General features: G+C 30.5%; 4 protein-coding genes, 1 long non-coding RNA gene and 1 pseudogene across 13 annotated transcripts; 1 reads left to right on the forward strand and 5 right to left on the reverse strand.

Annotated features, from left to right (window-relative positions):
- Window positions 1–10,088: 10,088 nt before the first annotated feature.
- On the reverse strand, window positions 10,089–18,339 carry LOC110636868 (transcription initiation factor IIF subunit alpha-like). Of its 6 annotated transcripts, none has more exons than XR_009143011.1 (7): window positions 17,838–18,339; window positions 16,981–17,136; window positions 14,267–14,418; window positions 13,759–14,015; window positions 13,289–13,419; window positions 10,903–12,089; window positions 10,089–10,431 (listed from the first exon to the last, which is right to left on the reverse strand). XR_009143011.1 is itself a non-coding variant. In XM_058133392.1 (7 exons), the coding sequence occupies exons 1-7, from the start codon at window positions 18,006–18,008 to the stop codon at window positions 11,088–11,090; spliced, it is 1,053 nt and encodes a 350-aa protein (XP_057989375.1). In that variant the 5' UTR covers window positions 18,009–18,339; the 3' UTR covers window positions 10,448–11,087. The 6 variants fall into 6 exon arrangements, 5 of the variants coding, with proteins under 5 accessions (XP_057989378.1, XP_057989373.1, XP_057989375.1 ...); XM_058133392.1 differs by lacking the exon at window positions 10,089–10,431 and having other exon boundaries at window positions 10,448–11,099; window positions 11,916–12,089; XM_058133395.1 differs by lacking the exon at window positions 10,089–10,431 and having other exon boundaries at window positions 10,442–12,089; window positions 17,809–18,339.
- Window positions 18,340–20,297: 1,958 nt separating this feature from the next.
- LOC110636848 (glycerol-3-phosphate dehydrogenase SDP6, mitochondrial) lies at window positions 20,298–31,328 on the reverse strand. Of its 3 annotated transcripts, none has more exons than XM_021786701.2 (7): window positions 30,813–31,324; window positions 30,087–30,560; window positions 28,606–28,937; window positions 27,203–27,363; window positions 26,792–27,050; window positions 20,631–20,929; window positions 20,298–20,538 (listed from the first exon to the last, which is right to left on the reverse strand). In XM_021786701.2, the coding sequence occupies exons 1-6, from the start codon at window positions 31,186–31,188 to the stop codon at window positions 20,633–20,635; spliced, it is 1,899 nt and encodes a 632-aa protein (XP_021642393.2). In that variant the 5' UTR covers window positions 31,189–31,324; the 3' UTR covers window positions 20,298–20,538; window positions 20,631–20,632. The 3 variants fall into 3 exon arrangements, with proteins under 3 accessions (XP_021642393.2, XP_021642407.2, XP_021642402.2); XM_021786715.2 differs by lacking the exons at window positions 20,298–20,538; window positions 20,631–20,929 and adding exons at window positions 21,446–23,154; window positions 23,296–23,397 and having other exon boundaries at window positions 30,813–31,327; XM_021786710.2 differs by lacking the exons at window positions 20,298–20,538; window positions 20,631–20,929 and adding an exon at window positions 21,446–23,397 and having other exon boundaries at window positions 30,813–31,328.
- On the reverse strand, window positions 21,446–22,686 carry LOC131172504 (uncharacterized mitochondrial protein AtMg00810-like). Its single transcript, XM_058133396.1, has one exon. It carries the CDS (start codon window positions 22,684–22,686, stop codon window positions 21,904–21,906), a length of 783 nt encoding a protein of 260 aa, XP_057989379.1. The 3' UTR covers window positions 21,446–21,903.
- Window positions 23,406–26,785, reverse strand: LOC131172503 (uncharacterized; annotated as a pseudogene).
- A 3,868-nt stretch (window positions 31,329–35,196) lies between the features above and the next one.
- LOC110652340 (ras-related protein RABF1) lies at window positions 35,197–40,310 on the forward strand. Of its 2 annotated transcripts, none has more exons than XM_021807908.2 (8): window positions 35,197–35,377; window positions 35,783–35,862; window positions 36,232–36,315; window positions 36,496–36,590; window positions 36,718–36,823; window positions 38,093–38,182; window positions 38,269–38,355; window positions 39,873–40,018. In XM_021807908.2, exons 1-8 carry the CDS (start codon window positions 35,353–35,355, stop codon window positions 39,873–39,875), a joined length of 570 nt encoding a protein of 189 aa, XP_021663600.1. In that variant the 5' UTR covers window positions 35,197–35,352; the 3' UTR covers window positions 39,876–40,018. The 2 variants fall into 2 exon arrangements, with proteins under 2 accessions (XP_021663600.1, XP_021663599.1); XM_021807907.2 differs by lacking the exon at window positions 39,873–40,018 and adding an exon at window positions 40,047–40,310 and having other exon boundaries at window positions 35,198–35,377.
- A 28,584-nt stretch (window positions 40,311–68,894) lies between these two features.
- Window positions 68,895–70,540, reverse strand: LOC131172505 (uncharacterized). The gene is made up of 3 exons (XR_009143012.1): window positions 70,459–70,540; window positions 69,661–69,717; window positions 68,895–69,096 (listed from the first exon to the last, which is right to left on the reverse strand). It is a non-coding gene; the product is annotated as an uncharacterized LOC131172505 (long non-coding RNA).
- Window positions 70,541–72,089: the final 1,549 nt, after the last annotated feature.

A 72,089-nucleotide genomic window follows, 5' to 3' on the forward strand; every position in this document is an offset into this window, starting at 1 on the left:
GCTGGCACCAGGTTGGATTTAAGAGAGCTGTATAGGAGATCAGCTCCCATATATTATGATTGATATTACTGGGTGTGTGAGTGCTCCAAATTACCTTTTTGATGTTATGATGTGCAATTGTTGTTGATGTTGCATTTTACTCTACAGGGTGCATTAGCTTTAGATAGTTATAGAGATTATGGTTAAAATTGATATTTTACTCTCTGAGTCGAACGTTCACTCCTGTTCAATATTTTTTTTCAGGCCACAGGAGGAGTTATTTTACAGAGCAACCTATTTTCTTCCTCACAGATTTAACGTCGATTATTTAATTATTTTACTATCTTTTCTAAATTTAAAATCTAGGACTTCGCATGTGTTAGTAATAGTGTGGACCTTGTTAGAAATTGTGTTAATTTAAAATTTTGAGATTTATAAATGAAGATTTTTATGGTATTTAAACAGTTTGTAAATGAGGTAACAGGGTTGAGCTGGGCTTCCCTGATTTAGTTATCTGAAAATTTCTGGGCTAAGTTGGCCCGAAATGAAATTATAACAGTTTAATTTAAATTATCTTATATGCATATTGGATCTAAATTGTGGGCCTGGTTATGGATTTGAGGAATAGTTAAGCTTACTACGGGCCTCGGGGGCTTTAAGCTGGCCCAGGTCCTAGTGCCGGTCCGGCCCATAGGTTGGGTCGTGACAATTAAGATCTAATCACCATCTTTTAAAAATTAAAATTAGAGGTATTATCTCTTGGTGCTTCGCCTTTGTGTCAAGTTCATCAACTGTATATTATGTAAGCTTTGTTGCTGAACGCCACAGGAATCTAGAGAAAAATAATCAATAATTATTTAAAAAATAAAAAAATTTAATTTGATTTAAATAGGTATATAATTATTTAAAATTTTAAAAATTTAAGTAGCATTTATTATATTTAATAAAAAAAAGTATGATTTTGAAATTATAAAATATAAAAAATATTATTCTATATTATTAAATATAAAATAATTAATAATTCGTACGAGTAAAATGATTAATTATATAATAGACTTATGTCCAAATGAGCTTAATTTTAACTTTTTTATCCAAATTAATCCCAACATACATTTAAGCCCAATTGAACAGAAAATGATTATAGAAGTCTAAATTTTACATTATGAAAAAATTTAATTTTAGCTTTATTTTATTTAGAATGCCCGAAATTAACAATTAATTAAAACACATTATATAAAAATTTGAATATTTTCCCACTTGGTGAATCATTAACTGTTTTTAGTTTTTCAAACAATATTTTTAAAAAATAATTTTTATTCTCAAATAATTTTTTTTTTTAAATTTACGCACTCAAATTTAAATAATCTAAAAATTTGAATATATGTATATATATGCAAATTTTTTATATTTAACAAAAATAGAATAAAAATTAAAGAAAAATAATTTTATAAAACAACAAATTATTTTTGTTATAATATTAAATTTACAATTATTTTTTATGAGTTTGAAAGTATTATATTATCACTTCAATATCAGTGCTTTCATATATATCTTTCTAGATAATCATTAAATAATTTAATTGATCTCTAATTTGATTCAATAGTTTAATTTTCATAATTTTCATTGAAAAAATTATCAAGTGACATAAGCTCAATTGATAAGAAGTCACATAGATAACATTGAGCAAGACGAATCAATTTTTCTTTATCAAAGATTAAAAATGAAAATAAATCATTTGAATTTAAGCATACTATATATATAAAAAAAAAAAAAAGCAATTTGATGTTCATCCCAGTAAAATGATTATTAAATTCTTGAACTAAAATATCATTCATAGTCAAAATAATTATACTGCGATTCTCACAAAAATGAAAAAAAAATAAAAGAGAAAACTGACTAATAGAGAATGAAAAAATAAAAAATAAAAAGAGAAATAAGACAGGAAAAAGCTATGATTCTTGTGAATGCGAGAAAGAGAAAGAGGCGAAAAGTAATATTAAAGAAAATACTTAGAACTTCATTGAAATATAGAATTAACCTCTTTTATTTTTTTAATTTTAATTTATTTAAAATTTTACATGAATATATAAAAAAAATCATTTTAATTTGTTTTTATTTTATTTGATGTTACTTCAATTTTATATAATTATTTTGTAAAAAATAGTAAAAAAAAAAAATAGATGAATCATTATTTTTTGTTTTTAAATTTGAGTACATTAACATTTTCACCAATTCCGTGTGGTCAATTGACCCAACAAGTAAATCTGCCCTTCAATGTTAGAGCTGCTGATGTATCGGTAAGAGAGTATTAAAAAATAATTTAAATTTTAATTTAATAAATTTTAATTATAAAAATATTAAAATAATAAAATATTTTTCTCAAATTAATTTTTTTAATTTAAAATAATTTCTTAAAAATAATTTTGACTATTCAACATTAATACCAAACAGCAACATAATTATAAAATTTAGAATTCTGATAATAAAGTTAAATTTCTTACTAAAAATTTGTCTAATATAAGCAATGGCGGAGCCAGGTGGCAAGAGGTAGCCTTGGTCTCCTAATTTTATTATTTTTTAATATATATATATATATATTAAAATTAATTTTTATTAATTAATTTATAAAATTTTTTATTGATTTTATTGATTGCTCTAAATATTTATAAAAAAAATTAAATAGATATAATAACTTTTAATTTTTAATTAATTCGTGTCTAAATTTTCTATTGGTGTCCAATATTTTATAATTTATTTATTATGATTTAAATTAAAATATCAAAATTATTTGGTTATTATTAAATGAGTACACAAAATTTCTATTTACAAATTAAAATTTGATTGTTAGTTATTATTTGAAAATTACATATAAGTCAATCTAATAATTCCATATCATATGATATACAGGATTTTTCAATTTATAATTTTGTTCTCTTTCTCTTTTAATGGATACAATATGATTTTTTTTTTCTCTCATTTAGCTTTCTATCTTTTATGTCATTCGAATTTGTTTGATGTATTTACTATGTTGTTTTGCTAATCTCTAATTTTTAATGTTATATATATATATAACACTAACAACCATAAATCATTACAAAAAGAAGATCTAGTCATTTAAAATTTGAGTACTAATTCTTCAAATTCCTCTTCAAACTCAAGCCAGGAGTCCGAAGAAAATATGCTTTTAAAAAAAGATGGATTAGTTAATAATTCAGATTCTAAAATTGAATCTGAAGAAAATGCAAAAAATGTCAATATGCTTTTAAAAAATCAAGAATTAGTCTTAGATGTTTTAAAGCATGAAGATCAAGAAAAATTACAAAACCCTCTCGTCTAATGCCTCCAAAGAGAAATAAAAATCAATAAGAATGAGCTTAAACAGCTTAAAGAGAAAAAGGTACAAGACTCAAAAGCAATCCAGCTTTTGTTTTCAAAACCCCAGGAAGACTCTGAGCAAAATAAAGAAAATAGTTTGGAAACTCAAAAACCTCCAGAAGATTTTCTTTTCATCCTCAATCAAATCACCTCCAGAAAATATTTGATACAAATTACCACTGTCTTTTCAAAAGATTTCAAAATCAATACAATTGCCTTATTTGATACAGGAGCAGATTTGAACTGTATTAAATAATGAATTGTTCCAAAGAAATTTTATGAAAAAACCACAGAAAAACTTTCAGCTGCAAATAATTCAAAATAAGCTATTAGCTATAAGATAGAAGCCTCCATAGCTAATGGTGATTTTCTTTTCAAAACCTCATTCGTAATTGTTCAAGATATTCATCATAGTGTAATCTTAGGGACTCCTTTCATTAACTTGATAACTCCCTACAAGGTTAACGATGATAATATCTCCTTCAAAACTACAAAACAAACTCTTGTTTTCCCTTTTATTACAAAACCAAAAACAAGAAATCTCAATATTATAAAAGCTTGTTCCATTTATAATAATAAGATTAATGTTTTAATAGAAGGGAAAAAGCAACACTTGTTGTATTTACAATAAGATGTTTCTTTAACAAGAATTGAAAAACAATTACAAAACGATTTGGTGAAAAAGAAAATTTCGGATTTCAAAACCCAAATTGAAAGAGAAATTTGTTCTGATTTACCAAATACCTTTTAGAATCGAAAACAACACATGGTAGATTTACCATATGAAAATGGTTTCGATGAAAAACAGATACCTATAAAAGCCAGACCAATCCAGATGAATGCTGAACTAGAACAACACTGTCATTCAGAAATTTTGGATTTAAAGAAAAAATGATTAATTACCGAATCTAGATCTCCTTGGAGTTGTGCAGCTTTTTATGTAAATAAAAATTCAGAAATAGAAAGAGGCACTCCTTGATTAGTAATTAATTACAAACCTTTGAATAAAGCTTTGAAATGGATCAGGTATCCAATTCCAAACAAAAAAGATCTTTTACAAAAACTTCATTCTGTATTTGTATTTTTCAAATTTGATATGAAATCAGGATTTTGGCAAATACAAATTGATCCAAAAGATGGATACAAAACCGTATTCACAGTTCCCTTTGGACAGTATGAGTGGAAAGTCATGCTTTTTGGCCTAAAAAATGCCCCATCAGAATTCCAGAAAATTATGAATGAAATCTTTAATCCATATTCAAAATTTTACGTAGTCTATATAGATGATGTTCTTGTGTTCTCGGAGTCAATTGAACAACACTTCAAACACTTAATAACATTCTTCTCTGTTACAAAACGAAATGGCCTTGCCATTTCAAAATCAAATATTTCTCTCTTCCAAACCAGAGTTAGGTTTCTAGGTCATTTTATATCCCAAGGAACCATTACTCCAATAGAGAGAAGTCTAGAATTTTTAAACAAATTTCCTGACAAAATCTTGGATAAAACCCAGCTACAGAGATTCTTAGGTAGCTTGAATTATGTCTTAGATTTTTGTCTAAATATTAATCGTCTAGCAAAACCCTTGCATGATAGGTTAAAGAAAAACCCTGTTCCATGGACAGATCATCACACTGAAGTGATCCGTCATATTAAACAACAGGTCCAAATCATTCCTTGTCTGTATTTAGTAGATCCATTAGCCCCTAAGGTAGTCGAGACAGATGCCTCAGAGTTTGTTTATGGTGGAATTTTAAAACAGGTTCAAAACGGAAAAGAACAAATAGTTCAATTCCATTATGCACATTAGAATGATTATCAAAAGAAATACTCTACCATCAAAAAAGAGATTCTTGCAATTGTCATGTGCATACAAAAATTTCAAAGTGATTTATTAAATCAAAAAATTTTGCTTAGAATTGATTGCAAATCAGCCAAAGAAGTTTTGCAAAAAGATGTTCAAAATCTTGCATCAAAACAGATTTTTGCACGATGGCAAGCAATTTTAAGTATTTTTTATTTTGAAATTGAATTTATAAAAGGAGATACAAATTTTATCCCAGACTTTCTAACCAGAGAATTTCTTCAAAACAAGCCAATGCCCAGAAAGAAAAATACCAAGGCTGAAGCCTCAGTCTCTACAAAACCAAACCCTACAAAACCAGTCATCTCTTCTGCAAAGCCTATACAAACTTGGGCAGACATAGCCGAAGCAGAAGAAGAAGATCATACAAAATATATTGAGTCTTAGGCTCCAGAAACTGACAGTCAAGTTCAAAAATGGATAGAATCACTATCCAAATCTCCTGAAGTTCTTCAGGCCTTACAAAATATTACCCAAAAAGGTAAATCTACAAAACTCATTTCCAAAATCCTTGAGAAAGGAGAATCTTCTACCCAAAAAACCCTTTCTCAAAATATTTATCAAGCAAATGAAAGTTTACAAATCAAATTCCAAAACAGTCTTTCTCAACCGAATTCTTCTCAAATACTTTTGTCCCAGACAAAATTAAAAAAGAAGTCTTCATAATGGATTATAAAAACACATTTTCAAAATATTTTGATTTTAGAAGATGAATTTCTACACCAAGATGCCTCTATAGCAATTTCAAAAGCTTTCCCAAAAGGATGGCATTATAAACCATAGGATATTACCAAGACCCAATCCGACTACCAGGCAATCATTGAATTTACTGGCTCAGCAAAATTCAAACATTTTTACTTAAAAGAAAACTATGTTGATCCGGCTTATCCAACCTGCCACATTCAAAACGTCCTTAATCCTTCTTATTGGGGGCAAGAACTTATAGAACCAAAAATCTTCCCATTATCATTTCAAAATAAGATTGACCATTGCCAACATTTCAATTACTGGGATTACCAACAGACATGGTACACAAAATCACAAGAATAGTCATTCATGGCTGTTCTATTTCCAAAAAATATTTGATTCTTCTAAAATCCCTTCATGGTTTGCTTAGTGGTAGAAGTATTTTGGTGCACTACCTGAAATTCTTACACCAGAAATATCAGAGAGTTTAAACCTTTTCAAAACCCATTACAAACCCTCTCCCAAGGAGAAAAGATTTCTGCCTCTTCTCTTGTTTTCTTCAAAATTCTTTTTACCTTGGGTTCTCATCTGGTTTTTTGAATTTCGACCCCAATATGAATTGAACTTTATTACCAGAAGATTCAAGGTCAAATGGTGGGACTCATTCAATGTCCTTGAAGCAATTACAAATCAAGGAATAAAAGACTGGCTTTAGGGAAAAAAACCTCTTGCCACAAAATACAGTACAAAACCAGTTATTTTTTGCCCAACGATCACATGCTATGGCTAGATTGGCGGGAGCTAAAAGTGATGAAGAATATTTTGCAATAATGCAACAGCTATTGCAAAATAGAGCAAATTCCTTTATAGCTTATTCTGATTCAGAACCCATAATCGATTTGGAGGATGATGATGATGAAGGTTGTGGTGCCTCCTCATAGGCACCAAATCTCTTGTAAAAAAAAAAAAAAAAAAAAAAAAAAAAAAGAAGAAGAAGAAAAGACCGGCAAAAGAAATTTATGATGGCAAAATTATCCATTTTACTTTTTCATTCTGTTTTTATTTTTATTCTTGTAATTTTGCACTTTTACTTTTCTTACAAAAAAAAAATCTGACAGGATACTATTTACCTGTTACTGTTCACTTTTACTGTTCACATGTGAAGACAACAAGAACTGTTCAAGCACTGTTCACCCGACAGGAAGAACTATTCAGACACTATTCAAGTACTGTTCACACGTAAAAAAGTAAGTGGCAAATACTGTTCAAGATTTCAAAAATTTACAAAATTGCCCCTAGTCACTTCTATATAAGGGGGCACCTATCCAAGGCAAAGGGAAGCCACTTCAAACCATTTTTCAAGCTTCTTGAGCCCAAGCTTCTCCCCTTCAAGCTTCTAAAGCCAAGAGAATCCGAAAAAGGTCCTGAAGGAGTTTCACCCCAAGGTGAAGAAAGGAGCAAGAAGGTCGGGTCACTTCCCATCCTGCCCTACCTCTACCTCACCTACAAACCCTGTACTTCCTTGTAGTAGATCTTAGGAAGCTCATATGTTGAGCAACCTCTGTAAGTCCTACCCGGAATTACATCTCCAAAACCTTTGTACGAACCTTACAAAATTTATAAGATTTTGAAGTAAGTTTTCTTCAATTTCTTTTGCAAAATTTTAAATTTATTTTGCATGCATATGGTCGGTTCAACCGCCTGATCTGCATAAACATACGTATATATATTCATAACGGACAGGCTTTGCCGCCTATTGAATATATATATATATATATATATATATATGTATATTCATATTTAAATTTCAAGTTTAATTTTTATTTCTGATAAGTATATATATTCTTAACGGATTAGCTCTGTCGCCTATAAAATATATATATTTCTTTAATTTACAAATTTAATTTTCATTTCTGAAGATTTCCTTTTCTTGTGCATTTTGTTTATTTCTTTAATTATATATATAAATATATATATATATATATATATATATATATATATATATATATATATATATATATATATATATATATTACTAATACAATGAAAATAAGTAATATGAATTTTAAAGAATATCCAAACAATTAATTTAAGCAATATAAACTTAATAATATTCATATAAATATATCATCATTTAAACCTTTTGGGAGCCATCACCCAGATTCAATATTACACATAATTAAATTAAAGAGATTTTATAGTATAATAATTAATTTCAATTAATTGCTTCCAAGTTGAAGCATAAAATCATAAATGCATTGAGACATTTTTATTAAATATGTTGAAAACAAAAATAAGAAAAAAAAATTAATTTGGCATTAAAACAATAACAACAGTTCTATTTATGAAATAATCAGATGTTAAAATTATGAAATATTTAAATCTCAATTAAAATAATTAAATTCTTTTCTAGTTAACTATTTAAAACTATAAATCGTAATATGCAAATCAAAATTACTATATATGATTGTTAAGAGATTCCTGAGTTGTAGAGGATCTTTTCATGCACAAACCAATTAGCCAACTTCGAAGATTCCAAACTAATTAAGTTCATCCACCACAAGCAGTAGCTCACTTACATGAAGACAAATGAATTCATTGATTCTATATTTGTCCTTGAAAATGGCTAAACTTTGATTTTATCACCATCTTTTGCCACATGAAGGATGAACCCAAGAAAATCTATGATGTTATGAATAACATATATGTTCATATCATTAAAAAGACGAACAAAAACTTCAATGGTATAGGTTCCAAGGTGATAGGTTATGATTAAGACGTAAATAACAAGGATAGGGTATATTTTTTTTAATTGATATTATAAAAATTTAATTATCAAATAATAACTAATTGATTATATAACAAGACAAACCTTCTCTTAAATTTTTATTATGAAGATAATAAATCTAATTAAAAATAAATGGATGGAAAGAACATAATAAATATATTAATTAAAAATAATCAAATTATTTATGATGTTATTCTTAAATTTATCCTGTGGGTATGAACATGAAAGGTAAATTATTCTAGTAGTCACTAAATTATTAAGTTTAAGGGCATATTGTAAGATATAGACATTCAATGACAAGAAAATAGCAAACAACTGAACCACAAATGATCAGAAAATGATGATTACTAAGTCTAATCGAACATTATGGCTGGGAACAACTCTCCTCTAGATCTATCCGTCTAAGTATATATATACGCATACATATTGCCCACGAGAACACTTATCTAAACCCTTTCCTTCTCTCATTGTTGATGGGATTAGATGGGAGCTAAACATAGCAAGAATTTGAGTTCTGAGCAAAACCCAGAAGAAATCCACTTTATGGATCACAGTTCAAGAGAAGGATACTGCATTATCGAATTGCTCAAGCCAGAATGCCTCGAAGTAAAGAAGATGAAGAAGAAGAAGAAGATGCAAACTTTAGAGGACTGGCTCTTGGCCTCTCCTAGCATGAAGCCAGATTGCATAAATGGAGGTGAACTTTTCATTTCCAAACATTTCTACAAAAGAGTACATCCATCTTCTTCCATGGAAGGACATGAAGCTGCTTCCCCTAAGGCGAGAAAGAAGAGTTTTTCCTTGGAGAGATTGGTGATGCTTGATCGAAAGGCTGATCAAAGTTTTTCTTCAATGGATGTTTCTTCAATAAGCAAAAGCCGAAAGAGTAAGTCAACAAAAAGGGTAAGCTTTAAATTGCCTGAAGAGACTGACATAATCATATTTTACTCACCCAAGGAGTCGATTATGGTGAATGAACAAGATTGATCTATGCAATATAAGGTTTATGGAGAGCTAGGACTTCAATCTTTGCTGCAGTAAAGTCTGATATCAAGTAGTGCTAAATGTTCATTTAATCTTCGAATCCATGAGAATGGATGCTTATTATCGTTATTTTGTTTCACTTTCTCTCAACTCAACTCTGTTCAGGGATTTTATAAACTGTGTGTGTGCGTGTGTGAGGTATCCTTAACATTGTTGCCATCAACTATCTCATATAGGCATAACATTAAATATAGCCATAAGATCCTGGCTGCTAAAACAGTAGCCGGTTGGCGAGTCAATGGATGTAAATCTAATTAGCTAGTTGGCGAGTCAATAGCAATTATCAGTAGCTGGTTGCTAAAACAACCTGGTTTTAATTTGATTAATAACAGAATGCCCAAGAACAATATCTGGCCAAAATTATCAATCTAAACTGAGCATTAAATGAAACAGTTTCCAGTACAAAAGAGAGAGGCAACGGGATACCTTCAAGCTTTTAATGTAAAAAAAACACTAAACAGGAATTCCAAAACTTTGCAGCAAACCAAGAAGATGTGTTTGCTGTAGCTAAAAATTTCTAAATTACTATACCAACACGGATTCATTTGCAGCTCCATAAGCTATTCCTAGCAAATGAATATCCAAAAGAGGACATCTATCTTCTCAATGCAATATAGTTAGCTTCACTAGTCGATTCTAGAAATTTTTTTCAGTATTTGCAAAATCTGTCTTGTCCTGCATCTGTGAGCCTTTTCTGCACTCGAGAGCAAGATAGAAATAAAATTTCGCAACATTTTCAAACATAATTAATTATATTTCCTCTAACCGATGAAGAAAAAAAAATCACATATAATATACACCACTAGTCAAAGATAAAGGCATACATCTTACAAACTGTATATGATACTTCTGAACTGATTACAGAAATTTTATTTTAAAATGTGTTCCACCTTTATTATGCTCAAAGTAGATATTTAAGAGCATGCATAACCTCACTGAATTCTAGAATAACAACCAAAAGCACTAGACAACAACATGGTCTAATCATAAGAGATTTATCATTTCAATCTGAGATGAATTAGTACTTGAGCATTTGCATAACACTTGGATGAAAATGGAGTTTTGATATTAAAATTTGCAACAGCGCCAAAGACGAGAGTCTTCACTGATGTTGAACGACAAATGAAGCACCAGCAGACAGACTAATAAACAAGAAGTAGCATACCTCAGGAGTTTTCAACTGTGATTTAACTCTGCCAACAAGATCTTGTGCAATTATTGGACCAGTTTGCAACATAACAGCCTTGATCTGTTTTGCAGAGACAGGTGCAGTAGATGATGATTAAGATGACAGTGGCCCTTAGGAGTCGCACTACTTTTAGTAGCAGGAACACTTCCTTCTTTCACATTTCATTTTAATTCCTAATACACAATAGCAATTTAAAGAAAAATATTGATTATTTTAAGAAGTCCAATGCTCAACCAATTAGACCATAAAGGCACAGATTTCTATAGTCTAGACACAAGGAACAAGTGTAGACGTATGAAGGGTGAGGTGCAAACAAAGTGAAAATATTTCTAGAAAATTTATAATTAACCCCATATATTTATAAGTTAATAAATAAACAGTAGTGAATACTCTCTTTTTTGGGAGTTAACATGCATGCATCAATTTGAATCCTCTCACGTGTGCAAAATGGAAAGAAAACAAAAGATGAGAGGAAGGCAGAGGAGGGTAGGGACACAGAGACAATGACAGAGAGAGTGGAATAGAGGGGAGAGAGAGCAAATTGGGTCGTAATTGAACAATAGGGAAGAAAGAGAGAGAGAGAGAGAGAGAGAGAGAGAGAGAGTACAATCCTTGTAAGAGGGCTGTGGAAACCCTATTTGGAGCACCTTCCTCCCTTTTATTTTTTCTCTGTCTTTATTTTCTATTGAAAGCATCAAAGTACCTATCTGGTCTTTGTATTATTCCTTTTTTTTTTTTTTGTTACTTCTAATTAAATTACTTGTATTCAAAATACAAAAGAGGTTCCTATGTTTCACTTGTGCCTGGGAAAGGCAAAGCCTTAGCAATAAAAACTCTAATCATTTAGGTTATCTCATCTGATCATGGCAGAGGTAATAGTCCTAAGCATCTGTTGTGTGTTGCACCTAAAGCACACCCATTTGACTATCTAATTATTTATGAATTCATTTAAAGCAAACACCATGTCACCATACATTTTCTGTCTTCACCTTCTTTTGAGGCATACCATTAGATGGTTTTGCATCATCACCACTTGATTTTCTTTTACCCTTTGCTGACTTTGAAGCAGATGGGGCAGAAGAACCAGAAGGCATTGGTTTTGCAGCACTATTGTCATCAGACTCCCTCCCTAGGTGCATCCTTCTGCTTTGGAGTCGGTACATCTTCATCCATCACAAATGATGCACACATCTCAATATAGGACAGCAAATGCAGCATCCTTAAGAAAGTACACTTCATAATATCAGGAGATAGTAGAAGCTTCTTTAAGTCATCTTCATCCATTAAAGGCAAACATGAAACACAAATCTCTAAGGCAAATATGAAACACATATCTCTAAGTCACATAAGCATGCTCTTAGGTCATCAACAGCAAGGTAATACAATTAGCCATGTCTAAAGCTTGCATTGTTGTCATCATCTTCATCTGAATCACTAGGTCCAGCAGCTTTTTTAAGAAGCTTCTTCAACTCTTTCCCAGATTCGCTCAATCCACCCTCTTCATCCTACAACATGTAAAAACATGCTGATGTGACAAAACATTGCAGTGTAAAGTTGAAGGGGCTTCAAGTTTGGCAGTCCATGTAGAACACTACAAAGAAAACCCTAGCACTCCTCAAAACTAAATTTTCTCATTCACAATTTACAGGAGTCATCAAAGCTAATAATTGCCAGTTTCACTTATCATTTAACATATTGCACCTGCCTTCTTTACGAGACCCCTCTTTCATGTGCATATCCAACTCTTTCTCTTGATAAACATTTAGATTGCCCTTGTAAACATCTCATTTGCCAAATAAACAGTAAATTAAAAATAAACCACTAAATTAAGCAACACAAACAACACATCAAACCCATGAATGCAGCATAAGTAGCCTGCCATGCAAATTTACAAGTCACAACGACGAATTTATGTGCACTTCTGAATTTACCATGCAATGCAAGGACATTTTTCTTAACTTATTAGTTTTACCTTTATCTGATTAACAACTCATAAATCACCAAAATATTCCACTAGTAGTTTATATGCCAAATGTCATCCAAATGGTCCATTATTTTTGTCATATAAGAGATTAATCATTCAAATCAATTGACCTGCACTTGCTTTACAGTTCAGGCGTGACAACTGGTTTCCATCCATCAAGGTTTATCCCTCTCGTTGAAAAGATAGAAATAATTCATGAAAAAATTGAAATATACAGTTCAACTAAGGTCACATTATTATGACCTAGTTACCAAAGCATATCAATATGACATCAAATTTGAAGCCAATTGATACCCAAAGGATCACCAACAATTGACAAATAACACTAGAATGACATGTATTGATATGCTTCATGCCAAAACAACACTTGCAACTTACAGAACAAATAAAAACCTGCTTGATTTCTGGAGGAGTAGAAACCTCAAGGGCCAAATCTCCCTGTTCCTCAGGATCATTACCAACTGCTTCATCATCATCAGTGAAAATCTCTTCATGCTCCCATTCATCACCTAAATATCAACAAATACACATTCCTAGAGCCAGAACCACTGGAAAAGCTAAATTGGAGAGAGCACTTCATAAAGGTTTTAAATAAAATATGATATTTGCACTAAGTTCAGCATTGATCAAGTTCAATGAACCAGAAAGGAGTATCACAGAAATCAGAATGTTTTTCATGTACACTAGAAGGAAAAGAATTTTACCATACAAGCGCAAAAAAGAACAGAACAATAGAAGAATGTATCACAAATCATTAGCTATTTGAACTGAAAGCATAGATCACATATCCTACTATTCATTACGAGAGACTAACGCCAACAACTGTATATTAACGAAAAAATGCTAACCTTTCTCAACATCATCATTCTTTTCTGTCTCCGCTTTTTCATCTTCCTCTCCCTTGTCAGACCCATTGCTGCCCTCATCATCACCAATCTTTTCCCTATCCCCCTTCACCACTTCACCAAATGCAGCAGACCCACTTTTTGCAGCTTTCATCATCCATCTTTCATAACCAGCTGCATTCTTTCTCTTTTTCATCATCTTCTCTTCTGCTTCCTCTAAGGTAAGTTGCCTATATTGTGCAACCATGTTGAAGTTATACCTGTCAAACATGTCAAGCAGCCATTATGACCGTCATTCATAACAGAAAAAGATTGCCACGACATCAACCATCTTGCAAATTCACAAGTATATATATTTCATTGAAAATGTCAACACCCTTGTATGACAGTCATTTCCAACATGAACAATCATGAGTGGTAGAATGAGACATAATTTTATTACTACATACACATGAGGGAAAACCATATGTTTTAAAATTAGCCCACAACACAATCCATGAAATAGGCATACCAAGAACCAGTAGGAACAGCGACAATCTCTTTCCCCTTAAGTATCAATAGGTAGTAAGTTGCTGATTGTGAACCTTCAAGCTTAAGATGACCTTGGTAGTGAGACTGGCCTGCTTCATCCTCCAACAACCAAGGCCTATTCTTATACTGCTCCTACACAATGCAATTTCACACAGCAATAAGAATAAAGCAATCAACCCACTAACTAAACTGTGCGTGCATCACAAAGTAACAATTACATCTATGTTCTAATAAGAAAAAACATATAGTAAACACAAAAGAATTAACTTTAATGAGTCACGCAAAGAGCATCCATCCCCGCAGGGATAGAGAACCTGTCGCTGTCTCGACTGTGCTACTGAAGGTTCTGGCTAGCACATCCAAATTCAATGGAGTACCAGCCAAAACCTAAAAGTTTATTTTTCCTTTCTTTTTCCTCCCTAAAATTCAATTGAGTATTTTTCTTTTTTCATTAAATTTCACTTCAAGGTTGTTAATGGTGTTAAAGTTAGGAATTAAAGTATGAAAGCAAGACAATATGACAACTAGTTAACATAATTTTTCTACGTAAAAAATTGTTTAATCCTACCAACCAAAATTTGCCTTTTGAACTATACTAGAAAACTGTGGAAGTTTATTCATTGTCAAACTCAAAAGTTTACAGGTTAGTAGCAAGTTCAATGAAGGAAAAGTTCTGACCTCTGAACATGGGAGTGTATAATTGCTCAAGCAGAGCATAAGGAAAATTCTTACCTTTATCCGTCCTACTTTTTCACTTGTATGAGTGGAAAAGAATCAACATTGTGTTTAAATGTAATATAAGAATTTGATTGTTTATAATTTTTCTTCAATTGATAGGAGTTTTGAATTTAAGTTAGATCCATAAATCTATATATAAAAATAAAAAATAAAAAATAAAAAACCTTATTTTTTGTGTTGATTTAAATTTCTTATAAAATGTGACATTTGAATTCCACTTCAAATGAATTCTCAACAGCATTCATGAACCTAATATTTATTAATGGATCTAACTAATTAAATAATGAGTCATCCTTCATTCAAACAATTCAGACTAAATTCAATCAAAATCTCCTATTTCAAATTATTGAATCTAGACACAGAATTAAAGATTTTTAAGGTAGATTTGATGTATAACAACTAGGAAAAACTTGAGTTTTAGAAATTAAGGCTAAGGTTTGTAGAACTCAAGTTTTAGGGCCCAAAGATAACTTTGCAAATCTGATTATCTTCAAAACTAGTAGCCTTGAGCTAGCAAGTCCTAAGACTCACTCCTATCAAGAAAGCCTCACACTTCCTTAGATTACAATTCATCGCATGACTCAAAGAAGCATTAGCCTGTAAGTACTATCACTCTCTTAATCCATATGGGACTTGGGCGCCAAAGACAAAACTAAAACTGATCATCAGATTTATTAGGACTCCATGTGTAAACATGGTCTAGTGGTACCAAATGAGTTTTCAAACTTCCTGTTTCACAATAAGCTTCAACAGCCACTCATTCCTTTGGGCTTCAAAAAATCCTCCCGAAAATGTTCTTCCACTATGTGTAGACATGACTCTAGATAAAGTTGAGTACTCCAACTTTCTCTACACAATGATATGTTGTTCAGGAAAATGAACGGGAACCTGAATATCTAGTAATCCTCAACATATGACTTCTTTCTACTGAAATCTTAGTTGGATCCTAATAATTGGCAAGAAAATTTCATGGACAAGATTTGGTAGTAACATTAGGTCCAAAAGTAGCAACATATCACCATATCAATAGTTCAAAATCCTTTGAGATCATGAACAGTTCAAAATCCTTGCAGACAGAGGCAATGGCATCATGTTCAAATGAGGGTCAAAGGCATTAGCAAGAGGGACAGCCCTAAAGAACTTGAAGCTCTATTTTAGCAAATGTTTTCCTAGTATTAAATCTCTGGACTTTTGGATGTGGAGATGCCATGAAATTTGTTTACAAGGTCTTTGGGTATTTTAAGGGAGCATCTAGGGCATGAGAAAGTGGTAATGCATTTTCTTTCCCAACAAAGTGCAACAGTCAACAAGTAGAAATATAAGTAGACATAGAGGATATTTTATTTCATTCTCCCATTTTCACAAAGAGAGAGCCCTAAATTCTTTCCGATCTACTTCTTATTTTCATTTTCTTTTTTCCTTTTGCTTTTTAAGATTGGCAAATTTTGTTTTCATATTTTAAACTATCCATACAACAAATTCTTATTGTCTTTAAACATTGGCATGTAACACCTTCAGGCTCATTTTTAGTATTTTAATACCTATTGTTAATTGACGATAATTTAGGGTTCAATAGGATCCAGTCATAGGAGTTCAGAAAATGTCATCAGTTCAAAGGCTCAATGGCAAAACAAGTGAAGAATTCAGGGTTGAATAATGAGTTTTTCCTTTAAAACTAGAAAATAATGAAGAGTGTATATTAGTTTCACTCTTTTGTAGCTAATACTACCTAAGATGATAAGCAAAGAATATTCTTCATTTCCACATTGAGTATTGAAATTCCATGGCTAGGAATGATTTCTTCCTTTCACACTATTCTACATCAGTCATGACACCAAAATCTTAAAATCATATTCTAAAACCCTTACACACAAAAAAGTTTAACAAACCAAAACAGCAATATGTGGAGTTGCAGCAAAAAGGAAGCATTAGCCAACAGGCAATAAATTCAAATACCAGCAAGGCATCCTTAAGTTGCTGTCCTCGTAGTCCTTTATGGAGAAACCATTTATTCTTTGAATCTTTCCCCTTCGGAAAATTTGGCAACCCTGTCTGGAATCTACCAATAAAGTAGTTCTTGTCGCTAACAGGACTTGACCGAATATTACATTCCTGGACGTGGAAAGAAAGAAATCAACCAGAAAGCATATACTAAAAGTTCATAGTAACAATAAAAGTTAAAATAAAAATACATAAGCTTATCAATCAATCAAAGACTATGTTCAGAATGAACATAAATTTCTTGACACTACAACAAATCAAGAATAGCAACACCAATTAAAATGCCTTAAAAATCTCATTTGCATCAATCCTCACGCAAAAAGCATATTATATTTTCTTTCCTTTTTCTTTTTGTTTGTTCTTATAACATCCACTATGATAATAACAACACTAAATCACTTATCTTGATATGCACATTAAGGGTGTGTTTGGCAAGTCCAAAAATGAAAGAATTCCATTCAATTGAATTCCTTTTGATCAATTTGAAAAGTTTAAAATAACTAGAATTCAATTCTTTTAATTAAAAAGATAAATAATTTTGAAAAAAATCAATTCAGGTAAAAGTTGACTTTATTTTACAAGAATTCAATTCATTTTTCTACTAAATACTCAAAACACCCCAGTAAAATATGAAAATAAATATATTCATTTTCAAACAATAGAATTCAAATCAACTCAATCATTTTAAAAAAAAATTCCAAACACAAGAATTTTCTTAATAGAATTGAATTAAATTCTATCTTAAGAATCATTCCAAACAGGGTGCAAAAGACTTAAAGAAACTTCAAAAGAAGAAGGAGAAGAAGGCAAACTCGAATCAAATGGGTAATGGAGGCGCCACAGCCATCGCATTTGGCAAGATTCTTGGCCATGTTTTCGCCACAAGTGACGCAAAGAGTCAAGTGCATACAGTTGGTTTCATACAATTTAGTAAACGTTCCACATTCACTACAAGAACGATTCAACAGAAGATTCAACGACATTTTTATCCTCCACCTTCAAAACAAACATCAAAATTTTCCTAAAGGAACAGAATATTAATTGATTGAATTGTGAAGTCGCGAATTAGGGGGGAAAAATTATTTGACCAGCTCGGTATTTATATTTGAAAATGGTATGCTATTTGTTGCTTGCTGGGTTCGATAGGTAGACTCACAACTGCTGCTTCAACTGTTTTTGATACATTTTCGTTAGTCCTGCTGCTTTGGCCTTGGAGGCAGCAGGGGTGGCGATGGTCCAGTTTCGAACCGCAACTGGTGGGATCAAAATCGGATTGAAACCTGGTCATAATGGAACCGCTTCGAATCAGATCAAAATCACCATCTGTGATTTGATTCAGGTTCCTATTTTTAGGAATGGAGAATCAACGTTTTAAACTCAGCGATTTAAATAAAAAAAAATTAATAAATATCTCACCTCACCACCAGTCCTAATTAATTTATATAAATTTTAAATTATCTACATAATTATTTTTTATACTCTTTTTAATTTTTAATACTCTCTCATTTTTTTTTAAATTCTTTAAATAATTATTTTCTATAGCCAATAAATTTTCAATACTATTTTAATTACTCTATTATTATCTTATATTCTCAATAAATTTCTAATACCCTTTATTTTAAATTTTTTTCCCTCTTTTATACTTCTTTTTAATTATCAAATTTTATCATACAATTTAAAAAAAAAAGTCAAGCAATAGATGAAAATTTTAATTCCTTTAAATTTCAAGAGTATACGAAAGTTCATGGACTTTTTTTTAATTTCTTTAAAAAAAATTAATTTCATTTCCAATTTTTTTTATTAAGTTTAAGTCTTTTTTTATTAAAATTTATTGAAAAGATAAATTAATTTTATTTATTTTTTCTTATTTTATTTTAATTGAAAATTTTCTAAAAAGAATTAAAATATTTTTATAAATATAATTTAATTTTAAATTAATAAAATTTTTCTTTAATAAACATCTTCTAAACTGCTCTCAAACTATTCTTGAAACTGTCTTTAATTATCTTTTTTCAAAATGTCTTTCGAATTGTTTTAAACCATGACTCAAACCAAAATCCGTAATTTAAAAATCATCTCTGAAAACTTGAATCAGTAATTTAAAAATCATAATCAACGATTCCTGAACCATAGCCACCCCTAATTAAAATGAAGTAAAGGCCTAAGCAAACTAATTTGAGAGGAAATTTGTAATTATTATTAATTTATATTTAATTTATTATTTTTCATATTATATTATAAATATTTTTTTAATTTAAGAATAAATTTATTTTTAAAAAATTAATTTATATATTAAATACATTTATATCATTATTTTTTTTTATGAAATCAATTTTTTGAAGATGTACTCTAAAAAAAAAACATAACTCTATTTTAAGAAACATAACCCTATTTACAAAATAGAGTTTCATTGAAATCATTAAACATATATATTTTTATAATATAATTTTCCATCCGAAAAGGTTTGACTGATGAGTTCATAAATGAAATTCTTTTAATAAATTTTAATTCAATAATATTATTCAAAATTTACCAAAAATAATAAAAATTAAAAATGGCTTCGATCTTGTTGATAACGTCAAATTTGGTTATCAATTTCAACAATTTGGCAAATCAGCAAAATTTAATTACACATTAACCAATTTCAATTTGTGGGCTTAAGAGGTGAAAATTGTTCTGCCCATGTCATTCCAGAGTTCTCAACCTTAGAATCATTGGGCTATGCTACCCTAATATTTGCTTATCCAAAAATCATTATTTAATTGTCTTGAGATTTCCCCACATTTTTTTTTTGGGTGTTTACTATCAGGATTTTCATATTCAGATCATCTCTTATGCCTTTATGGTTCCATTAATCATATATTCTGAACCTTTACACTAAATTCTTATAAAATTCTAATTTCCAAATAGAGGGACTTAAAGGCACTTGATATTGGAGCTTGTTTCCCCATTACCTGGGAATGCATATGAATTACATCCAATCTATTTTTGCTTCTGCCCCAAAATATAAAGCTTTTCATAATGCAGATTCTCAAAATTTCAACCTACCTATTCCAAATAGTGCTTTTGTTTCCAATTTCCACAGAAAAGCTCAGATGTAGCGGTGGTGACCCTCTTATTGGCCCACACATTGAACAACCAATTACAAGTGACCAAGTTAAAAATGCAAATAGTTCAAATGATACCCAGAAGACAGTTCATGATGCAAAAAGCAAAGCAACTGTTGTATCAACAGTTTGTTAAGGCGATCAAAAAATGCATAAAACTGGAGATGAAGAGAACCAGCAACTCATGCTGAATTCATTTTACTTTTGCAAAAGCCAGAAATTATTGAATCAATCTGGTGAAATAACATTATTTTTGCAGATAATCGTGAATTGTAAGCTATAACCAGGTGTTCTAGCAATCTGCTGAACACAGAAATCAAAATGTCCTTATATCAGCATAAGCTATGAAAATTGGGACAAACTACATATTTGAGCTCCTCAAAAACCCAGCTCAGTAGTCAAGACCCTAGAACACAATGAGAAGTAAACAATAAATATACAGATTTGAGAAATGTTAAACGAATTAGTGAGCAGGTATAATCAAAAGTCAAAACTTACTGTTAGTGTTTCCTGTCATGGAACTGAGCATTTTTCGAAGACTTGAAAGTTTCCAAAAACTTTTTGGCATTCTCTAACTCTTGCTTTTGTCTTGCCTTATCCCAGTTGTGTTCATTAGCCAATATCTCAATGACACGTGGCAATGCCCGGCCCGCTGCATCAGTATCCAGGAAAGCAAGCCGTGATCTCCTTGCAATGAAATCAACAGCAGATTCACAGTATTCATTTCGGGCACAGTAGGCAACCTCTGCTTCTAGAAAAGGGTAGCCATGCGCAAGCCGCTTCCCTAGACCTTCATTCTGAATATTACAGAGGATTAATAAAGATAAATCGCCAAAAAGCCACACAACAGAATGTTACAAGACAGAATTTGGTTTATTCATACTACAATCTTCCAAAATAAGACACAGTTAGATTATAAGGTTTTCAAGACCTTGAAGACTTAGAATTCAAAACAAAAAGCATAGCTTGCAAAGTGGATCTTCCAATTAATCCAAAAGATTGAACATGCCCTTCGCAATTTCATAAAATTTGAAATGACACCCATAAGTTTCTGAACATTCAGAAAAATGTGGGTACGTGAAATTAACTAGGTTTTAGTATCCTCTGAAGAGACAAGATTATAGGATTGTGCACAGTAATGCTTAAAGCTGAAACCAAAAAGCATCCCCTACACAAAATAAATTGATTGTTGAAAATTTTAATCTTCCTTGATAAATAGGAAATAAACTAATTCAAACAACTATTCCAAACAAATTTAATATAATAAAAATTGATTCTTGGTTGTTATTTCACACTGTGAGAAAATAGGACAAAAGAAGAATATTGAGAATGATTGAAGAGCTTGATTATTCCCTCAAGCCAATGATGTCAATTTATAATCTGTACAGGACAACTAAATAGGAAACACAATCCTAATTAAATACGTAATTATAGCCACGATTCTAGCACCTAAATATATTCACACAATCACTACAGATACACATATCCTAGCTATTTATGGTACATATCTTAACACTCCTCCTCAAGCTGGAGCGTACAAATCATATGCTCCAAGCTTGTTACAAATATATTCAATCCGAAAGCCTCTGAAAGATTTTGTCAAGATTTCTGCTAATTGGTCATTTGAGCTAACAAAGCTAGTGGCAATACACTCAGATTCAATCTTTTATCTGATGAAATGACAATCCACCTCTATATGTTTCATTCTCTCATGAAACACTGAGTTAAAGGCAATGTGAAGTGCAGCTTGATTGTCACAGATTAGCTGCATTTATTTAAGTTCCCCATACTTCAACTCTTGGAGAAGTTGTTTCAACCATATAAGTTCACAAGTTGCCAAAGCCATAGCTCGATATTCTGCTTCTGCACTTGACCTAGCAACCACATCTTGCTTCTTACTTTTCCAAGAAATCAAATTACCTCCAATCATAATGCAATATCCTGAAGTAGACCGTCTGTCTGAAGGAGAACCTGCCCAATCTGCATCTGAGTAACCAATAATCTGTGAATGACCCCTGTCTTCATATAATAGGCCTTGTCCTGGAGCTCCTTTAATATATCTGAGTATCCGAATAACTGCATCCCAATGACTACTACATGGTGCTTGAAGGAACTGACTGACCACACTTACAGCAAATGAGATGTCTGGGCGTGTGATTGTAAGATAATTGAGTTTTCCAACCAATCTCCGGTATCTACCAGGATCCTCCAATGGCTCCCCCTGTCCAGGAACAAGTTTGACATTTGGATCCATAGCAGTATCTGCGTATCTACAATCTAACATGCCCGTCTCTATCAGTATATCCAAAGCATATTTCCTTTGAAAAATGGCGATACCTGTCTTGGATTGTGCCACTTCAATCACTAAGAAATACTTTAGCTTCCCAAGATCCTTAGTCTGAAAATGACTGGACAAGTGTTGTTTGAGTTTTGAGATCCCAACATGATCATTTCCTGTAATAACAATGTCATCAACATAAACAACGAGATAAATGCACTTATCATGGCCATTATGGTGGAAAAATACTGAATGGTCAGCTTCACTCCGAGACATTCCATATTGTTGGACTACAGTACTGAACCGTCCAAACCATGCTCCCAGAAATTGTTTCAAGCCATATAAAGAACGCCGTAGGGACACCAAACCAGACTCCCCCTGAGCAACAAACCTGGTGGTTACTCTATATAAACTTCCTCAGCTAGCTTGCCATGTAAAAATGCATTTTTGATATCCAGTTGACGAAGTAGCCAGTAATGGATGGCAGCTAAGGAAATAAGAAGGCGAATCGAGGCAAACTTAGCAACAGAAGAAAAGGTATCACTGTAATCGAGGCCAAAGATCTGAGTATAGCCCTTTACAACGAGGCGACCTTTAAGTCTATCAATTTGGCGATCAGGCCCCGCCTTGACTGTATAAAGCCATTGACGCCAACAATTGATTTGCCCTTTGATAGTGGCACCAAATCCCAAGTGTCATTGTTATGGAGAGCAGTCATCTCTTCAACCATTGTATTACACCATCCTGGATGTTCCAAAACTTCTCTAACAGTCTTAGGTACAAATAAATTAGACAAAGTGGTGACAAAAGCATAGTAGAAAGGAGACAAACGATGATAACTCACAAAATTATAAATAGGATAAGGATTTCGAGACGAACGAATACCTTTTCGGATGGAAATGGGAGGAGTAGCATCGTCTGTTGAAAGTGAGACCAGAATAAGTGAAGATGAAGGAGGGCGAGAGTCACCAGGAGCCAGTGTTGTACCTGTATCAAGCAAAGGAGCATCAATGGTGTTAGTGGGAGGACGAGGACGACATGATTAGACGTGTAGAGGTGGTGGACTGATTGGTGGTGAAGGAAGAGTAGGAACTGGTAAGAAGGTGGGAATAAAAACTTTGGATGCAGTGCTGGAGGAAAAATAGGGAGATTTTCAAAGAAAGTTACATCAGCTGACACAAAGTATTTATTTGTAAGTGGATTGTAGCATTTGTAACCTTTTTGAAGTCTAAAATATCCCAAAAAGACACAGTTTATTGATTTGGGCTGAAATTTGTCTTTGCCAGGAGTTTGATCATGATCAAAACAAATACAACCAAATACACACAGGGACAACTGATGGGCATCGTGGCCGGGAAACAAAATGGAATGAGGACTCTAATTCTGCAAAACAGAAGAAGGCATTCGGTTAATTAAGTAACAAGCAGTAAGAATAGCATCTCCCCAAAAACGAAGAGGAACATTATGGTGAATGAGTAAAGTGTGGGCAGTCTCAACCAGATGACGATTCTTTCGTTCGGCAACCCTATTTTGTTGAGGGGTATAAGCACATAAAATTTGGTGAGTAATACCCTAAGAAGATAAGAAATGAGTAAAGGGAGTAGACAAATATTCTTTTGCATTGTCACTGCGAAGTATTTTAATAGAAACACCAAATTGATTATGTATTTCAGTAAAGAATTTTTGAAATATAAAGAATAATTCAGAATGAGTCTTCATTAAAATTAACCAAGTGCAACGAGAATAATCATCAACAAAAGTAATAAAATAATGAAATCCCAAAGTTGTACCGACACGACTTGGATCCCAAATGTCTGAATGGAGAATTTCAAACATGGACTTAGCTCTATTATTGACTCGCTTGGGAAAGGAAACACGACTTTGTTTCCCAAATTGACAGGACTCACATTCAAAAGAAGATAAACTAGAAAGACTAGGAACTAATTTTGCAATTTGGCAAGACTCGAATGACCCAGACAATTGTGAAGAAGATCAGCGGAAGTGGTAGAGGCAAGAGCAACTGGAGAATTTGAAGTAGAAAGATGGTACAACCCTTGTGACTCACATCCTACTCCAATCATCTTTCCCATACCCTGGTCCTGCACAACAACAGAGTCAACTGTAAAGGTGACAAAACAATTGAGATTTTTAGTCAATTTCCTAATGGAGATTAAATTATATGGGCATTCTAGAATGAACAAAACTGTGGTTAAAGGAATAGATTGAAAGATTTTTACTTATCCTATGCCCTTAACTAAAGTTTGTGAATTATTAGCCAAAGTAACTTTAGACAAAACCGGAAGAGAAAGTAGAGATGAGAAAAGACTTTTGTTACCAGATATATGATCAGAAGCATCAGAGTCTAGGATCCATAGACCAGTAAACGAAGGTTGTGTTAGACAAGCAAAGAAATTACCAAATGAGCACTGCTAGAAGATTGTTGTTTGGCTGTTTGATATTGCAAATACTCCTTGTAATCAGCTCCAGTTAATAGGATAGAATCTGACACCTGATCCTTTCCATCAGATAATGAAAGAATACCATTTTCACCGGATTGAGCCATATGAGCAATTGATCGGCCCACATTATTTGACTGAATGGGGCTTGGTGGTCAACCATGAAGGGCCCAACAAGTGTCTCGAGTGTGATTACTCTTATCACAATAAGTGCAATAGAGCCTTTTACCCTTGCCTCTCTGATAAGTACCCTGTCTCGGTTGGTTTCCACTTTGTGCAGCTAAAACTGAAGATTCAATTTCGGAGAAATTATTCTTATTGAGTGAGATGCTTAGAAGCCTGACAGACACATTCTCTAGAGTGGGAACAACCGGACTAGTTAATATCTAGTCTTTAACATAATCAAGGTCAGGACTTAGCCCAATCAATGCCAAAACCATGAAGAACCTGTCCAGCTGTTGCTCAGAAATATTATCAGTACATGACATGATAGAATTAAATTCATCTTTTAGTGATTCTACCTGTCCCAAATAACTAGACATATCTTGTTGATTTTGCTGCAAATGAACCATATCTAATACTACCTTATAAATACGTTGCACATCATTTGTATAAAAGGCTTTCGCCTTAGTCCAGACTTTGCAACAGGTTTTACAAGACTGAAAAATATTAAGTGATTTTGGGTCTAGAGAATGCCACAAGAGACTGCATAATTGAGCATCAATCTTAGTCCAATTAGCTCTATTTGTTAAAGCTATATCTATGGCATGCTTAACCAAGTGGTCATCATACCCCTGCCCCATAAACCATAATTCTACTAATGCAGCCCACGACATATAATTTTGGCTTCCTGCTAATTTAACAGTAGTGATAGCTGGTGAATTACCAATGGAAAAAAATATGGGTTTGAGAATCTCAGAACCTGTGTTGGATATGGGTTTGAGAATTTCAGAACCTGTGTTGGAGACTGTATTGGAGGACTCCTCAATCTCAGACATATTGGCAAGAGAAGCACACTAAAATATTACTCAGAAATACGTCAGAAAAGCCTACTGTATGAAGAGGAAGTGACAAAAAAGTGAGAAACAGGTGACGGCACCTGCGTGGTTGAGGTCACCTGAGGCCAGCGAGTCGACGGGAAGAAGCGTCGGCGACTTCCCGTCGAGAGACGGTCTCCGGAGAGGGCTCACGCGCCGGCGCGTGTGACAGCGGGCTGACGGAGCATGAAGGCACATGTACCGGAGTCTTTTGCCGGCAGTCAGTGGAAAGGCAGATCCTGGGCTAGGTAATCCACTAAGCTAGGATGTGACAACCACGGACTCCCAGAAAGTGACCGGAAAGAAAGGGAAAGTTTCTCCTTATCAGAACTTTGTTTCAAATTTCAAATCAAACTCACCGAGGTCTCTGATACCATGTGAGAAAATAGAACAAAAGAAGAATATTGAGAATGATTGAAGAGCTTGATTATTCCCTCAAGCCAATGGTGTCAATTTATAATTTGTGCAGGACAACTAAATAGGAAATATAATCCTAATTAAATACATAATTATAGCCACGATTCTAGCACCTAAATATATTCACACAATCACTACAGATACATATCCTAGCTATTTATGGTACATATCTTAACACACACAAATTGACCAGAATCTTGTATCATCATTATCTCAGCACTGTTGCCTGATATGAAAATGTGTTATTCGCACAATTTATGAGGCTCACTTTCAAGTTTTAGAAATAGAAAAGAAATCATGGACGTGCCAAATGATACATGAATAACTTTTGATGGAAATTAGTGTCACTATAACATGAAAACATCAAGGACCAATAAAAAAAAATTAACAGAATAGTCAAGCTCTTTCCAGGGGACAAGGAAGGGTTAAGGGGAGGAAGGCACATAGAGGATAAACAAAGGCCAAACATACCTGAGCTATGGCAGCCACTCGTTCTGCCCATGTACCGTATGCATGTGATAAATGCTTAGCAGAAGTTGTGTCCATTACTCCAGGGACAACTTTACCGCCAGATGTCCTCTTCATGCGTACATATTGTTGAGCAAGAACAGTGAATGATGAAGGCTCCCATCCATCCCCACCAATCAGCCTGAGGTTTTGAGTTAAACATCCATTTGTTGGACTTAGTTTTCCAGACTTTATTGCTGCATCAACAGCATCTTCTGCCATGCTGAAATCATTTCCAATAAGCATGGTACATAGCACAAGTAAGATTAACAGAATAAATAGAAAAACTCTAGCATTGCTTATTCTGACTTGCCAATTATAACATCTTCCATAATTAGACAGCTAGAGAGTTTCTGCTCTACCAAATAAAATTACCTTCTGTAAGTAGTCCATTTTCCGCCAGTGATTGTGACCAAACCAGGATAATCTTCACATACAACATGATCTCTGGAGATGCTCTCAGTGCTCTTTGCTGATGGATCAATAGCTAATGGGCGAATACCACTCCAGGCTGAAAGAACATCAATGCGGCGTACCTACAATTTATGTACTGTCACTTCAGTATACACAACCTAACCAAATAAAGAAGAATTTGATAACTAATCCAACTCACTATCACTAGCATTCCTTGCTGTCTGATGAAAGTGAATATACATAGAAGATCAACATTTCACCATTTTGGCAATTTACAATTAGGCCACATAATATCTTGAAACTATAATAGATATCATAATATCTTCAAACTATAATAGACATCATTAAACCAAAAAAAATCCCAAATGAAGCAAAAAAAAAAATTCCACTCAACATGGCAACTCTGCAAAAAGTAGACACACATGCACACATATGAACAAACAACACAACACAACAAACAAACAAGAAAATCTTTATGGATGCTCACTCTAAGGTCTACCACATTATCTCAATGGCACCCTCAGGTAACCCCTTAACCTTTTCAGGACCTGTCTTACAATTCTCATAATCCACCTCAAAGCAAATCTCAAGCACAAACAGTCATAACTCATCTCTTCCACCTCCCGCTTTAACTCTCCACATAGACACCTCCAAATATTTGAAGCCAAACCAAAAGAGATGAATTGGATAACTAAACCAATTCTCTAGCATTTCCATGCTGTCCCACAAATGTCAGCCTATTTAGAGAAGCAACATATCACCTTAATTTTCAAAAATATCATTTTCTGAATATGTAAGCCAAGATAAGTTAATAATTGAATTCATACCAATGCAATAAGAAGCAAAAGAATGTGGGAAACTATTAGATCTAGCTAAAGAAATTGCAAAATAGCAAATAGCAGTACCATTGTCTTCAATTTATAAATGATCATATGATACATTGAATCAGTTCTGACAGTTTCTAGACAAATAAACAAAAAATTGAAGGCATATGAATAGAATATGTAATAGAATGCACAATTAACCTGTCCCAACTTCTGAAATCATGTATAAGCCATAGCACACCTACTCTCATCAGTACAAGCTTCTATTCTATAAGTCATTCTACTAGACCTAGCCACAACACTGATACCCAACAAATGAGCACCTTCAATTTATTTAAATTACTAGAGCAAACACATGGGCTTTTTGTCATTAAAATATTCTTTTTTTATCCATGTTTCATTTCTTAACAAAGAATATAGCACAAATTTTTAAAAGATACATGGTAACTATTTCTAAAAATGTTTTACCATTTACTTCATGATACATAAGAATTCTGCAAATTAGTGTCAGAAATTCTATACATGCAAAATATCACATACCTTAACACTAAGGTAATCTGAGATAGCGTCAAGTATAAACTGAATCTCATCTTCGTGTGGTTCTGGAAGTAAAGTGATGTCAGTGTTAGAATCTGTAGTTCCAGCGACTGTTCTTCCCAACCATGGCAGCATGAAAACAACGCGCCCATCCTTTGTTTTAGGAACAATCAAGCCCATTCCCTCTGGAGAATAATAATCAGGGAGAACAATATGTACACCACTGCTAGGACATATCATAGGTAGTGCATCATTCTTAGCCATTTTTCTTACAGAGTCACAAAATGGGCCAGCCGCATTTACCACAACTTTTGCATAGGCATCAAACTCTTTGCCTGGTACAGTATAACATACAATACCAATAAGAATATGAAATCAGTGTAGTTACAAGAAACAAACGAAAGCAGGTTTTAATGGTACAGTCTGTGCTTGAACGTTGATAACACATCAATGACAGCAACTTAAACAGCTGATCATAATAGAAGGAAACAAAAAACTTCAAGAAAACATAAAGTTATTAAGTTGACCTGCTTCTATACTACTAATTGCTCTCAAAACCTTAGGGGTTGTTTTGTAGTGGAAAATTGTTGCTATTTTCTGAAAATCTTTTCAGCAGGAAAAGAAGCCCTGGAGTTCACTTTCAGATATAACTATTTTCCAAATAGAAAGTTTTCCCAAATTCCAAATTTATATTGATATTGGAAAAGAACAAAACTCATTTCCTACTGTTATCTTTTACAAAATTATGCTGGTTTGCCATGTGTTTCCAAATTGAAAGACCCATACATGTCTTTTTTCCTTCTTCTTTTTTTTTTTCTAAATTATACTACTACCAGTACCATGGGCACCAACACATCCTACTTTAAGTGGCAACACCTCCAAAATAACATCTATTTATTTTATAGGCCACAATTTCTAGCCATTAGGTGAATAGTATTGAGATTAATTTCCTCTATTCTTGTTTTCTTTTAAGCAGAAGATTACGAGTTTCAGTAAACATGTTTTATTTGTGTATTTCGACAGAGGGAAACCATAAAAAATTAAATATAACTTGTCGCTTGAACATTTTCTATTTTCCTTCAGAGATATCTAGAATACAAGGGAAATTAATAGAAATGGTTAGCATACAATTAATTAGGAAGCACAAAACATTCTGAAGAAAACTAAACACTCTTGCAATAATTGTAATGTTAACAATTTCTCAGTTCAAAAACTTATTATCAAAATTCATAAACAGTATTATTGAATGATCTTTAGTCTCATAATCCTTCAATTATTGTCTTAACAAATTTGTTGAAGCTCGTTGAGATAAGAGGAAAGGGAAGAACAAGAGAAGAATCAAATGGTTTTCGATTCTTTTTCAACACCAATTTTTGTTCTTCAGGGGATGAGACAATAGATATACCACAGACAGAGGGAATGCAGCAGTTAAGTGGTAAAGGTATTGATCAAATATTAATGTGCTAAAAGATAAAATGTTATACCTGATAGATTGTCCCGAATCCGTGCACCAATTATCCGCTCGTTAGCCTCATCTTTAATAAAAGATACCACTTCTGCATGGTTGACCACTGCAGCACCAGCTAATGCAGCAGTACATGCTAAAGCAACATTAACCCTTGAGTCATTCATCTGCCCATCATAATACACAACTGTGCCTCTCAAGCTTCTATCTTTACCCTTTTTTGCAAGAGTGGGAAACAATTCAAGGGACTCTTGTGCAGAATAATATCTGGACAAATGTAACAAGCGTGGTCCTGCGACCAAATCGTACAATTTCAATCCCATCCAATAGTATACTACCTCAAACCAGTCAAAACAGGGTGTCATGCAAGGCAAAGCATGGCACAGGTGTGGTGCATGGTCAATAACCTGTTTCCTCTCCTCAAGTGCATGGAAAACTAGCTTCAATTGACCATAGTCAAGATTAAAGACTGCTTTCTCCAAGTAGCGAACTCCTGAAAAAAATTGACCATTAAAGAGAAATTAAACTAATTAAGCAAAGGCTCATAAAAATGCAAAATTTGAAAGGGTGAAATTTTCTAAGGCTATATACGCATAGAAATGCATGGATTCGCCGGAGAATTCTAAACAAGAAAATCATTAAAAAGCATTTTCAAGCAAACTGAATTCTGCCTTATGATCACCTCATCCATGTTCCATTTCTATATGTAAATATCTACAGTTACTATATTTTGAAAGAAACTTGCCTCCATGAATTAGCTTCGTGGACCTGGAAGAGGTACCAGAAGAGAAGTCCTCTCTCTCAACGAGACCAACGCGAAGTCCTCTGGTGACAGCATCGAGCGCCACTCCACAGCCAGTGGCGCCACCGCCGATTACGAGAACATCAAGGGGATTGGAGGCGCTTGCACCAGTCAAAACTGACTCCTGAGCTGCTCGAGACGGAATGACAGCTCTAGGATCAGCAATTTTCTGCCCAACAGAGTCGAAGGCAGGCCCGCCGCCGCGGTCGTTGGTGGCTATTTTGGGGGAGAATAGGATGGCACCTCCGGTCGCGGCCGCAGTGGCGGTGACAATAGCGACAGCCGCGCTGAGGCGGCGGAATCTGGTCGCGGAGGACATAATACGAAGAGTCGGGTGGAACGTATGCGGTGGCCGACGTAAGCATGGAGTGGAAGCAACTGGATTACAGTTAGTCTGTTATCGCAAGATCCGAAGGTTGCGTTGGGAATCGGTCTAGGTGATTAGATTTACTAAAATGCCATTTTTCTGGATAGAAAATTTTTTCGACTATTTTTTACTTCTTAAAAAAAAAAAAAAGCAAATACTTACGATAACGTCAAATTTTTATAAGTATTTAATTTAATTAAAATTTAATAAGATAAATTTTGATAATATAATTATATTTATAGTAAATTTAAATTTAAAATTTAATATTTATGATGAATTAAATTAAATTTATTTTTATATAAATTTAATTTTTATATATTAAATTTTTATTATTTTAATTTATTTATATAAATATTTAATTAAATATAAAATATATATATATATATTTTATAATAATATTTATAAATTTTTATATATTTTATTTTATATAAAATAAAATTAAAATATTTTATAAAATTATTAAAAGTTTAAAATATCTATTATTAATAAAAATATTTTTTACGTAGATTTTTAATTAAAATATATAAAATTAAATAAATTTGAATATTTTTTAATAATAATAAATTTTAATAATTTTTGAATGAATTTAAAATAATAATAATTAAACATCATTGTCTCTCTTAACATTTTAAAAAATTAAAAAAAAAAAACATATTAAATATACATTCATTCTAATAAGATAATTATGATGAAAGATTATTAGTTTTACATTAATCATCGATATACCATAATCATCCTCTTTATCCAATTATAAAAATTGTTTTTTACTAATATATTACCGTAATTATTAAGATTTACACAATTATAGCTAAATTAAATAGCTCTTAAGTCATTTTTGCCATGAAGATTCAAAATTAAAAAAAGCCTTTCATAAAAAAAGTTCTTTTGAAATACTATTTGAAAACATTATTTATTATTTTATTACTTTATATTAAATATGTTAAGTTTAATTTTAATTTTTATTTTTATTAAAAATATTTTTCTCAATAGTAACTCTAATAATACTAAATTTCTGTGTAGATTATTTATTTTATTTAATTTTTTTAATTTTAAACAATTAAATTAAAAAAAAATTACAATTGAATGAATTTTATTAAGTTATCAAAATAAAAAATTGAAAATTTTAATTTTTGCTTCAAATAAGCAGTTTAATATGTATTTTCTGTTTTTTAATCTTAAAAAATAATTCAAGCCCTTGTTTGGTTTAAAATAATTTACTTTCTAGACAGTATATGTTTAAAAAAATTATTAATCACAAAATATGATTTGGATATATTCGATTAGTATATTAAATTTCTAAAAAAACAGTAAAAATTATATAAATAATCACGAGAATAATTTTAATTTATATTAACAAATTTAAAATTTATCTATAAAATTTCCAATAACTATTATCATTTAACAATTTTATTTTCATTGTTAAAAGACTAATTATATAGTCTTTATTATTATTATAAATAAATTATAAATTTATAGAAACTTCTTATTGAAATTTAAAGATATTATAAAATAAAATAAGTTTTTTTTGGTCAACCTGATTTTTTTGTGGGTGGTTTTGACCCAGCTTTTAAAGCATGACTAAAAGGATCATGGCTCGTGAGTATCTATTCAATTCAAACGAAGAAAAGCTCCAGAGTCACGCTAGGTGGCACGTACTGCTCGTGACTCGTCACCGTTTTTAAAATTTTTGGGTAATGAGATGAGAGCCTTCTGTCCCATTTTGAACGTCTGTACAAACAAGTCAAATGGAAATTTAAGTTCCACACGATCATTGGCAATAAGGAGGTGTCCATGAATTAGGTTATAAATACTTAATATTTATAAATTAATTTAAATTTATAAATATTTAAAATAATTAAATATTTAATTAAATTACTTATAAATGATTAATATTTTAATTAATAGTTTGATTTTGATACGTTTAAAGGGGCTTGACTTAATAAAAATTAATTAATAAAATGCTTAGTATATATAAAGTTAATATAAACTTATAAACTCTTATTATCAGTCTCTTGCTACATCAATAATAAGATATTTATTACTTGTTAATTAAATTTCGACTCTTTTGATTGAATTTCTGTCTCAATCACTGGTAGAACAGAGTGTTCGGTTCAAATCGAATCGAATCAAATTGAATTATTAAAGTCAAATTAATTAAATTATCATATTTTAAAAATCGAACTAAACTAAAATGAATAAAAAATTAAATCAAACAAAATCACTCTATTTCGACTCGATTCGGTTTGAATCGATTAAATTAGTTTTTGAGTTTTGATATTTTTTAATTTAAACTTAATTTTTAAATTATTTTATTTGATTTTTATATTGATTTGAACCAAATAACTATTAATCAATAAATTAAATAATATATATATATAATTACATATAATTTATATATTTTTTATAAAATTAAATTTATTTAAAAATTAATAAAAAAATTTAATTTAGTTAAATTCAACTAATTTTTTTTCTTTAATACTCACCCGTAAATCACTAGAGGCACTTTGAGGAGAAATAGGATCTTGGCACATATTAGAGGTTGAGGAGGAACAGGACAATGGATGGACCTAAAATTGGGGGCCAATGGGGCACTTGCGCCTGTTGGCCCATTGCCCCCAAAGAGACCTATTGACTTATAGTAAAAATGTGTCCTCTTTAATCATTGAAATTTGTTCCCACATTAAAGAATTTATATTTATATCATGTCTTATTTTTTTTCTTTCATTTAATAATTTGAATTTATTTACAAATTTAAAAATTTTAATATTTTTAAATAATTTAAATAATTTATTGATTACACTTTATTTATAATTACTAAAAATTAAACAATATATTTTGACTTAAATAAAATTTTTGTTTGTCAATTTACTTTAATATAATCTTAATTTTTATCTTAATAAATAAAATAAATAATGCTATAAAATGTTTTACGTGCACTAAGTTTAGCTTTAAAATATTTATTAACATTTTTATTTTATATATATATATCATAATATTAATGTGTAATATTATTTTTGTATCACTTTTTAAAAAAAAAATTCTCAAATAATCACTTAAAAAAAAAACAATTTTTATTATTTCAATTTTAGTTGATTTTTATTATATAAAATATAAGTAGAGAAAAATAAATTAAAGCCATATTTATAAATTATATGCATTATTAAAATCTGGAGTGATTGTGTTTATATATATATATTTATAATCTCAATATATAATTGATAGTAAATAATGCATATTTTATATCTTTCATTAATTTAGAGGTATTTTAATTTTTTTTGTATAATATACTAATTCTTAAGAAAATAAAAAAATAAATTCTCATAATATTTTTAAGGTTTTTAATTAATTAATATGAAAAATTTTATAATTATAAATAAAAAAAATTAAAATACAAATATAAATAATGAATATAATGTGAAATGCAATTAACTAACGCAAATAACTACCCATTCTAAAAAAAGAGCACGTTGCGCCAACTCGTGGTTACCGTAACCATGCTTATTTACTCTATTTCAAGAATTAAAGAGTTCATTTAATTGTAAATTTTATTGACCAATAATTTTTTTCTATTTAAAGTTTAATTGCATCTTTGTTTTGTTATTTTTATTTAAAATGTTTAATTTAATAATTTTTAATTTTTTATTTAATTTAAATTAAAATTTTAATTTAAACTCAATTCAGTTTAAAATTTTTTTTTTAGAGTTTAAATTAAGAAATTTAATTTTAAAATTATGAAATTAAATTTTTTATTTTTTATTTCAATAAAAGAATAAAAAATTTAATTAAAATTTAAAATTAAAATTTTTTAATAAATATAGAAATTAAATTGAATATTTTATTTTTTTTATTTTTTACCCACTAATAATAACAATAATAATAATAATAATTTTACGGTCGGACGCGTGAGTTAACACGTGTAATAATGATCGGGAAACAAAAGGTAAAGCCATTAGCGAACAAAAAGCAGCTAAAAGCCAAAATCCAAAAAGTCTGCGCATGTGGGCTCTTTGAAACATAGAGTTCTTCTGTAACTCCCCACGTTAAACCCTAATTCCACTACAATATACGGTCTTTCGTGCATAACTCTATCGAATTTTTCTGTATCTCTTTAAGCTCATGGGTTGCTCATCTTCTCTTCCAGGTTTTTCTCATTTCCTTAAGCTTTTCAATTCTGACTTCTAGGGTTGGGTTTTTACTGTTGCAGATTAAGTCGATCGAAGTGCAATTTTGATGTTTATATCGTTTTCTGTTTGCTATAATTTGCAAAATATTTTGGATTTGTAGAGAATTGTGATGTTGGCGTCTGATTGTGTTATGGGTATGTAGTGGTAATTGGCTTCGGTTGTTGAATAAGGTTTCTTACGGTAGGGAGTCATCTAATGTTTGTTTCTTAATTTGATGAATTTTGTATGTACGTGATCATGTTTGGTATTTGGGCTTGGCTAGTGGTTGTTGATGAGAGCTGTTGTGTGCTGTCTGGCGACCCATTTCGAAATTGCTGCTAATTTGTTTCTTTCCCTCCTTCCTTTTGGGGTACTTTTTATAGATAGGAGTTCTGGGCGGTTGAGTGGACTTAACAATCCTGAGAGCAATGGAGTGCCTGATGCCAAAAACCTACGTGTAAAGGTAACCTTTTTGTGACCTTAGATGTTGACTTAAGTTTTTGGATTTCCTTTTATTGTTCTTTTTTTTTTTTTTTTGAACAATCCAAAATTGTATGTGGGTTGGGGAAGAGAGTTGTATTGGAAGGCAATTTTTTCTTCATGTTCAATTGGGGGCTAACCTGATTAGCATTGTTGTATGAAGTTGTGAAAATATGCCTATGACCCTAGCAAGTGGGTCGTTAAATAATGTTGCTTTTTCGCTTAACAATTTTTATATTTATATCATTTAAAAGAATGATGCCTTTTATGTGGAGATCTTTGACAATTTTTTTTTTTGGCATCCTCAATGGAAATGAATGCAGCTAATCCTTCATTCCTTTGCTGTGAACAGCTGGTATTGTTAGGTGATTCTGGTGTTGGTAAAAGCTGTATTGTTCTACGTTTTGTTCGTGGACAATTTGATCCAACATCCAAGGTGATGAGTTTGTCATTTCTCATTGCTGCTCCAACATGTCTTATCTTTTATACATTAGAGATTTAGAGTGAAATTTTATCAACATTCGTTTATGAAAATATGAGTGTGTGCTTTCTCCCTTAAAGTCTTTGGAATTATTCTTGAAAATTTAGTAATATGTTCTGGTTTTTATTATTTCAGGTAACTATTGGAGCTTCATTTTTGTCACAGACCATTGCTTTGCAAGATTCTACAACAGTTAAGTTTGAAATATGGGACACTGCAGGGCAAGAAAGGTATTGTTGGCAAAATTAAATTTTATGATGTTGTTTCTCATGGTGGAATTGTCCACCTGGATTCACTTCATTTCTCCTCCACAGATCTCTTGCTAAAAAATTCTAATTTCTTCCTTTATTTTTTCAGATACGCTGCACTGGCACCACTATATTACAGAGGTGCTGCAGTTGCAGTTATTGTATATGATATAACAAGCCCAGAGTCATTCAACAAAGCACAATATTGGGTTAAGGTAGTTTCCATGAATTACAATAGTACTTCTGTTTCTTCTCCCTATTCTCTGTCTCTTTGTTCTTCTTTTGAATTTCTTTGAGGTCAGAACATGGTCAAAAGGGTAAAGTTTTATTCTTAGGATTTAAGACAATTCTTCTGGAGTTGGAATTGGCAATCAGAATTTAGAAGTATGCTTAAATATCCATGTTTCAAGGTGTAAGCATTTTCCATTTAAGGCTGGAATTGTTAAAACATTTTGAACTTTTAACAATTATTTAGAAGATTAAGTTCAGAAAATAATGCCAATTTTTCATTTGTTAAATAAAAACATAGAGGCCAATATGGCATTGGCAGTTTATTAGAAGAGAAGTGTTTTGAGTATCATTGTTGATGAAATGCATTGATTTTGGTTTATCGTTCTTTGTTATCTATATAGCGGGAAGATTCAATAATTTGAGCCCCGCTAACTTTGCCATGGTAAAAATATTTTTATTTGCTTAACACATTTTGGTATAAGTATGCTTGAAATGACAAATTGGTCAGCCCAAAACTATTGCTTTATGTCTATTGTCTTTTGAAAAATGGAGGAATTTGAGATGGAGATTTGAATTTACTAGTGCTTGGATTCTTTTATTGATTAGATTTATGAATTTAAGTCAGGTTCATGAATATGGATAAAAATCTTACTTGAGTGTGAATTGAACTAGAAAAATGTGTAGCGTTAAATTCACCTCAAACAAATTCTTCTCTAAATTTATGAATTTTATTTTCAATTCATGAATTTAATCATTGAAAAATGCACTTACTTTCATTCGAACAATTTAAAATAAAATAGTATCCAATTCCTCTGATTTGAAATTCTTCAATCCAAACATAACATAAAGGAAATCGGCTCAATATTTCCATGCATGTTGTAGACATAGATTGGGCTGTGGGAGAGTCATGAAAACCTTGTAGAGGAGGAATGTTTTTAAGTTCAATTTGATTCACAATTGATTCATGTGGTACAAAATCATCTATAAAGGAAAATTGACATTGAAGTTTTGCAAATTTAGCATGTAGTGTGTTCTCTAGTTGGATTCTATTAGAGATATTAGAAATAACATCTTTGTAGAAGATTATTTTTCCTCCTATCTCAATTAAACTTCCTGTCTTTCTACTGAAAGCTTGGCAGGCATTATAAATGTGTTTGATTATGTTTCATAGTTATGATATATCCACCGCAATTTGTTCTGTGCATTGCTCTGCAGATGAAAAATTTTTACGTGGTTATATTGTTATGTTACAGGAACTACAGAAACATGGGAGCCCTGATATAGTCCTGGCTTTAGTTGGGAACAAGGCTGATCTTCATGAGAATCGAGAAGTACCTGTTCAAGTGAGTGCAACTTCACAATGAAGATCAGCATGAAGTGCTTTTTATTATGAGGTTACACTTTTTTTTTTTTAATTTCTTTCTTGAAGGATGGTATGGACTATGCTGAGAAGAATGGAATGTTCTTTATTGAGACTTCTGCCAAGACTGCAGATAATATAAATCAGCTGTTTGAGGTACCTCTGATCCTTCACACGTTTTTATGGCATGGTTCTGTATGTGATAATTATAACTGCAATGTCTTGTGAATTTCATAAGGCTTCGGTTAATTAACTTGTTACTTTAAAACAAGCAAAAAAAAGGGGGCAGGGGAGAAAGTATTTATTTGGACTCCATGCCTTTTGGTACAATGTCATTAAACTGGTGATACTCTCCCCTCAAGGTGCAGTTATGTGGCCCCAACAGAATTTAGACCCTTATTTTGGTATAAAAAAACAACCCACCCCCCCCCCCCCCCCCCACCCCCCCCTGCCAAAAAAAAAAAAAAAAAGAAAGAGTTAGGTGAGGAGGTAGTTTATATGTAATCAGTAATTATTACCACCCTTAAATATCTCTCTTTTTCACCCTTTCTATCCCACAAACACGCTCTCTTTGAAGGTTGTGTTTTCAGTATCTTCTTGATATTATGTTTCTTCAAAATCAGGTGTTACCACTATCTTTGGATAAGAAAATAGTCAACAACCAGATTGTGTAGGGTCCATTTCGATAAAAGCTGCACTGGCTGCACTTGTCAATAACAGACAATTCTTTTGGTACTTCATTCTAGTATCAGCTTGATCAGTCATTGGCTTTTTCATGATTTGTCTACTATAATAAGTTTTATTGATGAAAAATTTTTCAAATTGATATTCTCAATCCATTCTGGGGTTATTTTTCAACTATTGGTAATTTATTGACAGAATGAGCTTCTTGCTTATTGGTATTGCAGTACCTTTCTGCTTCGTTTCTTTAGGACTAGGAAGGTTGATTGGACTATTAATCTTGGTAAATTCCCTGAAGGGACTTGCATTACGTGATCAGGCTTTGGCCATGTAATTGGGCTTGAGTTAGTATTTTGTAAATTGGTAGGCATCTCTGGTAACAATGGGTTAAAGGCACAGTGTTCGAGCCCGCTACTGTAGGTTGAGGTTTAGATTCTCCTTGAATGAGTATCTAATGTGTGAGTGTGTTGCTTATGAAATTTGGGCATTTTGCCTCATCAGGATGGAGTTGGGACTAAAATGACTGTTAAAGGCTTAAATGAATATTAAACCTTACTGATCGATGTATTGAAAAGTAGCCCTGTTTGAAATTTGAATAATCTCAATGGATTGTAACTCAACATAAGCCCAAAACTTAAACCCTATTTCTCATCGACTTTAAGAATCATTAGAGAAGAACTGAACTTTGCTGTTACAGCTACACCTTATTAATGATGATAAAGATGATGGTCTTCATGAAAAGGGAAGGGAAATAAGAAATGTGGTAGAAGGTTCTATTTGAGCCTTAATTGGTAAAGAAGAGTATGGTAGCACTCTTTCCCTTTCCTTTGTCTAGGGAGTACTCATTTTAAGGTGAATCTTACCAGTTATAGTTTTCTGATTAAAGAATTCTCTGTAACATTTCCCCTATAATTAATCACATTCGCATTGGGAATGAAAAATGCATATGGATTTTGTCACAGCTGAGGGATTTTTATGATTATATTGAACAGTGAGTATATGTCAAGTGTCTACCAAGTACTGAATCTACTGATGGCCTGATGGTTTGAGCCCAGCACCTTGGTTTGATTTGGATTTTAGGAAGCTGTAGAATTTATCCTCATTGTGTTTTACATACTGAAATTCCAACTTGGAGCTGTAAGCTGATGACTTTTCCAATTTGGCAGGAAATCGCTAAGCGAATCCCCCGTCCATCATTATCATGATTGCTGAACCTTGTAATGGAATCAACTAATATGGCTTCTATAATGTTATGGAAACCTACTTGCCTGTATCAAAGTTGTTTATATGGTGATGTCTGTAATCTTTGCCCTATTTTGTGATTTGGATCTGAAGTTCTTGTTCCAACAATGAGATTATAAATCACATTTGAGCAGTTGACATATAAGATTAATGAAGACAAACTATCTGAAGGGATTCCATGACAATAAGGCTGAGATTACTAAGTTGTGACCATTTTAACGTCACTGTGCAAGTGCTTTGCCGTTGTAAATCTTCTTAGTTTCATATGCCTTCAGCCAATCGCCTAAACTGGGAGCTTTAATGTGTGGAACTTCTCTCTTCTCTTTCTGAATGATACACTAGAAATGGTCCTTAGAGGAGCTGAAACATATAAATTTACACGTAACCACTCAAAATAAATTGAATGATCGAAATTATTGAATCCTAAACATACTAATAATATATTGGATATACACATCATAGATTATTGATTTTTCTTTTCTTTTGTAAGAATGAAATTTCTATACATTTGGCCGTTAGTCTTCAATATTTTTCCGCATTTTATATCATGGCATAGAGCATGAATATTTTGTTGAAACATGCCTTCTCTTTTTATTGAGTTCATGCTTCTATTGAAAAGCGACATGTGCTAATGACTCACAAGCAAAGCAGACTTTGTGTCTTTATCATGTCTGTTGAACGTTTCAAAGATAACCTGCTATCTTCTGTTCTGATTTCTAGCATCAGTTCACAAGGACATGGCTAGTCAAGAATCTATGGACCTGTATATGCTTGGATCCTCTTAATATTGTAAGTGAATGTCAAGCCCTTTTCATGTGCTGCCTGGCACCACCATTGTGTTTTGTGACAGATTATCCAATGTCATTTTCCTGTGTCACTTTTGATCAAGTTGTGATACTTCAATAAATACCACTTTCTGCTTGGACTTCACCACCCTTGAAAGCTAAACCCAACATTTACATGGAGCTTTCAGTATCAATTATGGTGAAGTTCCTTCTGGGACATCATCATTTTGCAAAACCTGAATTCCTGATCCCTGGAATATAATTTCTGTATTTCCCTGAGAGTTGAATAAACACTAGATGTTTCAAGTAATTTCTAGGTCCAAGCAATGGATAGGATTTGTTTGTTTGTTTGTACTCAAAGGTAGGCTGATGCTTTTCATCAAGTGGGGTATAAAAAAGAAGAGATAAGAGTTGAATGGATTCAGGCTGTTGTAAGTATCTGACAAACCAAGATATGAAACTTAATGGACTGCTAATAAACATTTATTGCACTGTTTTAGCTAAGGCACAAAACAGTACCATAAGGAAATAACCAGTTAGAAGACAGGTTTACCAATTGTGATGGTTCAATTAAAGCATTAATAGATCCAATTAGGAAACAATACACATTTTATCAATTTTATTCATTCTAACTCAAATAGAAACTTAGCAATCTTGGTAGGCTTGGAGGGGCCAAGTCCCCTTTTGTGCTCCCCTAATCTCCATACCTGTACATCAAGTATTGCTGAACAACAAAATGTGCTCATTATGGCTACTGTGACCAATATCTAATCGAAAAGTTCCCTATATCCCTGTGAAAAACCATTTGAACATGTTTCAGTCAGTATTCAGACTGTGCACCATGTTCATTCTATCAAGTTCAATACATCTAAAAACATGAGAAGGTTTACCAAAAATGAGTTCCATAATTGAGAAGAGAAATATGGAGAGTGATTTAGAAAGAAAAAGAAAAAGGCTTTTAGTTGAACACAAAATTTTCACTATTGAAACAAGAACTCAATAATGCTTTGATTATTATAGCCATTACTGTTTCTTTTCTTTCATGTTCTAAATGTCAAAGTGAATATCAAGATGGTTAAAGTTGATTACCTTCTTTCTATTGTATTATGCAGGGATTCATATTCTTTTTTCTGTTAACTTTAGCCTTTTCACTAAACCTACTTGCTATTGATGAGATCATTTATATCTTCTCTTGTTCATCTTCAGCTTTCATAGAATTTGCAAAACTATTGCTTAGTATGACTTGGTGTGATCAATCTTTCTAATCTGTCAAGCCTCTCTTGCTACAAAATTATTGCACCATTATTTTGACTTTTAACCTTCACTGATCAAAGTGATTGAGGCATAATCTGGAAAAAAATATCATAAATGCTTTCAATTCATAAGTTTAGAAGACTCCTAATCAAGTTTGAAAATATAGCATGGAATCTTCAAAAGATTTTGTGAGTAATATAATAGTAACTTTCTTTCAAAAATGTGAGGAATGAATATTGGATTCGAGTCTGTTCATTTACCAATCTAGTAAAAGATTATGAAAGGGAAAGAGTTATTCTTTGTTGCTTAGTCTATTACAAGAGATTATTTAGTGTACTTAATGCATATGCAACACGTATTTTCATTAACAATCATATATATATATATATATATATATATATATATATATATATATACACACGCACATACAAAGTAAGAGAGAAGAAGGCTAATGAGATGTTGATCTAGTGGTAAAACTAGCTAAAGTTGGGTCTTTGGGACCAAGAGATATAAGTTCAAATCTCATTAGTGTTGGGTTGATTATATTTTCATATTATTATTATTATTATTATTATTATTATCAGTATTAGTATTTTGTATAAATTGGCTTCGACTAGAATTCAAATTTGAGATCTCATATTCTTAAAAATGACTCCATTACTATTGAACTAAAACTCATTTGCTATTTACATATTATTTAGTCGTATGTTTGTGTATTGTAACTCCAATTATACCTGACATAGTTATGATGTAATATATACTATTTATCTTGGAGGGAAGAAAAAGAGAAAAAGAGCCTTGAGATTGACTCAATAAAGCTACATTCATCTCATCTCATTTCATTGCCTCAATATTAATTCCATAAAATTCAAACTTACAACTTTTTTATTTCTGTCATTACATTTTGCCTCGACAATCAATCTTATCAAGCTGAATTCTCAATTTCTCACTTATTCACACTGTGAGATTGCATGAGATTCTGTGGGCTCTACTCTAGCTCATAAAAAAAAAAAAGAAAAGAAAAAACCTCTCCTTGATTTATATCACTACAGTCTACAGAGTGACTAAAGCATTCAGATTCAGATGATTAGAACTGGGATCAGAATATCCTTTCAAGTAAGATTTAGTTAGGAACTTCTTTAAAAATTACATATGCAGGGCTTGAGCTTTAAAAAAGTTTGATAGTTTCATTTTGCTTTAGTTGTTAGTAATATGAATTAGTTGATAATTTCTATGTTTGTATGTCTTTTTTGGTACAAAAAGATTTAGGGGTAGGTAGGGTATCTCAATCCTAGGGCCAAGGAGAGCTTATAGACCCCTGGAGATTTATAGTAGAGTTTATGTATCGCCCACCCACTAGAAACTTCGACAGCCATCAATTAAATTTAAATTGAAGATAAAGTGCATCAAAAATTAAATCCTTAACTGTTAAGTCCATCCTCCGTGGGCAAACAAGAAGTTTTTGACTTAATTTATAAATGCCAGAAAACCATATGTCTATACATTGGCATTTGTTTCCTTTATGAGGGCAATTGCAGCCGTGGTTCCAAGTAAAAACCTTTAGGGAGAATTTTGCAGGAGCTTCTGAAAGGCAAAATCAAGGAGCAAATGGTATGGTGACTCATAACCCATTAAGGTACAAGCTCTCAAAGAATTTTAAAATGTTTGGGCCACATTTGGAGCTCTTGATGGGACTAACCAACCTAGTAGGGGACAAACCCACCTGAAGCTTAGCAATAATTGAATTGAGGTCCATTTTTGGCAATAGTGGTTAATCTTTGAGCAATTTGGACTTGTTGCTTTAGTCTCTCTTTAGTGTGATAACATCTCAATCTTGTCACACCCTATCTTCTGACTGTAGTTGGCGTGACCCCAACAAGCTCTTATACAAACTATGCATTGATAGTGTTGGGTTAGACTCATAATTGAGTGTTCTTATTATTTGGGGTATAGTAAAGCGTGGCAGATGGCACTTGCATGAAATTCAAGAGGAGATTATTACCGAAGAGATTAATATTACAAAAATTTAATTAAATTATTTTTTTAATCTATTATTATAATTCAGTTCCTTTTAACTAAAATAATTTATTAAAAAAAAAAAGAAATTAAATATAATTTTGTTAGAATTTAGTGAAATTCTTTTCTTATAAATAAATGATTTGAAAGGAAGCCCATTAGAAATTAATTGGGTACCGATAATATCAAGTGTCAAACTCAAATTTATTAAGAAATCAAGAAAGAATATAAGAAGGTTATTGAAAACCGCCCACCCTAATTAAATCGACCTATGAAAGTCGCAGCCTATGAAAGTTACCGGGAGTGCTTATCGGGATTAGTAATTGTAGTCGGCTAGGTTTTTTTTTTTTTTTTTTTTTTTTTTTAAATATATAGGCAAATGTAAATTTGGGAGGATAGGTTTTTTTTTTTTTTTTAATTTTTATATATCAATTTAGTCTATACCTATTAGAATATATTTGAGTAATTTCTGATTCGATTTATGATGAATTCAAATTTAAAGAAATAATATTCATATTAAATTTAATTATAGTTAAAATGTAATGCCCTGAATAGGTTTAGCTATTAGGGTTAGGGTTAGGGTAGGCACATAATTTCTATTACCCATTTAAGAGATGGAAAAATATTAATGCGATTTGAATTTTGAATTTTTTAAAGGTTAAAATATATAATTTGCCATTGAGCTACCACTACTGTAAAAGTTTATATAAAATTAATGTAACACTAATTTCATTTTTTTTACATATTAATTATAATTTTTTTAATATGATTTGAACTTTTAATAAATTAAAATAAATAAGTAAAATTTACAATGAGTTTTACAAATTAAAACTATTATTTTATGAAATCTCTCTCTTTTTCTATATATTATTATTCTTTTCATGTCTTGTGAAACTAATTCTCTCTCTCTCTTATTACTGTATACCTTTTTCCGCTCATATGCAATTATGCTTTCCATGTGTCCTCCTTTAAATGAAACTCTTTCTCTCTCATTTTCTCAAAAAATTTTATGGTAAAATAGTTATTTCACCTAGAATATCCTACATGACAATTTAATAATGAGTAAATATGTAAATATATGTAAATTTCAATAAAGAGGTATGCATAAGTGAGTCCGATAATTTTATATTACCTTGCATTTTTTACAAAAAAATGTAATATTTATATATTTATCTAAATACTATTTATTTGCCATTGCATGTTAAACGAATTACTGCATTACTATATAATTTTTCCTCTCTCTCTCTCTCTCTCGTTACTATATATCTCTCTCTCTTCATATACTATCAATATCTCCTTGTGTCCTTCTCTAAAACTCTCCCTCCCCCACCTCCACCGCCCTCTCTCCTCTCTCTCACTCTCTCTATTATTATATATCTCCTTCTCTCCATGTGCTATTACTCTCTTTATATATCATCCTCTAAAACTCTCTCTCTCTCTCTCTCTCACACACATACACATATTACTATTTTTCTCTCTCCACGTAGTAGTACGTATGCTCTGTGTTAGGCAGTAGTACGTATGCTCCTCATGTCCTTTTCAATTTCTCTCCCTTAACTATTGTGCTTTCTCCTTTTCTCTCACTCTCCCTGTACCATTACTATATTTATATTTTTAGTATAATTATAATAAAATGTATAAAATAAATGAATTGATATAGTGTATACAATTCTAGTAAATTGATAAACTTATGAATGGATGAATTGGTATGTTAAGTATATAGAGTAACTATAAGAAAGAAACTATGAATATTAGACAATGAAAAATATATGATACTATATATATATATATATATATATATATATATATATATATATATATTAAATTTACATATTAGTATAATTAATAATCAAAACTAATAAAGTTTTTTGGAAAATAAAATTATTACATTAAGTTTTACAAATTTATAGTTTAGCTCAATTATAAACTTAATATTTGGCTCATAAATTAGTTTATACATGTGTTTTTATTAAATTTTAATATTTCAATAAATTTATTTATATATTAATTTTACTAATTTTTTGTGATTATATGACTTAGCATCCAATAATTATTAATAAAATTATGATTTTATGATTTTTAATGAATTAATGTAATTCTTTTACTTAGTTGTTTTTACAATCTTGAATTTTTTTGATATTGTAAGTTTTCTTTTTCAACTTTTTGGATGGGTTTAAATAGCGCGTAGGTGGTAATAATCAGATTTAAAATGGGTATGGATGGTATGCAGATAGTAGTAATATGATTTTTTGATTAAAATTAGATTAAAGTATTGCAAATTTGTGACCAAAACGTGTAATTATTAGAGTTATGCTATCAATTTGAAGAACGCAATTTTTGTTTAGTTGAGGATTGAGGGAGCAGAATTCGAACTTGAGTCTATCAATTAAATTATATACCTTTAGTTACTAAAACAAACAAACCAGACTACTTAGCACAATGTAGAAATTGTGGAAGATGATATTGAGCTTCTAAATGATCCAAATGATTTACTCATGAATATCCAAGAAGGGGAGAATGAAAATAAATTAGCATGAGATGTTAAACAATATTGCATTGTTGACTTTGTTGATATTGTATTGTGTTTGTTTGTTCATATTGCATTGACTTGGTTTAATTATTTGTGTTTGCAAATATTAAAATCTTCATATATGATTAGAAGAGGAGGAGGCAAATCCACAATTTTTTGAGGTCGAGAATTTTTCTTGTCTAAACTTCAAGACATAATATATATATATATATATATATATATATATATATATAGAGAGAGAGAGAGAGAGAGAGAGAGAGAGTATTCACTTATTAAATACATGAATTTTGTATATTTATATTTTTTATTTATAATAAATCGAGTTTAAGTAAGAATTTTCATATTTATAATGAATCGAGTTTAAGTAAGAATTTTCATATGAGTGATAATATGAATAGAGATGAGATTTATATGAATAAAAATTGAAACATGTAATTATATTTATTGTTCATACAGGAAAATAGATAAATTTAAAGGAAAATTCTTATAATTAAATATATAATTATAAGTACTCAAATTCAAATATATAATTAAAAAACTAAACAAATAGCAACATATTATAATTAAAAAAATTTGCCATTATTTATTAAAAACAAAACTTATAAAATAGCCACGATTTACAAATGAAAAATTTGTCACCATTTATTAAAAAAAATATAATACTTTAATTACTTATAAAAGTAACAAGACAAATAGGTTGCTATTCCCTCCATTTTATTTCAAGTGTTTCTTTAAATTTTTTTATAAAAATTAAAAAAATATTAAATAATTTTTTATAAAAAATATTAATAATTAATTAAAATATCTTTATATTTAATTAAGTTAGAAAAAAATATAAAAATAGAGATAAATGTATACCATAGTTATGCTAATTACCAATAGTTTTGATAAGATAAATATATAAATTTCTAACATATTAAGCGACATTTTTACTTTTTATATGAAAAATAAATTTTATTGCTAAATTAACAACGGATTTTTTTCCTCACTAATTTGTTTAGCAAGAAGAGTTTTAACTCTAATTACTATTTGTCATTATTCATTGCTATTCTTGATGAGCAACTAATTTACCCATAAACTCTGTAATTTTAGTAGTCTACACTTAATTAAACTATTTCATATATTTAAATCAAACGTTTGATGAGATTTCGCCACTAGTGCTTAATTTTTTTTTTAAAGTTGAATTTCGCCACTAAAGCCACTTTTTTTTTTTTTTGACAAAATTGGATTTTTCCATTAAAACCTTTTGCGATATAGTATTTGTGGCGAATTCGTGTCGATTTTAATTTTTGTTACTAAACTTTTTTGTGGGGAAAAATAAGATTTTAGTGGCAAATTTTTTCCCCAGCAAAAATATATTTTTTTGTAGTGAATCTTATGATTCATAGCTTAATTTAGTAGTTTAAGATATATTACTCACTTGATAAATATTACTTTGAGTTTTCATTTTCTCAGTTTTATATATAGAGAGATATCATTATTACTCAAAAAAACAGAAGTAAGAAGAGGATCTGCCTTGCCTTAATTTTATTTAGCAAAATGTCCATGATTCCTCTCTAATTCCTAACATAAAGAATGACAAGATTATGACATGCATCTTTGAGACTTGAATTGCGTCAAATTTTGATTTTGTTTTAGAATTCCCATTTAACCTAACTTAGAATTCCCATTTAACCTAACTTGGTGGGTCAGATTTTTTTTTGGGGTGCATACATGTCTTTAAGTTCTAACACCCATAATGACAAGAACCTTATCTTATCTCTTTTGGAGTAAATATCCATCATGTCTATGCCCTTATCCATTGTTTTTCTTTTTTTTTTTTTAATTTTTTATTTTGACCAAATATCTCTCATGTGTTGCAAATTTTTGGTGGACCACTTTTAAATGTTGAAGCATAGGCTAATAATATTATTAGTGAGTTGAACTTGGAAAATAATGACATATTGCATTCCACCACCAATCCATCCATTATTTATTATGCTAAATGCTTGACAACTAATTTAATTTATAAAGATATTTAGAGCCCTTTCAAATAATTTGGAAAAGTATAAAAATCCAATAAAAAATATAGCTCAATCTCCACATTGTATATATATATATATGTGTGTGTGAGTACAAAAACTATGATAAACTTATGTATAAAAACTTGGCCAAAAAGGTATTGGTCCCCTGAAATTTTTTGAAAAAAAAAAATATTAAGGGTATATTGATAATTTGAAACTTATAAGTATAAAAGTCTTAAAAAATACTTTTATTCCAAAAATTTGGGAATTTATATGGATTATTTTGGGTTAAATCCTCATAAATGTGTAATAGTCAATTTAAGTTTACCTTTTTCTTTCTATCCTCTAACCTAATTTGCTCTAACCACCTCAAAAAAATAATTCAAAAAAATTAAAAATAGTAGTTCATTAAGCCAGCAACTATTTTACTTCAACTTGTTTAATTTTGAGAAATTTTATATTCTATTGGATTTTTTTGGTAAATCAATAATAAGTGATAATCTTAATGTGCCCTATTTTAATTTTTTAAGTTTTTTTTTTAATTTATATAGTGTGATATTTCAATGAGTAATTTTTTTAATAATATAAGATAATGAATTTATATAAAATTTAGAGGTTATGAGTATATAATAAAATTTCATTGAAAATTGTATCTCTAATTTCTTTTTTTTATCTAAAATTTGGATAATTAAAAAAGTAATTGATATATGATATTGAAAAATTTGATCTATAAACAAATTTATTAATATGAAAATTTAGTAAATTATGTTTCATATTATAATCTCAATTCTCAATTCAAATGTGTTAACTCATGAATTGATGAGACATGATTGTAAATATTGACAATGTTTTCAAAAAATAAAGAATAAAAAAAAATTTATTTTAATATAATTGTGATAATTTATAATAATTTTATTTATTTATACATATTTTTATTTTTTTATATATTTTTAAAATAATATATTTTTTAATTAAATCTTAATTAAAATTTCTGTATCGATCACTGAATACTGACGAAAGCCGAAATCTAATAATGGTGATATATTGAATTAATAATTCAATAATTAGGTATATTTATTTCCTTATTTAAACATTTAAAGTTTAACTTTTTATATTTTCATTTAATTTTTTTTTATGAAGTTTATTTTTTAAAAGGTGGTGGCTGTAAATGCCTTGACTGTAAATAAAAACCAAAAAGGTATAGCCGACGCACCAACTGCAAACTGAACAGATAAAGAGGTGCACGTGCAGAAGCTGAAGAAACTGATTCACACCCAATCAGCATTTTGGTCCCAATCGCAGGTTTCATGTTGCAGTAGCCAGGTTTTTGTCACATATATAATTTCCCATGTGCCTGGTCGGTGCATCCAATTGATCAATCTTAGTTTAAAAGAATAAAAACCATGCAATTTTTTTTCCTAAGTGAAAAAATAGGAGCCCACCAAATGTAACGTAACGGTCATAATTTTTTTAAACTCGAGATTGGAGTTACTGGTTTAATTCAATCAATAAAATGAGAGTTACTATCGAGTCTGAGATAGCACTCAATGATACGCATCATTTGATTGCTTATTGTCAATGCATTACTCTTAAATAGAAACAATATTTAGCTATTATGTCAATATGAAGAATTGAATTCAAGTGAGACAAGACTCTCTCACTACATTAACCATCAGACTATCATGCTCTAATAATAATAATAACAATAATGATAATAATATATATATTTATATTTTAAGCTTATGATAAATTAACTTTAAATAAAATTTTTTCATGAAATTAGCATTATATTTAAAAGTATTTAATTGTCTTTAATTTACTAATACTAAAATCATTTTCAAAATCATAAAATTTGAAATTTGAATTATAATTAAAACTAATTATACCGTAAAAATACTTTAGAGATCTTGAGAAACGAAGAGAATTTAAGTAGGTAAAAGTTATTATATCTTAATCAAATTATCCTACTTAATTAATATTTTATGTTATCTCTACTTCTCACAACAAAAAGAAACTATGACTAATATAGAAAATTTTTATTTAGATTTAATTTATTATAAATTTAAAATATAAATATGAGAGATTTATAAATTTAATAAGCAGACGGATCGATATATATTGAGGAGCTGGATGTTTCTGTCTGAGTCCTAAAATAATGAAGGCACCCATCACCATCATTGGCAGAAGTAAATGGTAATACTAATTCGGAGAAACAAATGAAACGTGATACAAGTTAACTCGTTGTTTACCGTGTTGGATTTAAACATGATCTGTGAGTCCATGGGAACCCATGAGAACTGCAGAGGACTTGACATAACTCTTCCACGGATATTCAACATTGGCCTGGTGGTAAAGATTCAGAGATGAATCAATATATATATACAAAGCTTTGAACAAATGTGAAGAACTAACCATAGCGGGAATAATAAAGATCATCAAATCAATCATTAGAAACATGCAATAGCATATCACTTGTGATCATCTATAAGGTGGAAGTTATTGAAGGATTGGTTGTTAATTTTATATGGCTTATCTATTGCTTTTTTTTACTGTGGATTCTTTGATATAATTCTTGAATAGGATTCTCACCTCATCATTGATGCCTTAACTTCATCGAAGCAATCCATATCACTAATACTCTAGCTTGTTTTGGAGAACATTATTAATTATCAATCATAGGAAATTCTTGTCGAAACCTAGTCCATCATGAATTCAAAATACAAGCATATGAGACAATTTAATAGGTGAATTCTACTATATATCTTGTATCTTAGATAGATGACAGATCTAACTTAGATGAGTAAAGGAAAGAAAGGGAAAGAGATTTATTAAAGAGAAGATATTTATTAGAGAGGGAGAGATAGATAGATGGATGGATGGATAGATAAATAGACATATAGATAGATAGATTTATTAGAGATATATATATCTATCAGAATGAGAGATTTCATCAATTGATCTATCAATTAAGAGAGAATATAATTTAGTTTAATACTATAATTATGGCTAAAATTTATAAAATATATAACTATATTTATTCAATTAAATTTAATAATTTCATGATTATTTATTTACTAATCATCATAATTACACTTTTATATTTTTTAATTTTTTCATTTATTTATTTTTATGAGTAAATATATTTTAATTGTGTATGTTAATTAATTTATTTTTCATAGAAAATATATTGTAAAAAAGTGAAAAAATGTAATATGTAAGGATTTTGAATATTGGAAATTTATTCTCATATTTATTCTTCTTAATAAATTTTGAATTTATTTATCTCAATTTTTATTATTATTCCTTCAATTGTGAGGTTTTGGCTTTTAGTTATTACAAATGGAAGTAAGACCATTGATTTTATTTGAGGTAAATTACACTAAGTAAGACCATTGATTTTATTTGAGGTAAATTACACTAATTATTTCTCAATTTAGATAATTATTTTATTTTAGTCACTAAATATTAATTTATTGACATAAAATCTATTAATTTTAATTTTATTTTAAAAAAAGTGCCATTAACCTGTAATTTCTAAATAAAGCTATATTTTTTATACAATTTTTTTATATCAAAGAAAAAATATCTAATAAAAGTTATTTTTTTATTCTTTTATTTTTCTTAAATTATTTTCTTTCCCTCTCTTCACGCATCCTCCAAACAAGGGGTTAGAGTCGTTGAATTGACTAACTCATTTTCGAGGGGACAACTCTTATGCCAAGTTTCAAGATAAATGGGTCCCTTTGAAAGTTGATTTTATAGCTCAACCAACATTTTTTGTTACTATTTTTGGAATTTTTATGCACATTTTATTTTCTCAATTCAATAAAAATCAAGGGAAATTTAATTTTAGCCACAAATGTCAATTCCCAAATTACCATCAAACTTAAAGAGTGATTCATGGGTTGATAGAATCAATTACCCAATCTTATGAATTTAATTTTATATTTATATTTATTTATTTTTCCTAAACTTTGAAATAGAAAGTCTTTGATCTGTGGAACATGAGGGCTAATAATTACTTGTTGGGTGCCAATATTCAATTGGCTATTTTCTTGCATCATTTCTTTATCCATGGCCCTACATTCAATTGAATGAGAATGAATGAGGGGCATGCCAACAAATTATAATGGGCATTTTTCTCTGTATTTTCTCCTCTGTTATTGGTACAATGGAATCCAATGAAGCTCAAGTCTTACCCCATGAATTAATGAAGAAAGGAAGGCATTGGAAATTTCTTCCTTGTTTTAATAGAATCAATTTTAATTTTGTCAATATAATTTATTTTAAATGATTTATGTTTGAAATAGTTCTTGAAAATTTTGAAATAATAAAAATTTAATTGAATTTTATCAATGAACGAGATTTAATTTAGTAATATTGAAAATATATTAAAACTGTGAGGTCTTGTAAAAAAAATATAATCAAATTTTAATATATAAATAAGAGAAAAGTGAATTGAATATATTATGAGTGTTTCCACATAATGCCTATTATTGGGAATAATATAAATCTTTTGTGTTTTTGGCTTTTAACTAATGAGCCTCCATCATTCAATTAAATGAATTATTTTAGATCTTAATTTATAAACGTGGGTATTCTACCAATATAATTTGATAGTACGACCTATTTCTTTATTGATGTGTAGTGACTAAAACTTATTTATATACGTCATATGTATCAAATTTTTTAAAAAATAATTAAAGTATGAAAGATAAAAAATATTATTTTGTCATCCAAATAAGATAAAAGATTAGTGACTATTAAAAAAATTTATATCTTTTTATCAAGATTATCTTCACAGAGAAAGGTTTCATATCAATATTTTAAAAGATCAGTGAATTTTATTTTCTATGATAGTAAATTTTATATCTAATATATAAGATTGGAGTCTTTTCTCTTCTGCAATTATTTGTGATACTTGAAGTTTTGATATTATTAATAAATTCATATTTTATTAATAAAAGTAATTCTCTCGAAATGATTCTTTAAGACCCCCAGTGCCTGTTTGTCAGTTGAAATCTATCACTTAAAAAGAGTTTCCAAACATCAACATTCAACACTAAAAAATACATAAATTATCTTTTATTAAACAAACGAAGCCTTAATTTGCTCTGCTCTACTCCCCTATGCACAACATCCTTCCTTTTTCGAGATCTATAGGTGTACAGTAAAATCTCCTAAATATGAGCTACTTTAATCGGTGAATGGTGAAGGTTTTCCCATCCGCACTCTTCTAGCACAATTCAATAAACTATCAAAAGCATTGAGTCCAAATATGGGACTACTTAGGGTGAGATGATGAATATAAGGTCAATTGGATATAAAATACCAAATGTTCGCTATATGAGAGTTTCATAGAAAATTCTACTAGATTTTGATTTGAGTGATTGCTAGTGAAAAAAAAAAAAAAAGATGAGTGATTTTATTGAAACAAATTAAAGTATAATGACTAAAATGAAACAATTAACAAAGTTAAGTGACAGCTGGGAAAATTTATCCCATTTTTTCTAAACCTTTTAATTTTGAACAATTAGACTAAACTTTTCAAATTTGAACAAACTTTATTCAACACCCAAATTTTATCCCCAAATTCTAAAAGGTAAATTACAATTTAGACCTTGAGGTTTGGTAAAGCCTGCAACTTAGTTCCTATATTTTCAAAAGTAAGCAATTTAGTCCCTAAAATTTAATAAAACCTCTAACTTAATTCCTCCATCTACCATTAATTATGGCAAAAAAAGACCAAAATTCCCTCAACTTTATATATTTTCTAAGAGAGAAAAATAGTAAGTTGTGAGCTTCTCTGTCTCCATCTAGTCATCACATACTACGAATGAGTCGAGACCCACGTCCATCCATCAGCCCATCCTCAGATCAATCCATAGCCACTGGAAATGCAAAGAACAAAGCTTTAAGGAGAGATCTCGTGGCTCAAGTCAAGACCTGTAAACCCAACCTGACCGATTTTTTTTTTTTTGGCACAAATTTTTTATTTCATTTCAAGAAATCAAAATTTCACCAATTAAAATCTAAAAAACATATATTTTTGAAAACTTAAGAAAAATTTCAAAACAATTTAGGAAAATTCTTACAATAAGAAGAATTAATTTTGGAAAGAATAATATGTTTATTATACTATTTAAATATAAAGTTTAAATTAAGGGACTAAGTTGTAGGTTTTGTCAAATCTCAAAGACTAAATTATTTAATTTTGAAAATATAGAGACTAAGTTGTATGATTTTACCAAACCTTAAGGACTAAATTACAATTTATTAAATTCTAATTTGTATGTTGAATAAAATTTATTTGATTTTTAAAGGTTTAATTTAATTATTTAAAGTTAAAAAATTTAAATAAAATGAACAACAAATACAAATGTTTGAATTTAAATAAGCATATTAGTACAATTCAAGAAATCAAAAGCAACGAGTCCAAATTTAGATATGCCTAGGATCAGATGGTTATACTTTTGGTTATTAGAGTGGGAAAAGGTGTATAAGGGTTGAGACAGAGAGAGAATGGGGTGGAGGTAGGGGTGTCATAGGCCTAGCGTCAACATTTTCTTAGTACCGTATGACACTTGGCTTGAACTCTTTCAAGATAAGTCAGTTAGAAGAGTCTCACGATAATCTATATATCAAAACGAATATATTAGCATGGGCTTCACAAGCCAATATAGAAAAATATCAAAAGTATCGCCATACAAGCATCCATCACAATCATCACAAGAACAATCAATAACAGGCACAAATATATCATGAATGAGTTACTTCTTTTATTTATATAGTATAATCAATACAATTAAATAAGTATTCCTCACATCACTTGTAGGCAGGGGAGAAACCTGCAAGGAGTGAAGAAACAGAGACTCATGAACTTAGTGGCTAGCTATGCTCGATAGTGGCCAACTAGTCACTCCTCCTTAAAGAGTGTTAGAGACACAATAGGGTGTGGCAAGAGGAGACATTACTATGCTTGAGCTATCATACCTTAGAATTATATAAATAGAAAATAAATATAATGTATCCTCTTTAGTGCCTAAAAATTACATATTACAACTCAAACTTCCTACCCCTGACATTCTCCTCCACTTAGAAGGTTGACATCCTCATTGATAAGCTTGTAGAGACTCTTCAATCTTCTGTGCATATGGTTGTAAAATATGTGATGAGATACTGCTTCATTAAAAATCTTTACCAGGGAAAACCCAGTGGGAAAAAACCGTGGTGAAGGAAAAAATAGTGCAGTGCATATTTACTCCATACAGATTTCACTTGAGATTTTTTAGTCTTTCCATCCCCTTTTGGTGATGTCTTCCTTATGTGGTTGACGCTTGATAAAGTTGACAACTTTATCAATTAAGTTCTCTCTTAGTACTTGGTTGACTATTTGTGCACAAATGAAGGTTGATCTTAAAAATCTATTATGACTGACTTCTATCTCATTTGCTTGACATGGCTGTAAATTGGTGACACGGAAAGCTAGGTTAAATCCTCATCGATTTTGATAACTCCACTCTGTAAGTTGGTTGGTCAACCTTAATAACAATTGATATTGGCCCTTCCTCCTTGTGAATTAGTCTCTTGTTTTGATTACAAAGAAAACGTAGTTGATTTAGTAGTCGCATCACCATCACTTGATCTTTCAACTTGAAATTCTTGTTGCTATTCGTTCTCATTTGCCCATTTCTTCATGTGCTTTGATGCTTTCTACCACTTGACTCCTGCATTTTCTACATTTGATCCCATTCTTTTGTAAAGTGATATGCTATGAGATTTTTACTTTGTTAAAATGCATGGCCTAAGAAGTTGACTCGGGTATCCTAAAATATCTGGTTTACTATAGTGTAATAAGTGGCCAAAGTATTTTTTTAGTCTAAAAGGCATAACACAAAGTTCAAAGTTACTGTAACATGTCATGGCAATGATTTTAGGTTCATCCCCTACATATGTTGATTCCCTACATTTGGCACTCATCTTGAACTGGAGAGCTGCTATCAGTTTCTTTCACAAATGTGACTACAACTTGTGGGAATGATGCAAGGTTTGTCCCCCGCTAATAGGGGACAATTTGTTACTAGAATGGGAATGGCTCGTGCTTTCTTGAGGAACTCCATCCCAATCAGCATGTCTAAATCATCGAGAGGGGTCACTATAAAATCAACCTCACCTTTCCAAGATCCCATTTGACAAGATACTCCAAAAGCAACTCCCACAATGTTCTGTTATCTTCCCTGTATCTTCTTGCATGTCTAACTGGAATTGTGACATCATTATATCTGCTATGAAGTTATTGGTGGCTCTTGTGTCCACCAGAGCTTTTGCTACTTTCCATTGATACACAAGTCAACATACATCAATCCTTTCTTGGTAGATGGTTTTGGTTTTTACTTCTCCATAGCTCCAAGAAAGTGTATGGCACCTACCATTGATGGAGCACTATCTTCCTTCCTCTATTCCTTTACTTTGAGGAATGGAGCACTATCTTCCTTCATTTGTTCCTTTACTTTAAGGCCCTTTTCCTTTTCTTGTATTGCTCGCAAGACATTTAAGGCACCTTTATGAGGGTAATCAGCAACACGATGTGGTCCATCATAAAGATAACACTTTAATATTTTAGGCTTAGCCATTACTACATTATTTGTTCCAAAGGACCGGTTGTCCCATGATCCCACATTGTTCTTTTTTTTTCCTAAATTGGTTGACCTATCCACACTTATCTCAAAGCTCCAACCCTTCCTTATTGTCCCTCCAAAAGAGAGGTAACTCTTGTTCACTCCCCAACTTGAAGGCTTCCCCCCTTTAGTAGGGCAATTGTCTAGACTAGGTGGGGAACCAAACTTTATCTTGGAAGCATCGTTAGAATAATCGTTTAGACTTTCTGCTGTGGCCAAGGTTGCATTCAGCTCCTTCACATTTCGCCTCATCAACTCATTCTTCACCCAAGGTTTCAAACTTTTTAAAAAGTTGAATAGCCTATCTATTCCTATCATATACTTGATGTCTACCATTAATGTCAAGAAGTTTCTTACATACTCCCGAATCAAACCTGTTTGTTGTAAATCATTTAATTTGCATTGTGTATTACAGGCCACATTCTTTGGGGTAAAGTTGTGCTTTCAATTCCTTCTTAAAGTTATCCCAACTAACAATTGAGCATTGTCTCCATATAGTTTCTTTCACTTTTGTAAGCCATTACAGTTTCGCATCATCAACCAAATACATAGGCACTATTTTCAACCTGCTTTCATCAGAATCATTTTTAATAGCATTGAAATATAATTCCATCTCAAAAGGAAGTTATCTACTTTTCTCGCATCGCGAGCACCACCAAAAGCCTTTGGCTCTGGGATTTTGGTTTTGCCTACCTTGTAAGACCCCATAATAGGGTTACTGGCAACTCTTACTAGTAAGTTTACCTTTTCTTTCAATTCACGCAGTTCACCTTCAATTATGTTCACTGTCTTCTTGACATTGTCCTTTATATCATCCACAATCCCTATAAGAGAATTGTGAGAAACGGTAATGGATTTTAAGCTTTCAATAAAATTATCCATATTAGAGGCCACTACTTCAAGCTTTAGCATTCTGCTCTTAGGGTTCCCCAATTAGTTATTTCTTTTACGCATAGGATTTTGGGTGGCTTTAAGCTCTATTGGCACACCTTTACCTTTGGGATCTTGGGTGGCCTTAAGCTCTATTAGCACACTCTCACCTCTGAGATTTTGGGTGGCCTTAAGCTCTATTGGCTCACTTCACCTCACCCATGGGAATTTGGGTGGCCTTAAGCTCTATTGGCTCACCCTCACCCTTAGATAGCTTGGCTACCATAGCCAAAAGGCACTTAGTTTTCTCTTCCAGTGCCTTAATGCACTTATCTCATTGTTCAAGAGTGAGGAGAGCTGACTTAAGCTCTCTTGTTAGCTCCTCACGAGTGGGATTTTCATTAACCCAAGCAAAGATCTCTTTAACCCTTTTCTCTAGGGCATCAATATGTACATTTGATTTCATCATGCTTCACACTGTTTAAGGATTAGTTGTTGCTCTAATGCTAACCGTCACAAGCCCAACGTCAACACTCGCTTGGGACCATGTGGCACTTGGCTTGAACTCTTTCAAGACATGTCAACCATGAGAATCTCACAATAATACGTGGATCAACGAATTTATTAGCATGGGCTTCACAAGCCAATAGGAAAAATATTACAAGTATTGCATACAAGCATCCATCATAATTATCAAAAGAACAATCAAGAACAGGCACAGATATATTATAAATGAGCTATTTCTTTCATTCACATAGCATAATCAATACAATGAAATAGGTATTCCTCACATCACTTGTAAGCAAGGGGGAAACCTACAACGAGTGAACGAACAGGGACTCACCAACTTAATGGCTAGCTATGCCCGATGGTGGCCAACTAGTTACGCCCTATAAAGAGCGTTAGGGACACAATGGGGTATAGCAATAGGAAACATCACTATGCTTGATCCATTACACTCTAAAATTATATAAATAGAAAATAAATATAATATATTCTCTTTAGTCCCTAAAAATTAGATATTACTACACAAACTTCCTACCCCTTAACAAGGGATATGGGTGGGGCTGGAAAAAAAGAGAAGAAGGAATAAAAAGGGAAAGGAAGAGAGATTAATAAGGATAATTTTGGAATTTAAATTTTAGATTGACATTTTGAATTGATTTTGAAAAGAGGAACAACTTATTAAATTAAATTAAAAAAATTAGGGATACACTCACTTAGTCTTCAAATAATATGAAATAGATTGTATATCGTGTCTAAGACTTGTGGCTCCTTCAAACTTTATCTTTGAAACCTAAATAATGTGAAATGACTATAGTCATCTCAACATGATACAAGATAAGGAATCTGACCTTTTCTATGAAAAATGCCATACTTACCCACAAAATCTTTTGGATAGAGTGATTCATTTCGGCCACATAATTTTAATTTATTAAAATAAAATTTTTTAATTTTTATTTTGTTTGAGAAAAAGTTTTAATGTATAACGATAGATTTTTAAGTTTAATTTTTTTAATTTATAATAAATTAATATTTAATCATTATTTATTTTTATATAAAAATTAAATTTTTAATAAAATATTAATTTAAAAGTTTTATTATTATTATTATTATTATTATTATTATTATTATTATTATTTTGTTGTTGTTACAAATTAAATTTTAATTAATAATAAATATATATAGTAAATAATTTTATTAATAAATTTTGTTAAAATAAAATAATTTTATTGATAATAATTATTAATTAATTTAAGCATAAAGGTTAAAAAGAGAATAAGAAAATAAAGGGTAAGAGTATAATTTTATTTTTTTTAACCTGAAAACATAATATTGCAGAGGTTATTGAACTTTTTCTAAAACAAAAATAAAGTTTAAGGATTTATTTTAACAAATTAAAGTTGAGTGATTAAAATAAAAAAAAAATCACATAAACTAGGAATGATTGGTGTAATTTACCCTACTTTTATTAATAGAAAATTGAGAGAATGAGAACTCAAATATGAGTTTATTAATTAAGTGAGTGATATATTTTTAATTACTAGATCAAGTCAAATTAGGCGAGGTGTTACGCTTAAATTAGACTTCAAAGTTTGATTATACTAAGAGGCATCATTAATTTGCTTAAAATGAATAACTAATTTTTTTAAAAAAATAAATCATAAATATTGGTTAATAACTTATTGATTGTATTGTTTTTATTAATTTGGTATCATGATTTCAATCTTTTTTTAACAAAATAGAAATATGAATATCAGTGGTGGATTTAGAATTTTTTTTAGAGTCAATATATAAAAAATAAAAAATAAAAATATAATAAGTAATTAGACTTAATGAAATTTAATATCTTAAAAATTATAAAAAAATATTATTTATATTAATGCTATCAAAATGCATATATGTATATAAGTAACTCAAAATCATTTATCAATTTATTATAGTTAAAATTTACATATTTTATCTTGATAAAGTTTATCATTGAAAAGTTAGAGTAAAATTAATAATTAAATTTATAAGGGTATACATATATATATATATATATATATATATATATATATATCAAAGTCCCTTTCTTTTTTATATCATTATAGTGTGAATTTTCATTTATTTTTTTAATTATTTAATTATTAAATATTTTTTATAAAATTCAGTAATTCATTAATAAGAATAATAAGATAAATACAATATAATCTTCTTGTAATAGAGAAAAATATAAATATAAACAATTAAAATTTTCTATTTAGAGATGATTATAGAGCATATTAATCTTTTGGGTAGTAGTAGGTTCTTTTTCATTTGGGAAAATCAAAGATGCCTCTGATAGTACTGTTTTTCTGAGAACTTGTTACTCTATGACTTGTAAAGAGACTAAACCACCAAACGTAAATACAGGAATAGACTATATTACCATACTTCATTGGTAAAAAATCATTACACCTACTTGAACATTCAAAATCTCCTATAAAAAGAAATGATTTATAACAACTCATTTCAAAACATATAAGGATTATTATGTTAAAAATCTGAGCATATATAATTAATCAAAGAAATTATTATTATGAATTTACTAATAATTATTATATTAGCAATGAAGTTTGATGCATATAAAATATATTATTATTAAAAAAAAACGACTACGCATTTGTAATTCGTTATGATTAAATTAGTCATAATTGAAAAGTGATGCATTCATATTTTATAGTTATTTAAAACATGTTTTGATTTTTTTTCACCCTTGTATATAGCTATTTTATACTCTTTTATTTGTATTTTAGCTTAGTTTTCTCTATCTCTACAATTTTGCATTTAATCATATTTTTCTTGCCTTTTTAGGTTAATTTCAAGTATAAATAAGGTTTTAGAATAATTAGAGTCTGTTTGGCATTATTGTTAAGAAAAATACTTTTTAAAATACACTAATGAGAGTATTAAAAAATAATTTAAAATCAAATTTGATGAATTTTAGTTATAAAAATCCTAAAATAACAAAACAGTTTTTTCAAACTATTTTTTTTAACAGCATCTAAATGCTGCTTTTTCTTAAAAAACAACTTTGATCCTCCAATTTCAATACCAAATAAATACTTATTGAAGTGAAATATGTTGATTTGAACGTCCAAGAAGCTATAAAAGAAAATTGGAAAACAAGTTTTGGAGAAAAAGTTACATGAGGGTAAACATGACTTGTATTCTAGGTCGTATGATTGTCAACTTGACATAAACACCAGCATCAACACAGGTTTGTGTTAGGGGTCGTGTAATGAGAGCTTTTGCAATCACAGAACCTGATATTACACCTTATGTTTCCTCCAAGCTTGTAATCCAGCTATGCCAAATAGGTTAGATATAGCCTTATGTATCGAAAGCATACAATTTCACGAGGTCGTGTGAATTAAAGATCTTCTTGACTTAGTGTAAACAACATGGATTTCTTCTCTAGGCTTTTATTTCTGAATTTTAACCTATAAGGGCTTCTATTTTGGCAGTGTATAAACATCTTATTCCTTATTTTTGCTACAAGTAGGAAGTAGGGGAGTAAATTAGACTTAGATTTAGGATTTTAAAGGGAGAAAAGGACAACAACAAGATTTTTCAATTCCTCAATGCATTAAGTGGATTTCAATCTAGATTTCATGATCAAAATTGATTCCACATCTGGGTTTCTTCTACTTCTTTGCTTATTTTTATGTTTATTTATTTTGCTTCATATTTTGCAATGTAAATATGAACATTAGTGAGTAGTTTTCTTAGATTTTTGAGTTGAGTATTGTAGTACTCTAATTTAATCAATGGATTTGGTCTAGTCTTCTATTCAATGAAATGGGTTTTATGCTTTGATTCATTTTTTTTTTTTTGTGATTTAATGCTTGCTTAGTGTTGGTACCCATTAAGTATTGATTCAAATCATTGATTGATGGACTGAAGGTGAAGATTAATGGTGAAAAATCAAGGATATGAACTTATAGCTTTAGATTTAGAGATAAATAAGAGGAATTCCTTGATTAATTAAAGAACTTAATGGGTTTTAGTTTAGTCAAAGGGAATGAAAGTAAGGTTTGACTTGATTAAAACAGACATTTGATGTCCTAAAAGGGAATTTAAGGGATTTTAGAATTAATATCTCCAAAGTCATAAAGTACCAAATTATTGGATAGATTGGATTAAAACTTGATTAATAGGAGTGTGTAAACCAATTTTGGACTTATCTTTTAATTAATTAGTTTATGTTTAGATAAATTAATTTTAATTAGTCTTTCTTGCAACTACTTTTTTTTTTATTGCATTTTCATTTATTTAGCAAAAATTTGATAATTTAGGTAATCAATTTAATCATAGTTTGGAAATTAACATGTTCCTTATGAGAACGATATCTTTCCATACTACTTATACAATCTATGAATTTGCTGATTTTACAATAACAAAAAATTAAAAACTTATATTTATTAAGTATTAATAAATCAACATAAATATAAAACTAAAAATTTTAATAATTTAAATAAATAAAAATATAATAATAATATTACAATATTAAAAATATTTTTATTAATTCACAAATTTATTTTATATATATAAATAGATTGATTATAAATATATTGTTATGTGACTTAAAAAAGCAAGGAAGTGATTATTTAATTTACAAAATAATCATTGCATTGATTAATTAGTAAATTCATAAATAAATATAAAATGGAATAAATAAGCAAATAAAAATATAAAATCCAAAAAAATTAAAAAAATTAATACTCTTCAAAAAAGGAAAGACATTAGACAATTATTAGAAGATTACATATATATATTTTGTAGTTTATGGAGAGGAAAATTGTTAAAAATTCATGTATTTTTATAAATTAATCTAAAAGTTATGAGTATTTATTAAAATAGAAAAATATTATATTTTTATCTTCTATAAAATTTGTATATTATTTTATTATAAATTTAATATATATTGAAATTAACTATAAATATATATATATTTTCTTAATAATTCTATTATAAATTGGATAATCAATAATTATAATCTAAAAATGCATCCAAATCCCTTATTAATTTTAATATAATTTTTTCTTATAAAAAAATTATCCAAAATTTAAATGGATATATGGAATGGGAGAAGGAAATTAAGAAAAATAAATTAAAAAATAAAAAAAAATAATTTAGCGAAAAAAAAAAAGAATAGTGCAAAAGAAAAAGTAGTGGGCCCCACAGTAGAAAGTTGAAGAACTGAGGTTGAGTACACCGCACGTGGGGGCAATCCAAAACGGAACAAGTGAAATTGTGAAAGCGAGCTGTGAGAGAGACTGCTCACTTCCCAGTGCCTGTGAGTGTGCGTACGATATCACTCTGTTCTATGGATTCTCTCTGTCGGCTTACATTAGCACTCTCCTCTTCTCTCCCTTTATTTTACGCCATCTTTTGCTACCTTAATCTTTTGCTTCTTTCTCCCTCAAACCATGGCTACATTTTCACTAATGATAACTAGTTTTAATTTCAAACTAGTAAAATTAAAAAAAAAAAGGTCTAATTACTTACTATTAAAAGACATTTCATATAAAATATTTTTTTATTTATATAAATCACAAAATCAAAATGAATTAATCGAAATGAAAGATCTCTTATATAAATATTGACATTGATTTGTCGTTGATAAGACTATTTTTTTTTAATTTAAAAAATATTAAAATTATTTATCCATTTCAAATCAATAAAAGTGTGATGTCTATCAAAATGAATTAATCGAAATGAGTGATTTCTCAACGTGTGCATATATAAAATTTGTCATTAATATGATATTATTTTATTCTATTTTATGTAAATTATATATTTTAAAGTGATAATTTAGATTTAAAGTTGATGAATTATTTATGTTTATATGTAAAGTTATAAGGGAGACTTTTAAAATAATAATAATAAAACAAATGTTCAAATGTTGCTTACCCCAATATCATTAATGGCCATATTTCACCTTTAAGGAAATTATTATTCAAAAGCATGTATATATCTCACATCCAAATATAAAATTTTCACTTAGTTAACTACTCACATTCAAATCCCAAGTACCCTTTTTTTTTCTTTTTTTTTTCTTTTTATTTTCATATTTTTGTAAAAATTTTTGAAAAAAAAAATTCAAATATTAATTTTATATATTATAAAATAAATATCCAATCATTAAATTATTGAGTATGTATATATTTTTTTTATATATGAAAGTTATAGAAATGATAAATTAAAAGAAAATAAAAATCACATAAAAATACAATATATGTTTAATAATGTGAAAAATAATTTAATTAATTACTATTCCAACATGTCAAATCTTATAGTACAAGGCATAAACCTAAGGCCAACCATATCCTATCTCTAAAAGCAGTGAAAATAAATAAATGTATTATTAATAATTATTCCTCCAAAATGGATCCATCTGGCCTGTCTTATAAACATATCCATTTACATTATTTTTCTTGGCCTTCACTAAATTATTTGTTACTTTCAAATGTCATCTCTTTAGGAGGAAGGGTAATTAATTTAATTTAATTTAAAATAATTCAAAAATAACAAAAACCCACAAATTATACACCAAATTATATAAAAAGTCTCTATATAGCTAATTAATTCTTTTTTTTTTTCCTCAAAAATGGGGATTAATTAATTTCTCTTTTCCCATTTAAACAAAACAAATAACAAGATTCTATGGGAATAAAATCAAGAAAATTGAATCAATTGATCTATAAGACAAGAAACTATTTTGAACTTATAATTATGTTACACTCTTCTACAAAGGAAGGGGAGAAAAAAAAAAGATACAATTAATTTAACTTTCTAGGAAATTAAAAAAAAAAAAAGAAGAAGAAAATAATCCGAAAAAACTCCTCACTATCTCATCATCATTTGTGTATAGCAATACATACACTATCAAGCATATTGGGAATGGCTAATAAAGAAGAAAAAAGGAAAGTATATAGGAAAGCTGAAGAGGTGTGTGTATATATATATATTTAAGGGTCACCGTATTCATGCCAGCAAACTAGCATGATAATACACCGCCGGAGAATGTAGAACCTGGCCCTCTGATCTTTAACTAGCCTACTGCATTTCCGGCCGAATGATCTGCAGGGGTCTCTCACGTGCCTGTTACAGAAGCTTGTGTTCTCTTGCTTCATCTTCTTTGTTATTGGCTTGAAGGAGAAGAAGAGAGATGGATGATATATAATGGAAAAGGGTAGAATAGAATAATTATTCTGCTGCTAATTTAGAATGGTAAAACAAGTGCTATAGAGAGAGAGAGAGAGAGAGAGAGAGAGAGAGAGAGAGAGAGAGAGATTCTTGTTGGGTTTGGTTGTAAAGAAAGAGGAGTTTTTGGCCATTATATAAGTGTGATTTGATCAATAAGAGCTTGTATTAAGAGAGTTTAATTATAAGACAATTTTACCCTTCTAAATTGTTGCCTTTGGTGTTTTTGAAGTTTTTATTTGACGGGTATAATGGTAATTTGGTAATTATGATGCCCTACATCAATTAAACAATGCTAATTTTTATTTTTTTTAATTATTTTGAGATAAAGTGTTTGTTTGATATTGAATTTAAAAGTTGAAACTATTTTTCTAAAAAAAATTACTATTTAAGATTTTATTAAAAAAGAATAATTTAAGGAAAGTTATTTTATTATTTTAATATTATTATAATTAAAATTTATCAAATTTTATTTTAAATTATTTTTTAATATTATCTAATTAATATATATTAAAATGTGATTCTTTTAAATAATAATTTCGACAATAATATCAAACAACTCTGAAAAAGATTAAATTACAAATTCATTCATAAATTTAATTATTATTAATATTTTCATCTTTTTATTTTAAAAAATAAATTAAAAATTCTTTAAAGTTTAGTTCCGTTCACTCTAATCATATTCTGTTCATTTGATAATTTTAAATGGGTTAATTTATTATTTTTCCATGAGTTTTGTTATTATTAATATTTTCCTTTTTCTGCTTTTTTTATTTTTTTATTTCTCTGTCAATCTATCATTGATAAAACATCAAAATCAAAATCAATATAACAAATCCAATCACTGGTGTGGTTGATGAATTGAATTTTATTAATTGCAGAGAGAAAGAAAGTGAAGAAAGCCATAAAAGTGTTAATAATAAAAAAATTTAAGAATATAATAATAATTTAATTTATTTAATCCAATCAGTGGTACGGTTGATGAATTGAATTTTATCAAATGGCAGAGAGACAAAGTGAAGTAAACGATAAAAAGTGTTAATAATAATAAAATTTAAGAATATAATAATTAAATTAAATTAGGAGATAAAATAAACGGGGTTAACATCATTTATTAAAGTAATAATTTATTTAATTAAAATAAAAATTTTGAGATTTGGGAGAGGTTTCTGCTTGATGTTTTCTCTGGTACCATAATTGACAGGTGACCTGCAGAAGGGTTGTGGACCAATGAGGTTAAGGATGTTCACGAGTGTGAACTTGTTTCTAAATGCAATTGGTTAGATTTTTGGAAAGTATCCAATAAAATAAAATAAAAATATATTAATTATTTGAAAAGATTTGATGTTTAAGATTCTAATAAACAAGAATTAATAAATTAAATAACAAAGTTTTCATATGATTCATTCATGCTCACATGCACTTGTACTTGTTTGACCACCAACCAAAAAATATTAATTAAGCAATTAAAAATAAGAAAATCAAAATTTGTAGAAAATGAAACTTGCTTAAAGGCTAGTGCTGATTAGTGGAGCACAGCTGCATTACATCCAGCCGTCTCCATAATTAGCTTTACCACAGTTGTGAGAAATTAATGAATGAGAAAGCAGCCGTAGAAACATGAATGGTTGTTAAATTTAAAAAGAGTGCGGAATAAATTATATTTTATTTTTTATTTAATTTAAATTTTGAATATATTTTTATAGAATTGAATTGTGATTTGATTTTAAAATTTTGTGTTATGACTCATAAATCTTCGCTACCATCACAGACTTTGTTGGGGACTATGAGGGGGCATCGCTCTTGCGGTATATGAATTATTATAAATATTATAATATTTTGTCCTTGTGATAGGGTTTAAAAATTCCGAGTGATTATATTTTACCTTTGTTATTATAGTGAAATTTTTTCTTTTGTCTTGTGCATGAAAGTAAATCTTACGGCCCAACCACGTAAATCTTGCATTATTATTCATCTCTTTTCTACACTGTGTGATTGTTTAATTGTGCGTGTCTTATATTTGTATGCTTGTTATAACATTATGCTTAAATTATTTGTCACGACCCAACCTATGGGTCGGACCGGCACTAGGACCTGGGTCAGCCTAAAGCCCCCGAGGCCCGTAGTAAGCCTAACTATTCCTTAACCCAACTCTAAGGCCCATTTGGGCCCAATTTCAAGAAATCAACCGGACAGAGTCCGGCCATAAAATGGACCTTTCAACGAGGAGTTTTTGACTCACCCGACCTATAAACACCATAAATAATCAATTGAGGAGCTCAGCTCACCCTCCACATACTCACATCAACATAAAAATAAATGGGAGCTCAGCTCCCTCATCCAGCCCATCAACATGCATAAATAATAAGTTTACAGGTCCAAAATAATAATTTATATTACAGACCCAATTCAATAAATACTTCTAACACATGCGAAAATTCTAGGAGTTAATAAAATTACACAAATATTAATAGACAACCTACGAAGGAGAAAAGCAGATTAATCACAATAAAATCCTCCTGTAGCCTGAAAAAATATTGAACAGGAGTGAGCGTTCGACTCAGAGAGTAAAATATCAATTTTAACCATAATCTCTATAACTATCTAAAGCTAATGCATCCTGTAAAGTGAAATGCAACATCAGCAATAAATTCACATCTGTCACGACCCAACCTATGGGCCGGACCGGCACTAGGACCTGGGCCAGCTTAAAGCCCCCGAGGCCCGTAGTAAGCCTAACTATTCCTCAAATCCATAACCAGGCCCACAATTTAGACCCAATATGCATATATGATAATTTAAATTAAACTGTTATAATTTCATTTTGGGCCAACTTAGCCCATAACTTTTCAGAAAACTAAAATCAGGGGAGCCCAGCTCAACCCTATTACCTCATTTATAACCATTTAAAACTCATAAAAAATTTTTCTTTTCATTTATTAATATGAAAACTTGAATTCATACAGTCTCTGATAGGCTTAATGCTACTACTAGCACATGCGGAGTCCTAAATTACAAATTTAGAGAATAATAATACAATTAAGTAATCTTTTCATAACCTGAGAGGAAAGGGACAGGTTATTCTGAAAAATGTCTCCTCCTGTAGCCTGGAAAAATGTGGTGAACAGGAGTGAGCGTTCGACTCAGAGAGTAAAATATCAATTTTAACCATAATCTCTATAACTATCTAAAACTAATGCACCCTGTAGAGTGAAATGCAACATCAACATTATTTTCACATCATAACATCAAAAAGGTAATTTGGAGCACTCACACACCCTGTAGTATCAATCATAACATATGGGAGCTGATACCCTATCTGACTCTCTTAAATCCAACTGGTGCGGCGAATTACTCAAGCTCGGACTTCCACTTAATAACCAAATCGAGGGTCCCAGCGAATTACTCAAGCCGTGACTACCCCTCGAAGGATCGGGTCCCAGCGAATTACTCAAGCCGTGACTGCCCCGTCCTATCCATAGTCCACACCACATCACACGCACACTGCTCCAAATTACCACAACAACATCCATGGCACATCAACAGTTATGAATGCAACATAAATCGTGCCTAGAGTTTAACTACATAAATATATGCATATAAGTGATGCATGGGCATGCTTGAACATATAATAATATCGAAATTACAATTAAAATTAATATTCTACTCACAGTACACCGTCGACTATTGTGGCTGCTGGATGCAGGAAAATAGTTGATCTCGATCACCTAATAATTAAATTATAAATTTATTAGTACTAACTCAAAATAAAACTCTAAAGAGGCAATAGACAGCCTAATTCATGCCGGAAATCCGGCAGAGTTTCCCCTATACCTGGGACCTACCCAACCTGCAAAGAGGCTCAAATAACACTTCTAAATTCTCAATTTCCACAATCACATCTCATTAATATCACATGGCCCCTCCTGGGCCCTCCAAATCAGACTATACTCAAAATTTTAAAAATTACGTTTTAGTCCATATAATTGACATTTTTCAAAAATCCACTCAAACAAGCTCTAAAAATTCTAAAATTTTGCCACGATCCGTAATAATATTATAAGGCTATTGCAAAATGAATTGTAATTTTCTAATCACCCATGAATATTTTATTCAAGAATTTTACTCGATTCCATAAGTTTCCAACAGCTAACATATTCCTAATTCAACCCAATTAAATATTCACATATTTAAACCTCCATCCTCAAGCTTCAACCAATTATATAAAATTTAATTATCTTAATTTCAATTAATCTTATATGCCCACATGCTAAAAATATAACTAAAATCCATCCATATTTCTCAAAAATATTCTACGATCACCCAAAAATTCAACTAACACCATAGAATATCTCCAAATAATTTTACTTTCATCATATATTTTTCTTAGAATTTTTCTCCAATTTTTCCTGTTTAAGAAACACTGTATTTATACTCCACAGACAGAGAAATAATAAAAATTGTCTTACCCGAAGTTTATCTGTGTCTCAAAAATTCCAAAAATTTATGAGGAAGCCTCTGGAAGTTGAACCATCTCCATAGCTCATCGACATCACGCACCACCGCGCACGGTGGCCGGCCGCCGGTCGCCGGCGACATTTGCCGAATCTGATCATACCACCATGTTCCTCTCCTCTTCCTCAGTACATATGTGGTCTCGGATCGTCGATCCAACGGTCGGATCGTCGTAGATCTGACGAAAAAGCTTGAAAAACCCGAAACTTCTCTCCTCCATATCTCACTCATCCGACCTCCATTTGCTTCAAAATTGGTGTCAAAAGAAAGCTCTCGGAACAAGCTTTCCAACGCCACCGGAATCGCCTCGATCGGACGTGGGACGGCGAATCGCTGGAAAGCGCGCCTTGTCTTGCGCGTTTTCTCTCTCTCTCCCTCTCTTGCCGTTTCTGGTGGTCCTGGTGGTCGCCGGAGGGTCGCCGGCCGGGGGGGAGCTGCGTGGGACGTCGCCGGCCGGTCACGGGAGAAAGGAAGAAGAAGAAGAGAGGAAGGAAAGGAGAGAAGAGAAATGGGGACGTTCCGCCGCCCGGTTTTGAAATTTTTTTTTTTTTAATAAATGTTAGCGTGTGATGGGAAACCCATCACACGCTGATCGAATCACTTTCATTTTTTTTTTTTTTTTCTTCAGGGTTGTTACATTCTTCCCCCCTTAAGAAAAATTCGTCCTCGAATTTTCGAATAAACAAGAAATATGGAAAAGAAGATTATCGGAACAAGTGCAATCATTACTCCTCCAGCTATGCAGAGATGGGTAAAACATTTATTCTTCAAACTCTTCGTATATTATATATGGCATTCTACCGCCCTCTGATTCTACTATAGTGTTCTATTTGTCATCATCTCTTTCTAGAGATGCTCTTATCTCGTAACTATTCATTGACCATTTTTCTGACATTTCAAGTATTCGCTATACCTCACTGTTCTTGACTTAATGTCTCATAACTTCAATCAACTTTAGTGCTTACCTCACTTTTATTACGCCCCAACATGTCTCTTGGTGACTTCAGTCATCATTCCTTCGTTTTAATAATCTCTGTTTTCCCCAATGACATAACTTATGTTCCTTATTCCATGATATCCTATGAGTAGCTTTCCTGTAGCACCTAATCTAGGCATCTTGTTCGAGATCTTCACTCTTCTTATGACTTGATGGTTAATACCTATAAATCTTCTCACTCCCATTATATTTTAAATTTTTAATCTCTTTTGTGTCATTACTAAGGTACTTAGACCAACCTCTATCGATCTTATGTAACTAGTCAGGTAGAGTCTCCTCCAAGGGCCAAGTGTATCATTTATCAATATTGGAAAGTAAACTGGGTCTCTCCTTCTAGGTAACAAAAGTGTTTATATTCTCTGACAACTCAACCCATGCGACTTATCAATTTTCACTCCTTCTCTGGAATATAAATATCTAGACTTCTTCCTATAGCTTCTTAGTATGTGGCCTACTTCTGACACATTGGCACTCAGATCGAGGCTCTACTACTCCTTTAATTTATCATCTCATAATAACTTGTTTTAAACATCTCTTAGTGTGTTCCTAGCATACCTATTCTTCCTTATCCTCATCATTATAACTAGC

Source organism: Hevea brasiliensis, chromosome 14, assembly GCF_030052815.1.
Source record: "Hevea brasiliensis isolate MT/VB/25A 57/8 chromosome 14, ASM3005281v1, whole genome shotgun sequence".
Lineage (NCBI taxonomy): Eukaryota > Viridiplantae > Streptophyta > Magnoliopsida > Malpighiales > Euphorbiaceae > Hevea > Hevea brasiliensis.

Coding starts and splice junctions, on each gene's coding strand:
- LOC110636868 (XM_058133390.1), bottom strand. CDS start 18,008: ATGTCGTTGAATCTTCTGTTGAATCGTTCTTGTAGTGAATGTGGAACG. Junction 14,419..16,980: donor AACTTAAGGATGCCTTGCTG/GTATTTGAATTT, acceptor TGCATTGTGTAG/GAGCAGTATAAGAATAGGCC. Junction 12,090..13,288: donor AGCAGGTTTTTATTTGTTCT/GTAAGTTGCAAG, acceptor TGATGGATGAAG/ATGTACCGACTCCAAAGCAG.
- LOC131172504 (XM_058133396.1), bottom strand. CDS start 22,686: ATGTCTCGGAGTGAAGCTGACCATTCAGTATTTTTCCACCATAATGGC.
- LOC110636848 (XM_021786701.2), bottom strand. CDS start 31,188: ATGTCCTCCGCGACCAGATTCCGCCGCCTCAGCGCGGCTGTCGCTATT. Junction 27,364..28,605: donor CAGATTACCTTAGTGTTAAG/GTATGTGATATT, acceptor CATAAATTGTAG/GTACGCCGCATTGATGTTCT. Junction 27,051..27,202: donor AAATGGACTACTTACAGAAG/GTAATTTTATTT, acceptor AAATGATTTCAG/CATGGCAGAAGATGCTGTTG.
- LOC110652340 (XM_021807907.2), top strand. CDS start 35,353: ATGGGTTGCTCATCTTCTCTTCCAG. Junction 35,378..35,782: donor TTGCTCATCTTCTCTTCCAG/GTTTTTCTCATT, acceptor TACTTTTTATAG/ATAGGAGTTCTGGGCGGTTG. Junction 35,863..36,231: donor CCAAAAACCTACGTGTAAAG/GTAACCTTTTTG, acceptor TGCTGTGAACAG/CTGGTATTGTTAGGTGATTC.